General features: G+C 48.8%; 3 protein-coding genes across 4 annotated transcripts; 2 read left to right on the top strand and 1 right to left on the bottom strand.

The window, feature by feature from the left end:
• The first annotated feature begins 15779 nt into the window (after positions 1–15779).
• TRH (thyrotropin releasing hormone) lies at positions 15780–25463 on the top strand. Its single transcript, XM_073644992.1, has 3 exons — positions 15780–15929; positions 23517–23717; positions 24585–25463. Exons 2-3 carry the CDS (start codon positions 23519–23521, stop codon positions 25124–25126), a joined length of 741 nt encoding a protein of 246 aa, XP_073501093.1. The 5' UTR covers positions 15780–15929; positions 23517–23518; the 3' UTR covers positions 25127–25463.
• Positions 25464–43142: 17679 nt separating this feature from the next.
• On the top strand, positions 43143–60515 carry RBSN (rabenosyn, RAB effector). 2 transcript variants are annotated; one of them, XM_073645001.1, is made up of 12 exons: positions 43143–43283; positions 45628–45867; positions 46485–46628; positions 46992–47092; positions 47626–47671; positions 47788–47949; positions 48034–48278; positions 48782–48852; positions 49151–49237; positions 51293–51395; positions 51547–51651; positions 52523–60515. In XM_073645001.1, exons 2-12 carry the CDS (start codon positions 45705–45707, stop codon positions 53546–53548), a joined length of 2253 nt encoding a protein of 750 aa, XP_073501102.1. In that variant the 5' UTR covers positions 43143–43283; positions 45628–45704; the 3' UTR covers positions 53549–60515. The 2 variants fall into 2 exon arrangements, with proteins under 2 accessions (XP_073501102.1, XP_073501103.1); XM_073645002.1 differs by having other exon boundaries at positions 43198–43343.
• Positions 60516–61570: 1055 nt separating this feature from the next.
• Positions 61571–67226, bottom strand: MRPS25 (mitochondrial ribosomal protein S25). The gene is made up of 3 exons (XM_073645003.1): positions 67052–67226; positions 66686–66773; positions 61571–61880 (listed from the first exon to the last, which is right to left on the bottom strand). Exons 1-3 carry the CDS (start codon positions 67209–67211, stop codon positions 61688–61690), a joined length of 441 nt encoding a protein of 146 aa, XP_073501104.1. The 5' UTR covers positions 67212–67226; the 3' UTR covers positions 61571–61687.
• Positions 67227–71757: the final 4531 nt, after the last annotated feature.

Below are 71757 nucleotides of genomic sequence, written 5' to 3'. Positions count from 1 at the left end.
CACAATTCCTCGAAACGCCTGAACCTGTTTCTTCGAGACAGGTTGCGGACAATTTTGGATTGCCTCCACCTTTTTCTCTTACAGCTTTATTTTGCCTCTTCCGACTATGTAGCCCAAGTATTTTGCCTCTTCTTTCCTACGCCAAACTTCTTTGGGTTTATAGTAAACCCTGCCTTCCTCAGCGCATCCAGTACTACCTGGACCTTCTGCCGTCTTCTCCTTGGCACTTGGAGATAGGAGAATTTGCCAATACCCTTTCGTTAGGTTCAGGGTGGTGATTTATCTGGCTGGACCTAGCCTCTCAATGAATTCATACACGCAGGGCATCGGATACGTGTCGAACTTGGAAACCTCATTTAGCTTCCTGTAATCATTGCAAAAGCACCACTCTCCATCAGGCTTTGGCACTAGGACAATGGGGCTGTACCAGCCACTCTTTGATTCCTTGATGACTCCCAGGCTCAACATTCTCCTCACCTCCTTTGAGACTACCTCGCAGTGTGCTTCAGGAATCCGATATGGCTTGAGGGTCACCCGTACATGCGGTTCCATCAGGATTTCATGCTCCACAATCTACATACATCCTAGCAACTCAGAAAACAGGTCCTGGTTCCGCTGAAGCAATTCTCGGCACTGTTGCTTCTAGGCTGGTGACAGTGTCTCGGCCACTGTGACATCCTCAATTCTGTCTTCAGGATTGGCCCCCAGCTTCCACCTATACCCTGTCTCGCCACGGTTTAAGCAGGTTGATGTGGTATACCTAGTATGGCTTTCTTCTCCCTAGCTGGTGGACCTTGTAGTTGACATCACTCAACTTTTCAACCAGCTCGTATGGCCCTTGCCACTTGGCCAGGAACTTACTCTCCACTGTAGGGATCAATACCAACACCCGGTCTCCAGGGCTAAACTGTCTCAGTCTCGCCGACCGGTTGTAGACCCTTGCTTGGGCCTGTTGGGATTGAAGGAGGCTCTCCCTCACAATCGACATCAACTTTGGGATCCTGTCCTGCATCTGGGCCACATGTTCAATGACGCTCCAGTGGGGTGTTACCTCGGATTCCCAGGTCTCCTTCGCAATATCCAGAAGTCCCCAAGGGTGCCACCCGTATAGCAACTTGAAGGGGGAGAATCCCGCAGAGGCCTGGGGAACTTCCCTAATCGAGAATAGCAGGTAGGGGAGTAGGCAATCCCAGTCTCGGCCATCCTTCTCCACAACCTTCTTCAGCATAGATATTAGGGTCTTGTTGAACCTCTCCACCAGGCCGTCTGTCTGCGGATGGTACATGGACGTCCTGAGTTGTGTAATGTGGAGAGCCTTACACAACTCCCTCATCACTTTGGACATGAAAAGAGTTCTTTGGTCTGTCAGGATCTCCTTTGGCACGCACTAGCTCTCGGGCTATACTCCTGACAGAGGAGTTTCTCAGGGGTACCGCCACTGGGTACCGTGCTGCGTAGTCCATCACCACTACAATGTACTGATGCCCCCTGGTGGACTTAACCAGGGGTCCGACAAGGTCCATGGCAATCCAGGTGAATGGGACCTTTATAAATGGCAACGGCACTAGGGGACTGCGGAACTGGGACACTGGAGCAGTTAGCTTACAGGTAGGGCAGGATTGGCAGAAATTAACAATGTCTCGTGACATCCAGGCCTGTAGAACCTCTGTAGGACCCGCTCTTGGGTTTTCTATACTCCAAGATGCCCACCCAAAACATGAGAATGGGCCAAATCTAATACCCTATACCTATAGGGACCCAGCACCAACAACTGCTCTATCACTTCTTCCCTTAGTTTAGTGACCCGATATAGCAGCGCCTCATTTAAAGCAAAATGTGGAAACCTGGTGTCAGCCCCCGGCTCTTGAGCGGCCCCATTTATCACAGACACAAGGTCAAGTTCACCTTTTAAAGTAAGATCCCGCATTTGAGCAGTCCTAAAATTTCGCCCAGAAACTTCCAATTCAGGATTCTCAGCCTGACTGGTCACCATCTCGTCCTCTTCACCAGCAAGGACACACAGGGGGAACTCATCCGCCTCCGACTTCGATGGGGATTCATCATGGTTGACCCGGCTCCTGTCTGAGTTACTTGACACCCCCCCTTCCGCCATAAGTCCCAGAACAAGCTAAAAGCTAAAGTAAGTCCCTCCCTATTATCACTGGGTGTAGCAGGTCTTTAACCAACCTCATGGGAATCAGCACCGCAGTTCATTTTTACAGTCACTCCGGCAATAGGGTAGTCCTTGGCGTCCCCGTGAATACAGCGGACACTCACGTTTTTCCCGGGGATCAACTGGTGGGGAAGTTTGGCCCTAATCAGAGTCACCAAACTCCCCGAGTCCAAGAGTCCCATCACCAGTATCTTATTTATTGTTACAGGACATGACTGTGATCCGTCACCGGGCTGACAGTCCACACTGCAGGCTGGCTAGGCATAATACGAACAGCTCCTCCCCATGCTGCAGTCCATCTGTTCGGAGGACATAGGACAATGGGCGGTCCAGTGTCCAGGACTGTGACATCTACAACAGGTTAAGTCTTTACCAGCAGCTTTTGGCCACCCCTCAGCGATCCCTTGTGGCCTCGAACTCCCCCAGTTGTGGCTCTACTACCCCTCTTTTGAGATTCGGGCTCCTCGGTACCCCAATACAGGGATGCAGCACCACCCGGCTTCCTTGGGGACCTCTCAACCACCTGGTACCTTTTTACCAGGCCAACTAGGTCGTCTGCATTTCGGGGGTCCCCCTGGGCAACCCAGGTCTGCACCGGCCGTGGAAGGGAATGGATAAATCTGTCTATAACAACTCGTTAGACGATCTGGGCTGGAGTGGAGGACTCCGGCTGCAGCCACTTTTGTGCCAGATGCGGTAAGTTGAACATCTGGGAACGAGGGTGTTTGTCACCACAATACGCCCAGTGGTGAACTCTTTGGGCTCTAGCCAACATAGTCACTCCAGCGCGTGCCAAAATTTCAGTTCTTAATGTGCATCCTGTAATTCCAGGTCATAATAAGTCTTTTGGGGCTCGCCAGTTAGATAAGGGGCCAACACCTCCACCCACTGCTCTGGCTGCAGCTTCTCTCGTTCTGCTACCCTTTAGAAAACAGTCAAAAATGCCTCAACATCATTCCCTGGGGTCATCTTTTGCATAGCTCGTCTTACTGCTTTCCGGACGCACGAGTCATCACCTGGACTTGGGGTAGGAGCCGCCAGCCTCCCACGAACTGACTCTGTGAGCAACTCAACCCGCTGCTTCTGGTGTCGGTACTGGTCTTGTTGCTGCTGCAGGTGCAGCTGCTGTTGTTGGATCTGTTGAATCAGCAGCTTACTTGTCTCCTGATGTGCCAGCTGTTGCTGCTGTTTGGCCAGCTGTTGCTGCTGTTGAGCTTTCACCAGGTGCTTAATCAGGTCCTCCATGCTGTCTGACTTTGCTTCCTTGCTCACTGCCGACTTCACCCAAGACATGCAGGTTATCCGCCGCCATCACACGTGCTCCCTGGGAAAATTGCCCTCACTTCTAGCACCACCTGTGGTAGTCCGGCTCACTCGACAGCACACGGAGGTAGACACGGGAACACTGTCTCTTTAAATTCTTCACAGGTTTATTATACAGGCAGCATAAACTGTGGTGAAGTCAAAAGAAACACGGCCCTTTGGGCAAAAACAGGCAAACAAAGCAAAGTGGTAACACAAAGTACAGTCCTTGTGGTAGCGGGGATCCGCCCGCTCAGACTTTAGCAAACAAACGGTTCAGCTTTTCCTTGTCAGGACACAAAGCGCTGGAGTTCCTCTCCCAAGCCCTACTGAACACTGAATGATTCAACAGACTGGCTATGCATAGCCTAAGCCACACCCGGGGGTGGAGATATTGTGAACAGCCTCCCATCCGCTCTACAGCTGTTCACATAAAATCCTAGCCCATTAAAAATGGCCGATTAGCCCCTAGACACAGTGTGCTGGAGCAAACGTCTAGGTTTCACAGCACTGAAGAAAATAGCCTCAGTGAAACATATCTCCCTCCAGTACTCTGCCAATGACTTTGTCACAAGAGATAAAGTTACACCCAAATTTCCCATGGCTCCATTTTTCACTTGCTAATGTACCAAATCCTCTTCCTATCTTCTTCCAAGATTTTGCCAATCCACTGAGAACAGGATCGTAATATTGCCCATTATTCAGTGCATTGAAGGGTAGGCCTTACACCGCTGCATCTGAAGACCAGAACCAGAGGTGTATCTGGGGGGAACAGGCGGAAATCTGCCCAGGGCGCAGCCGGCAGTCCAAGTCCTACAAATTTAAAGGCAGGTAGGATCCAGCACTAATTTAAGGCAACCTTAGACTGGCGGGAGGAACTCTGCAAAATACAGAGGCTGTCACCACCTCCATACATATATTGCAAACAACAAGGACTGATCAGAACAGCCTGACAGAATGAAGTGTGAACAGGTGCAAGTAGCTGTGACTGCAATATATGCAAAAATAAAAAAACCAAAGAGTGCAGCAGCCACTGCGGGCGCTAAAATATATGCAAATGTTGAGTATATCAACATAGCGTTAATGCCAAGTAAACTATACTTAGAAAACTTAGGTACTTAGTGCACAAATTGGTCAATTGATAGGTGCCCATCAGCCATGTCAGTCTAAGGTTGTTTTTTATTACTTCTGGATCATATGTGCCCTTTAAATTTGTAAACATCTAATAAAAATCAGGCTGGGGTCCTGGCTAGTAATCAAAGACTGGAGGCAGCGATGGACCTGGGGAGGGGGAGTGATGGATTTTTTTATTATTTTAACCCAGCTCAGGCCAATGGAGTAAATAAAGTTATTCCTTCAAGACTCCGCGGATATGAGAGGGTACGGGATTATCATCAGCTTCACTGCAGCATAAAACCATCAATCTATGACTTTCTTCTGGATCCTTCTTATGATACAGTAATAAAATAATAAACAGTATCTCAATTTCTCTGGAGGTGGAAAGTGCAAAACTAAGAAGGAACTTAAAGAGCCTTAAGCAAATGTTTAAAGGGTTTCAGTCAGCAGTTTGGACTTTGCAGATCTGCTGACAGTGCGAGGTAGAAGACCCGGAACAGGGAATATATTTGCCTTTTTGTAGGGTTTTATCATTATTAATGTGAATAGGAAGTTTCATTCCAGTGTGTGCGGCTTCCCGACGCTCCACATCCCCTGCGCTCAGTGTTTGATTGACAGTCCTTGAGCAGAACTCCCTCTGACGTACCCAGCGCTCTAGCCCCCTGCACGCTGCATTAGTGTTAATTGCACCCTATCAATGTGTCTCCTTTTGCTTCTTTACTCCCATGATGAAATGAGTTTGAAAAAAGAAGAATTGGGATTAAGTTGGGGCAGCAGTCATATACAGGGGGCACGACAGGGTTAGTGTTCTGTGGTTAGGGACTAGACATACACCTTGGCTCCTACCCCTGTAAAGAATGACCCTGCGACCTGGTGCACAAAGACCCCAGGATTGGGGGGGGATCTAACCTTTTTCATATGGGCACTGACTGTTTATGAGCACTTTATATTGGAGAGGACCTAAGCAGTTCATCATCAGGGTGTGTAGATTTATTCCTTGTTTTTAGGAATTCCCTCTTTTAATGTGATATAATAAAAGTTAAGTTTGAGGGATTTATCTTTTCTGCTGATAGAAGTGAACAGGTGAAGCTTCCAACCAGGAGCCGGCTACTGCCACTCTCTATGTGTCATAAACTGGTTTAGAAGATAGTTCCGGAGAAGAGAGATAAGGGTTAGGATATGTTCACACGTTGTGTTTTTACAGCATTTTTTTAATGCTTTTATAATGCAAATTAAAGCTATGAGATTTCAGATTTCAGCACCAGGCGCACCCAGACGAGTGCCAGGCCCTGAGCCAGCAGGGGGGGGGGGCATATAATGCTCTGTATGGAGCATTATATGGGGTCCAGTATTCTGTATGGAGCATTATATGAGGTCCAGTATTCTGTATGGAGCATTATATGGGGTCCAGTATTCTGTATGGAGCATTATATGGGGTCCAGTATTCTGTATGGAGCATTATATGGGGTCCAGTATTCTGTATGGATCATTATATGGGGTCCAGTATTCTGTATGGAGCATTGTATGGGGTCCAGTATTCTGTATGGAGCATTATATGGGGTCCAGTATTCTGTATGGAGCATTATATGGGGTTTAGTATTCTGTATGAAGCATTATATGGGGTCCAGTATTCTGTATGAAGCATTATATGTGGTTCAGTATTCTGTATGGAGCATTATATGGGGTCCAGTATTCTGTATGGAGCATTATATGGGGTTCAGTATTCGGTATGGAGCATTATATGGGGTTCAGTATTCTGTATGGAGCATTATATATTGCTCATTATACTGTATGGAGGACTATATTGTCCGGTCTAAAATGAATGACTCCCCCCGCCCCAAACAGGACACGCACTGTGGGCTGCAAGGATTTGCTGGTTTCTGAGCTATTGTGGAATTTACAATAGATATCGCTCGTGTAATGTAAGAAGTGAAATCTTTGGCATTGTACTATATATATATTTCTTATCTGTGCATCATGAATCGTGGTATGTGTTAAAGGGGCCACTGAGACTCTTTCGCCCGGGGCCCACGAAAACCTGGAGCCGGCGCTGGTGCATCTTGTCACTTTTTTCAGCATTTATTCTACCATGGAAAGCAAAGAGAAAGTGCAAAAACCACAAATATGTACTGTAAATAAATGACACATATAATCTGTACCAAAACACAGCAAAACTTGCTTTTTGTAAGCAGCTTTTTTACTGCAAAGAAAGTGACGCGCCCCTGGGCCTGTGTCGCGCTGCGTTGCGCACGCGGGAGCTTACCCGGAGCCGGATCTGTTGAGGGTTGTAGTCTCGTGGCGGTGACCCGGTCCGTGCCCAGGGAGTCAAACTGAGCGGCGATGTATCAGCGGTAGATGTTGGACGACTACGCCACCCGTTGAGTACAGCTAAGGAGCTGCTGCTGCAGGGCAGACCGCTGAGGCCGGTGGTAGGATTGTGCAGCGTGATAGTATAACCCCCAACGGGAGGGGTATGGCCTCAGGGCAGCCGACGTGGATGAAGGGGGTAGCAGGAACCACTCGGAGACGGTACGGTGTAGTTCAGGGTCTTTACTGGTGACAAAGATAGACCCTCCCGGAGTACTGGCTAGCGATTGGGGCCTGGTCAGTCCTTGAGCAGATGGGATCTCCCCTGGCCAGGCGGAGTTGTAGGCCTCCCAAACTAACTGTACTCTTCTGGCTACCTTGCTAGAGGCGGGTATAAGTAGCCCACGTCCCTGAGTGTACCGTGTGGTGCTCACCCGTATGGCCGGTGACTCGGGGCCTTCTAGTAGCTTCCGCTCCACGACGGCGGTGCTGGTCCCACGCGTGTGACCGTGCCTTCGGGTTTCTTGGCCAGAGGACCTGGAATCCCCTGCCTGACGGATTCTGCTGCTGGGTAGGAGTTAGTCCCCACAGCCTCGGACTCCGGGTCCGGTAAGAAATCTTCTCAGTCAGGGCGAGCTCTGCAGCTGCCAGCCCCTGACTCCTTGTAACACTGCTCCCACAGAGCTCCTGATGTTCTGTTCCTATATTTGCTTCTTTTCTCTGTCTCTACTTCTTCTCTACTCACTAACCCTGCCTCAGCCCTAGGTTTATATAGGGGAAGTTCTTCCCCTCCCAGGACTGGGCAGGAGGTGTGGCATGCATAGGATTCCTGACCAAGAGACCTCCCACCTCCTCTCAGACGTAATATCTCTATCACTGTGGCAACCAGACCCCTGGGGTGTCACATTCCCCCCTAGTGAAATTTAGTACTCCGGGACTAAACATATTTTAGAAAAACATAACAAGATATAACAATAACAATACAATAAAGAAACACATAAAGGTGGTCACGGCATGTCCGTAACCGGGTGCAGTCTTTGAAGAAAGCAAGGTGTCCATTTCACCAAAACAGGGAGACGTAACCAGGTAGGGGGTCTGTCCTGCCCCGAGTCCTTAACAGTCTTTAGTCCGTCCTGGGTTACGCTCCAACTATGTACACAGGATTCCCGGTAAATCCACCAAAGACTCCTATAAACAACTAGAAACACATAATTATACACAAGCAACAAGAAAAACAGGTAACCACAAATAAAACAATTTATACACTTCAAATCCTCCAACGTGCGGGTAACTGGCCTCTAGTGGCCCTAGTGGACCTACGGAGCTGACTGTCTGGCCCTGAACTACAGGGTGTAGGAGCTGTCAAGGGTAAATTGGGCAGCTGTCTACGGGCCCTTTGGCTCACTAGGGATATGGCAGGCTCACTGCAAGCAGAGGGTTGATCCTCCTGATCTGCTGGTGTGGGGTCTTCTGCCTCCTGGACCGGCTGTTCTTCCAGCTCTACCTGTTGCTCCGTAGGTGCTTGGGATGCTGGTTGGAGGAAGGTGAGTACGGGTACCACAACTGCACCATTGACTTGAGTCCAAGACCGAGGGAAGTCTCCGAGCACAGTACTAACCATATCTTCCCTTTCCTCTACGGGTCGATGGTCTTCTTGTTCCTCTTCAGGGTTCCGTAGCTGTTCAGGACACTTCTTCAGGTGATCCCGGGATACAATGGCTGTGGTCTCCCCTCCGTCTTTACTGATGGTACAGACCTTCGGGTTCTCGTGGCTTGAGGGCAGTACGGTGTACGGGTCCTTCTCCCACTGGTCGTCCAACTTGTGGAGCCGTCTTTTCCTCTTCAAGACCTGCTCTCCGGGCACCAGGGGAACAGCGGGAGCATACTGGTTGTAAGTTTTCTCTTGTCTCTCCCTAGCCTGACAGAGACTTCGCTCCACGCTCTCCTGTACTTTCCGGTACTGCTGCTGCCTCTCTGTGTCCCAGTCTGCTTCTGGTGAAGTGTCCTCGGGTGTCAGGACTCCCATTTCCAGGTCAACAGGTAACTTACCAGGTCTCGCCCTCATTAGGTAAGCCGGGGTACAGTTGGTGGAACCTACCGGGATGTGGTTGTATAGGTCCACCAGATCGGGCAGCTTCTCAGGCCACAGACTGCGTTCTTCCAGGGGCAACGTTTTCAGAAGATCCATTACCACCTGGTTCATTTTCTCACAAAGTCCATTAGTTTGCGGATGATAGGGTGTCGTCCTTATCTTCCGGCAGCCATACAGATTGCAGAATTCCTGGAAGACCTCCGCTTCAAAGGCAGGTCCCTGGTCCGTCAGCACTTGGTCCGGGTACCCGTGTGGACGGCAGAAGTGCTACTGGAAGGCTCTAGCTGCTGTTTGAGCCGTTAAGTCCTTGACGGGGACGACAACCAAGAACCGGGAGTAATGATCCACGATGGTTAACGCGTAGACGTAGCCACTTCTGCTTGGGGTCAGTTTTACATGATCCAAGGCTACCAGTTCCAACGGCTGCCGGGTGACGATGGACTGCAGGGGAGTCTTCTGGCTGGCACGGTCCTTCCTCCTCAGGTTGCACGGGCCACAGTCTCTGCACCACCTCTCGATGGTTCCCCTCATGCCTACCCAATGGAACCGCCCGCGCAGCAGGAACTCCAGCTTCTTCCATCCGAAATGCCCAGCTCCATCGTGGTATGCCTCCATCACCATGGCTGCGTCTCGTCGTGGCACCACTACTTGCCAGATTAGTTCATGCGTCCGGGAGTTAACCATCCTGCGGCACAACTTCCCCTTGTAAAGGAACAGTCTACTCTTTTCTGCCCACAGTTGCTTGGCTTCCTCCGGAGCGTCTGGGTCAAGGCGAGCCTCTGGCCGAGTCAGCATCTCCTTCACCAGCCGGACGGCAGGGTCACTGTCTTGCGTTTCCGCCCAGTTGTAGTGAGGTAAGGGGTTAAGCGTAGCGCCTTGCTTACTCCTTACCCGATGGGAATACTGGATAGTCCCATGACGGTGAAACGCGGGGAGTTCGACTTCTTCCAGTCCCTCTGGATCTTCTCCTACGTCCGGTAGGTTTGGCATCCTGGACAGGGCGTCCGCGTTGGTATTGGAGCGTCCTGCCCGGTATTTGATGGTGAACTCGTAGTTGGACAGGCGGGCCATCCATCTCTGCTCTAGGGCACCGAGTCTTGCCGTGTCCAGGTGTGTCAACGGGTTGTTATCCGTGTACACGACGAACCGGGAAGAAGCGAGGTAGCGCTTAAAGCGTTCGGTGACTGCCCACACCACTGCCAGGAACTCTAGCTTAAATGAGCTGTAATTCTCAGGGTTTCTTTCGGTGGGTCGCAGTTTTCGGCTGGCGTAAGCGATTACTCGCTCTTTCCCCTGCTGGATCTGGGACAGCACGGCTCCTAGCCCGATGTTACTTGCGTCGGTGTAGAGGATAAAGGGCTGGCTGTAATCCGGGTACGCCAGGATTTCATCCTCCGTGAGGGCCATCTTCAGCTGGCGGAAGGACTCTTCTTCCAACTTCTCCCATCTGAAGGGCGGCTTCTGGTTCTTGGCCTTCCGGGACTGGCCTATCAGGAGGTCCTGCATAGGAGCTGCCTTTTTGGTGAAACCGGGGATGAACCTGCGGTAGTAGCCTACCAACCCGAGGAACTGCCGCACTTCCTTTACACTGGAGGGACTTGGCCATTCCTTAATTGCGGTGATCTTATCAGGGTCGGGAGCCACTCCGTCAGCGCTCACCACGTGTCCCAGGTACTGCACCTTTGGTTTCAGGAGGTGACACTTGGAGGGTTTCACCTTTAGGCCGTAGCTTGCCAGAGCTTCGAACACTTCCGCCAGGTGTTTCAGGTGGTCCTCATAAGTCTTAGAATATACGATGACATCGTCCAGGTACAACAGGACCGTCTCGAAGTTTCTGTGGCCCAGACAGCACTCCATTAATCGTTGGAAGGTTCCTGGTGCGTTGCAGAGTCCGAACGGCATACAGGTAAACTCGCTAAGTCCCATCGGGGTGGTGAATGCGGTCTTCTCCCGGTCCGCCTCTGCTACAGGAACCTGCCAGTACCCACTAGTGAGATCCAAGGTAGAGAAGAAATTAGCAGATCTTAAAGCAGCCAAAGACTCCTCTATCCTTGGTAAGGGGTACGCATCCTTGTGTGTGATACGGTTGATTTTCCGGTAATCTACACACATCCTCATGGTGTTGTCTTTCTTTTTGACTAAGACTAGTGGAGCTGCCCAGGGGCTACAGCTATCCCTGATCACCCCAGCCTCCTTCATGTCTCTAAGCATCCCCTTGGCGTGTTGGTAGTGTGCAGGGGGTACGGGTCGATACCTCTCTTTTATGGGAGGATGGTCTCCCGTGGGGATGTGGTGTTCTACCCCCTTGACTCGCCCGAAGTCTAACGGGTGTTTACTAAACACTCTCTCGTACTCTTGAACCACCCGATAGACTCCCTGTTTCTGGTGTGAGGGAGTGGAGTCAGTACCCAAATGTAGTTGCTGACACCAGTCCTCCATTGTTTTCTTAGAGCCGTTACCTTCCTCCAGGTGAGATGGAGGCAAGGGTTCCACAGATTGTATAGCATTTTGGTTAATGGTATATAATTTGGCTAGCGTGGCATACCGGGGCAGGTACACTTCCCTCTTCCCGATATTGATTATGCGAACGGGCACCCTCCCATGGCGTACATTAACCACCCCCCGTGCTGTCAAGATGGTGGGCCTACTGTCTGAGTAAACTGGTTCTACCATTGCCTGGTAATCCCTACCTCTCAGACCAATAGCTGCCCGGCACCAAATCATCATTTCACTTTTTGGGGGCATGGCAATAGGGAAAGGGTCACACATTCTCACGCTACCAATCTCACCGCCGGAGAGTTCCACCTGTTGCCGTCGCATCAGTGCCCGGATCTCTTTTTGGAGCACTCGCTGCTCGCCGGAGCTGGCGTTCTTGGCAACCTGCTGTAAAAGGAAAATCACCTCTGCAAGACAATTTTCAATTACATTAGTTCCTAGAGTTATCTTTGGGTGACTCTCGTGTTTGTCAATGTCTACAATGATCAGTCCCTGTGCTGCCAGTTCGACTCTACCGATTTTAATGGTCACCTCTTTAAATCCAATCTGTGGCACGGGCTGACCATTGCTGGCGATGATACTCAAGTCGCCGTCAGGGTAGCGGGTGATATCCGAGTCATTCCAGTACTGCTTGAAGAGCACGTACGGGATGGTGGTGACCTGTGACCCGGTGTCCAGTAGGGCACTCATAGGAATGCCATCCAGTACCACGGGTAAGACTGGACGTCCTCCCACATATTTGTCGCGCCAGTTCGATGGGCCTGGTGATCTTTTTCCTGGGGGTTGGCCCTCTACCCCAGGTTGTGCCAGTTTAAAGGACAGTACCTTGCAGATGGGTCGTCCGTCCTCGTTGTATCGGTCGCTGGGTCTCCCTCTGGCCGGTGGGGTCCTCCTTGGTCGACGCCACGGGATGTCCTCCGGTCCGGATGCCAGCTGGATCTTCCCTGGAGTGGAAACCTGTAAAGACTGCACAGTTCGGGTTAGCGCAGCAACGCTTTTAGCTAGCTCTTGGACCTGATGGTGCAGGTCTGGAGCCGGGTCATTGTTCAAAGCCTGCGCATCAGCTCCCACAGGCCCTGCCGACAAGGGTGCCGCCTCCTGGTGGTAAGTGGTAGTGGGGCGTCTGTGGGTCACAACGCCACCTGGTGCCGGTTCTCGGAGCACCCAGATGGCTCTGTCCTTGAACTGTGCAAATCCCAGATGAGGGTCCTGTAAGGCCATTGCCCGCAACTGGGTTCGGTGGGCATTGCAATATAAACCCTCTATAAATTGTTCAGTCAACAGCCTGTCCTCGTCTCCCACGCCGTCAGGGTCGGTCTGCTTAATGGCTCTCAGGGCCTCTTGTAGGTTCAGGGCATAGTCCCTTATACTCTCGTGTGCTCGCTGCTTGCACCCGTAGAATCTAAGCTTGATCTCGGCTGAGGTGCGGGTATCAAAGGTGTCCCTCAGCCGGGTTAGTATCCCTGCGATAGTCCTCCCCCCAGGTGGCCAGGACTTTACCTCCCTTCGGGCTGCCCCAGTTAATTGGGCCACCAGGATGCTCACTTTTTGCTCTTCTGTGAGGGGGTACACCTGGAAGAGGCTATCCAGCTTTTCTCTAAAGTCATGCAGGGTATGTGACTCCCCTGAGTACTGGGGTAGCCAGGCCGCTCCCGGGATATAGGGCATGGTGAAAGGCATGACTGCAGCAGCGGTGGCGCTGGCGGGGGTTGAGGCAGTGAAGCTCTCCTCCGTATCCGACATCCTCCTCCCCCCTAGTGGACCGTGGCCTACCTTGCGATGATCCTCTTCCGTAGGCCGCGGCTCCGCAGTAGATCGTCAGGGTTGAGGACCTTCCGTCGCGCTCCTGTGACGTCGGCGTCTGCTGGTCTCCTTCCAGGACCTTACGCGACGTCCGGACGTGAGGCGGGGCTTCAGTTCTCGCGCGCTTTCGGAGTCCACGCCCCTCTTCTTCCCGCGCGACGTCTTCAAGATGGCGTCCAACGGCGGGAAAACTCCACGGAAGGCGGGAAGAAGGCTGAAAATGGCGCCGGATGGCGGGAATCTTCACCGATGGCGGGAAGAAGGCTGAAGATGGCGCCGGATGGCGGGAATCTTCACCACAGGTAAGTCTGAACAGTCTTTTTCAGGCACGCAGTACCCGGTGGTTGCGGGCACGAAATCCTGCCGACTACGCCAAAAGTTGACGCGCCCCTGGGCCTGTGTCGCGCTGCGTTGCGCACGCGGGAGCTTACCCGGAGCCGGATCTGTTGAGGGTTGTAGTCTCGTGGCGGTGACCCGGTCCGTGCCCAGGGAGTCAAACTGAGCGGCGATGTATCAGCGGTAGATGTTGGACGACTACGCCACCCGTTGAGTACAGCTAAGGAGCTGCTGCTGCAGGGCAGACCGCTGAGGCCGGTGGTAGGATTGTGCAGCGTGATAGTATAACCCCCAACGGGAGGGGTATGGCCTCAGGGCAGCCGACGTGGATGATGGGGGTAGCAGGAACCACTCGGAGACGGTACGGTGTAGTTCAGGGTCTTTACTGGTGACAAAGATAGACCCTCCCGGAGTACTGGCTAGCGATTGGGGCCTGGTCAGTCCTTGAGCAGATGGGATCTCCCCTGGCCAGGCGGAGTTGTAGGCCTCCCAAACTAACTGTACTCTTCTGGCTACCTTGCTAGAGGCGGGTATAAGTAGCCCACGTCCCTGAGTGTACCGTGTGGTGCTCACCCGTATGGCCGGTGACTCGGGGCCTTCTAGTAGCTTCCGCTCCACGACGGCGGTGCTGGTCCCACGCGTGTGACCGTGCCTTCGGGTTTCTTGGCCAGAGGACCTGGAATCCCCTGCCTGACGGATTCTGCTGCTGGGTAGGAGTTAGTCCCCACAGCCTCGGACTCCGGGTCCGGTAAGAAATCTTCTCAGTCAGGGCGAGCTCTGCAGCTGCCAGCCCCTGACTCCTTGTAACACTGCTCCCACAGAGCTCCTGATGTTCTGTTCCTATATTTGCTTCTTTTCTCTGTCTCTACTTCTTCTCTACTCACTAACCCTGCCTCAGCCCTAGGTTTATATAGGGGAAGTTCTTCCCCTCCCAGGACTGGGCAGGAGGTGTGGCATGCATAGGATTCCTGACCAAGAGACCTCCCACCTGCTCTCAGACGTAATATCTCTACCACTGTGGCAACCAGACCCCTGGGGTGTCACATTAGCAGGTTTTGACTACAGAAAAAAATGCAGCAAAAAAAGCAATGTGTAAACATAGCCTTATAGACGCTGTGGTCAGACAAACTGAACTATGGACTTACTGGTAACTCATCCTAACGTTTGCTATGTACAGTGATATATAGAGGATGTAGAAGCAAAACAGCTAAGTAGACTGTCATTACTGCACCCAACTACAGCATCCTTATCCATCTGTGCCATATTAGTCAACACAACCAACTCTCATCCTCCAAATTCCTCCTCTTTCTCTTGCACCTTCCATCAGTTGGGCATCATCCTACAAGGACACGTCTTGGGATTCCTGCACATGCAATGAAATAAATGGGCCATGCATAAAATGCATGGACATGTGGGGTCCTTCAGGGCTGAATGCTATCTGCACTGAATAATTATCACGTGGAGCTTGGAATGGAGGAGCCCCCTCTATTGGAAATTTCCTAAGGGTATGTGCACATGTTAAGTATTTGCTGCAGAAATTTCTGCACCATTTCTGCATCACTTGGCAGGAAAAATACAGTGTAAAATACGCAGGTTTTTTATGCATGTTTTTTTTTGTGCAGATTTTTCCACACTCATTAGTATAAGTGAAACCTGCAGCAAAAACACTGAAAGAATTGACACTGCAGATATAAATCTGCAAGTACAAAATAAGCAACGTGTGCACGAGAATTCAGGAATCTCATTAACTTTGCTGGGACGAGGAAATCCTTCAGGTTTCGGGACAAATCTGCACTGAAAAAACATAATAAAAATGCAACTTGTGCACAAGCCCTAGTGTATTTATAAAAACATGTTTTGTAAAGCAGAGGCCGGGTGGGTTACAGTCTGACATTAGTGGGGGGATTGTGGAAAGTGCTATTGTCCTGCACGTGTAGTGGACACTTGGAGGAAACTTGTAGGTGAGGGAACAGCTATAATCTTGGGGTTTCTAGAAGTAAATCCACATTACACAGTGCAGTCTGCATTCTCAGGGTGCGCACGTTCTTCCCATCTGGAGCAGCAAAGGTTAAAGTTATTTTAAAATCTTTTCTGACATCAAACATATATGTATAATATAAAAAAAAAAAAAAACAAGACGACGAAGACGTACCCCAATGACATCACAGGCATCAACATAATTGGGCCAGGAGGGGTATAAATGAGCAGAGGCTGGAGGAGGCTGCAGAGCACAGAGCAGATCCCAGCCAGAAGCTGCTCCACAAGGAGGTGACAGCCAGCCAGAAGACAGAGCCACACTGCCAGGTAACTGCCTCCCCTCCTGCACCCTCACCGCTGCCCTGCCCGGGATTTATAGGCATTTATAGCCCTAAAGTCTTTACAGAAGAGAAAGAGACTGAATAACTGAGGCTCAGAGATGGCCAAAGAGCAAAGGGGCAAAATAAAGGTATAGATAGATAGATAGATAGATAGATAGATAGATAGATAGATAGATAGATAGATAGATAATAGATAGATAGACTGAAATGTAGCTCAAGTGTCCAAATTTGCATTGGCACTGGACTAAAATTACATAATGCAGAATTTTTTGCCTTTTTTTTACGTTTTTTTGAGGTAGGAATGGCATTTGGCTTCCCCAAGTGTGGGATCATTTTTCATGAGTTCTGCTTCAGCTAGAAGTTTATAGATATTTATTCATTACAGAAAAGGTATTAGATAAATAGAGATAGATAGATAGATAATATATAGATAATAAATAGATAAATGATAGATACTGTAGATGATAGATAGATAATAGATAAATGATAGATAGATGATAGATAGATAATAGATAAATGATAGATAGATGATAGATAGGTAATAGATAGATGATAGATAATAGATAATAGATAGATGATAGATAGATGATAGATAGACAGATATATAGATGATAGATAGATAATAGGTAGATAATAGATAGATAATAAATGATAGAGAATAGATAGATAATAGATAGATGATAGATAATAGATAGATAATAAATGATAGATAGATGATAGATAATAGATATATAGATAGATAGAGATATGCAGATAGCAAGGTAACAGGCAGATACAAAACAGATTGATATGTAGATAGAATGAAAGGATAGATAGATATCAATAGATAGTTTATATTAGAAAATTAGATAAAAACAGATGATTAGATATAGGATGGGTAGATTTATATTGAATTTTGGGCTAGACAGAAAGGTTTCTTAGCTAAAAGAAGATAGATTAAAGGTTAACTTAGATAGATAGATAGAGGGATAGATAGATAGATAGATAGATAGATGATAGATAATAGATAGATAGATAGATAATAGATAGATAATAGATAGATGATAGATAATAGATAGATAGATAATAGATAGATAGATAATAGATAGATAGATAGATAGATAGATAGATAATAGATAGATAGATATATAATAGATAGATAGATAGACAGATAGATAATAGATAGATAATAGATAGATAGATAATAGATAGATATATAATAGATAGATAGATGATAGATAGATAGATGATAGATAGACAGATAGATAATAGATAGATAGATAATAGATAATAGATAGATAGAGATGATGATTTAATAGATAGATATTTAAAAAATAGATAAGAAACAAGTAGAAAGATAAATAGAAATATATATACAAGGATAAAAGCATAGAAGGATTGATAGATTTATAGAAACTTGCAGAGTAGACGGTGATGACTTGCACAGCATTAGTGGCAGAATATTCTTGCTCTTCTCTTTACACTGTATACATCCTGGGGTCACATACTGGGGTCCTCCCATATTTTGGGATCAGTGCACACAGGCAGGATTCACCTGTGCATTTGTATATAGGAAGCTGATGCTGGATTACAACTCTCCTCCTTTCCTAGGACTCATCATGTCTCTATCAGTCACAGTAATATCACTTTTCAGCTGATAACCTGTCTGGGGAGACAGTCGCTGTAGTGCAGCTCCCAGGGCAGAGGGTGTAGATGTTTGGGATCAGTCACATATACGCTGCATGTTTTTCTATAGGGATGCAGCAGAGCTGAGTGGATCTTTCTCCACTTTGCAGTAATGCAGTCGTTTTATTTTCAGTCCTAAGGAAAAGTACAAATTACATTCACTAATTGTGCAAAATGACATATTCAGCTCTGAGCTGGAGGCTTTCCCCCAGAGAGGAGGGTTTGGGCAGGGTTACTTTCTCTTTCCTTCTAGTTTTTCTTAAATGAGGATGGACATGAGAGCAGATCTCCTAACACCTCGATGATAATGGTCATAAACAGAATATGCTGGGGGTTGTAGTTCCACAACAAAATCACTGTGTGTGCGCTCAGGCAAAGACTTGTGCAGGGCTTCAGTTTTTTGCTAATGGATTGATAGACTGTTTATTCCCTGATCTGTGGATGATATCTGATGTAGCAGAGTTCTCAGGACATTAAGGCGCCAAGTCCATGTTTCTTGTCAGATCCATGTAATACAGTAACATCTGCTACATGACAAGCTCAGCTCTGCTACATGTAATATAGTAACATCTGCTACATGACAAGCTCAGCTCTGCTACATGTAATATAGTAACATCTGCTACATGACAAGCTCAGCTCTGCTACATGTAATATAGTAACATCTGCTACATGACAAGCTCAGCTCTGCTACATGTAATATAGTAACATCTGCTACATGACGAGCTCAGCTCTGTTACATGTAATATAGTAACATATGCTCCTGACAAGCTCAGCTCTGCTACATGTAATATAGTAACATCTGCTACATGACAAGCTCAGCTCTGCTACATGTAATATAGTAACATCTGCTACATGACAAGCTCAGCTCTGCTACATGTAATATAGTAACATCTGCTACATGACAAGCTCAGCTCTGCTACATGTAATATAGTAACATCTGCTACATGACGAGCTCAGCTCTGCTACATGTAATATAGTAACATATGCTCCTGACAAGCTCAGCTCTGCTACATGTAATATAGTAACATCTGCTACATGACGAGCTCAGCTCTGCTACATGTAATATAGTAACATCTGCTACATTACAAGCTCAGCTCTGCTACATGTAATATAGTAACATCTGCTACATGACAAGCTCAGCTCTGCTACATGTGATATAGTAACATCTGCTACATGACAAGCACAGCTCTGCTACATGTAATATAGTAACATCTGCTACATGATGAGCTCAGCTCTGCTACATGTGATATAGTAACATCTGCTACATGACAAGCACAGCTCTGCTACATGACAAGCACAGCTCTGCTACATGTAATATAGTAACATCTGCTACATGATGAGCTCAGCTCTGCTACATGTAATATAGTAACATATGCTCCTGACAAGCTCAGCTCTACTACATGTAATATAGTAACATCTGCTCCTGACAAGTTCAGCTCTGCTACATGTAATACAGTAACATCTGCTACATGACAAGCTCACCTCTGCTACATGTAATATAGTAACATCTGCTACATGATGAGCTCAGCTCTGCTACATGTAATATAGTAACATCTGCTACATGACAAGCACAGCTCTGCTACATCTAATATAGTAACATCTGCTACATGATGAGCTCAGCTCTGCTACATGTAATATAGTAACATCTGCTACATGATAAGCTCTGCTCTGCTACATGTAATATAGTAACATCTGCTACATGACAAGCTCAGCTCTGATACATGTAATACAGTAACATCTGCTACATGACAAGCTCAGCTCTGCTACATGTAATATAGTAACATCTGCTACATGATGAGCTCAGCTCTGCTACATGTAATATAGTAACATCTGCTACATGATGAGCTCAGCTCTGCTACATGTAATATAGTAACATATGCTCCTGACAAGCTCAGGTCTGCTACATATAATATAGTAACATCTGCTACATGACAAGCTCAGGTCTGCTACATGTAATAAAGTAACATCTGCTACATGACAAGCTCAGCTCTGCTACATGTAATGTAGTAACATCTGCTACATGGCAAGCACAGCTCTGCTACATGTAATATAGTAACATCTGCTACATGACAAGCTCAGCTCTGCTACATGTAATGTAGTAACATCTGCTCCTGACAAGCTCAGCTCTGCTACATGTAATATAGTAACATCTGCTACATGGCAAGCTCAGCTCTGCTACATGTAATATAGTAACATCTGCTACATGACAAGCTCAGCTCTGCTACATGTAATATAGTAACATCTGCTCCTGACAAGTTCAGCTCTGCTACATGTAATATAGTAACATCTGCTCCTGACAAGCTCAGCTCTGCTACATGTAATATAGTAACATCTGCTCCTGACAAGTTCAGCTCTGCTACATGTAATATAGTAACATCTGCTACATGACAAGCTCAGCTCTGCTACATGTGATATAGTAACATCTGCTACATGACAAGATCAGCTCTGCTACATGTAATATAGTAACATCTGCTACATGACAAGATCAGCTCTGCTACATGTAATATAGTAACATCTGCTACATGACAAGCTCAGCTCTGCTACATGTAATATAGTAACATCTGCTACATGACAAGCTCAGCTCTGCTACATGTAATATAGTAACATCTGCTACATGACGAGCTCAGCTCTGCTACATGTAATATAGTAACATCTGCTACATGACAAGCTCAGCTCTGCTACATGTAATATATTAACATCTACATGATGAGCTCAGCTCTGCTACATGTAATATAGTAACATCTGCTACATGACAAGCTCAGCTCTGCTATATCCCATACATAATATGCTCAGCTAGATCTCATAAACTGACAAAACATTATTGCTAAACATCATTATTTTATGACAATGATAAATTTATTTTGGAAACCTTGAGGGTCGGGGTCAAAGATGGAGGGTCTGATGTGACAATCAGCTGTCAGTAAATCATCTTAAAGTGACAGTAGTGTCTATATGTGCTTGGGATTTTCTCTCTGAGCAGTGGAATAATAACAAGTATGTGACACAATCACAATCTATTCTGGATTTCTTCAAATATTGTTAACCAGACAAACAGGGGCTGGGGGATATGCAGTAACATTAAAAGGGTATTCTCTCACTCGTTCATTATGAGTGGTGGGCATACGATCTGTAGGACTGCCACCAATCCTGAAAATTAATGGGACGGAGAGCTGGTCTCAGGCTGTGTCCTATTCTAATATTTTCCTGCAAAGCCATAGTAAAAGGGAGGCAGTACACCAGCACTGCACTGTATTCATTTTTAGGATCATTGGGGTTCCCATAGATCATACCCCCACCACCCCACTAGTAATAAGGTGATAGCATGTCCATGGCGAAGGTGGTCTATCTATCTATCTATCTATCTATCTATCTATCTATCTATCTATCTATCTATTATCTATCTATTTATCTATCTATCTATCTATTATCTATCTGTCTATCCATTAGCATTACATGGGGGCAATGCGACGGTTTCCCCATGTGCAAAGTCTATGGGTGTGTAACATTGCCCAGATGAGCTTGTCATTGGCTGCTACGCTCTGCATAGGCAGTGACAGATGTAACAAAGCTCTCAGTATAAAAAAATAAGCTTTGTCATCTCAGTGGCTGCCTATGCAGAGTGCAGCAGCCGATGACAAACTCATCTTGACTGCTGTGCTCTGCATAGGCAGCCACCGAGATGACAAACTGAGTAGCTAACAAATGAAGACGGTGTTTAATCATGTGCAATACTGTCTTCATTCATTACTAACGGCTGCTTTTATGTTTTTACACTTTTCCTAAAGGTCCGTATACATCTAATGACCGGCAGCCTTTAGTGACCGCTGATCAGCTACTTGTTTGCTGATCGATACTGTCATGTAATATTTTGTTTACACCAATGTTTCACTATTATGTCGTTCAGTGTGCATAGATTGCCATTGTCCTCGGCAGCGGAAATCCTGTGTACACAGGACAACGTGCTGCTGAGAATGATGATCTTTTGTGCAGATAAAATGATCGTTTCACCCAATGAATGAGCTTTTTGCTTGTTGTTCTTCGGGTGATGAGCAGCCTGTTTAGACTTCATGATCATCAGGAAATGAAGAATTTTGTAGTGTAAGGGCGAGAGATAGAGGGAGGGGTATATAAAATTACTTACAAAAAATTAATAAAAAAAGGTAATAAAGTGTTATAAAATGACATAAAAAATGTAAAAAATGCAAAAAAAATAATACAACAATGTGTAACTTTTTATTTTCGCATTTTTCTTGACGGATTTCAGAAAAAAAGCAGAAAAAATAAGGTCAAAAGCCAAACTATAATTTCATCAGTAAAATGCATGAGCTTGGGAGATAAATACTGGACTGATGGAAAGGGCTCAGGGAGCTAAGGGTACCTGTCTATCTGTCTGTCTATTGTCTATCTGTCTGTATATTGTCTATCTATCTGTCTGTCTATTGTCTATCTATCTGTCTATTGTCTATATCTATCTGTCTATTGTCTATCTGTCTGTCTATTGTCTATCTGTCTGTCTTCCTATCTAGATAGGCATTGGGAGATCCATGATTCCCTGCCAGTTCCCGGCTGCATTGTCTAAGCAGCGATGACTTATGAGCCTTCTGCGTTGCGCTCGTTATAAGCACATTGTCTAATTAGTAGATAATCCATGGTGATACATGCTGAGATACGCCTGATGAATGATTCCACATGTTATCTACACCTATTGATCTATGAAGTGGTTAACAAGAAATCTATACCAATCTCTCACTTCTCCCTTCCATCATCTTTTCTACGTTTCCATACCCGGGCGAGCGTTCAAGCATGTTTACTGTGCTACAACAATTAGAGGGGCTGCAGTCACAACCCTGCTGATAGTTAACTGAAGCAACAAGTTTGTGGGCACACAATTCCCTAAGGGCTTATTCACACCTCAGTATTTGGGCAGTATTTTGCATCAGTGTTTGTAAGTCAAAACCAGGAGTGGAACTTAGAGAAAAAATACAGTTGAAAGATTGACACCTGCTCTGTGTTTTGGAGACACTGCTGCTTTTGCCTTCACAAATACTGATGTGTTGATAAAGCATATCTGTTTAGCTAAGCACCTAAAATGTAAAGGGGAGTCAGTTTTTCCTAAACCAGAAGACTGGCGTAAAGCTGCTAATTAATAATAGTTTTCCCAGAGTTGGGACTGACTTGTGACTGCAATTTCTTTGACTTCTATTGCTAAATTACTGCAAATTACCTGTACGCTCCAACTTTCAGAAATTGTTATAATAATTGTAGCTGCAGTAGAGAGAAGACAACAGTGTTGTTACTGCAGAATGTTATTTGTATATCCTTTTGGGAAGGAATGGTATATACTAATTTGCAGGAGCATCACCAGGTTTATAGGGGCTCTTGGGCAGAGTTGGACCCCTGTCTCCTTTATCCTCCTAAACCCAGCAAAGGTGTTGCCCACCCTTCCAACACCGGAATAACCGCTCAAATTATGGGTTCATGAAAGTGTCTTGGGCCACTTAATATTCTCTTTATATTAAATACAAATCTAAGGAAGATTAGAAAAGTCTTTTTCTGCCAAAGGGGTTAACAACATTCTCATAAAGTTTGATTTTAAAGTTATTGTAATCTGCTTTTTAGGGTGATCTCTTTACAGCGTAAATTACAGAGCATGCTGCTCCCCGGAGACAGGTTCGGGGCTGTGCAGTATATTATTGTGTTGATACGTAATAATTATCCTGTTGTTTTCTGTTTTATACACAAGGCATTGTTCTTTAGTAGATTGTGGCGCTACCTGCAGATTCCAGCACTACATAGCGGTGATAATTATTTGCGCTGTGATGTGTTAACGTGCGGCACTAAGGATGATTTTAGACCTTCGTGGGAACTAAAAAAAAACTAATTTAGTCATCTTTCTTCTGCATTGCAGTTATGTCGTCGTTTGCTTGGTGGTTGCTGCTTTTAGGGGCAGCTTTGTCCCATCTGGTTGTGGCTCAAGAACAACCTCTGCCCGATGAGGAAGACGATGCATCCGAGGACAATGTTGACATCAGTAATGCATTAAAGAAAGCCCAAGGAAATCTAATCCGCAGTCTTATCCGTCGAATTGAAGAGGAGCAGAGTGACAGAGGTAATGATTTCATGTGGGACATTACTTGTCCTGGGGTAGGACTATGTATTGGGGTACTGGTGGCACTGTCCATGGGAAGAACCTATCTACACACTCATCGTAACTATTATAATGGTGGCCTTTTCATAGCAGAGTAGACCTTTCCAGGTATGGACCTTCTTACCATGTCTGTTCATGAAAACAATTTGACTATGGTGGAGCCGTCTACTTTTAAGGTATTTTCATTGTGGTGGCATATACAGTGAGTCTTTATTGTCTAGTGGTAGAAGATCAGGCTTTAATAGATATACTGCAGAATTATCTCACATGGCTACAGTCTATAGGGACCAATGTTCTTCAATTCTATTGCTGCCACAATAAGGCCAACTTTAAGAAAAGTAATGTCTATTCAGATATTAAAGGAGTTCCCATAGACAAACCACCTTTTTCATGAAGGTGGCGTCTTATTAGCTACACTACTACGATATTATCCATGTCATATGATATTACAACTCTAAGGGTCCAATTCATAATTTGCAGGTTTTATTTTTAAATCATTTTTCTTCTTTTGTCTTGTATTCGTTTACATTGTTTTGCACCAAATGTTTCAAAACGGAGCAGCACGCAGGTTTGTGAATTTTGCACAAAATAATAATATTCTTTGTTTTTTTCTTTAACTTATTTTAGTCCAAAAAGTCACATGTTCCACTAAAATGTTGCAAAATTTGCAACAAACATAACAAAAAAAACAATAACCAGGTAAGCGCATAAAACAGACATTAAAAAGTCAAAAACATGCAAAAAAAACCCCACCAAAACAAGACAAAAAAGCACATATGCAATAATGAATCTGGACGTTAATGTATACTATGGCTTTGAATTTTGCAGACGCTGATTCTCCAGGGCTGGAATGGATCTCCAAGAGGCAACATCCAGGTAAAAGAATTCTTGAAGAAGTGGAGAAGAGACAACACCCAGGCAAAAGAGAGGAAGGCGACTGGTATATGGAGCTTTCCAAGAGGCAGCACCCAGGCAGGAGATCAACATTAGGTGATCAGTTTGTAGATAACTCTATTCCTTCTTTCGGTCACATAAATGATGTCTCAAAGAGGCAACACCCAGGCAAAAGAAACCTGGCCTACACCAAGCGCCAACATCCCGGTAAGAGAAGCTGGGATGATGATGAATATGCTGAGATGGGTGACTTCCAAGATGTAGAGAAACGCCAACATCCGGGTAAGAGGTATCTAGAGTCGGAGAATTTTGACTATGTGCCGCCATGTGAAGGACCAGACCCTTTCAACTGCAGTAAGGGCAATATTCTGCTGGAGCTTCTAGATAACGTGAACAGGGGACGGATGGAAGAGAAGAGACAACACCCCGGGAGGAGGTCAACTTGGGAGGCGGAAGTTCCTGTTGTCCAAGAGTAATGGTTCCAAGTTTTTGCTGACCAGTTCAAGTAGCACCTAAATCCACCCCTTCAATTGTGGAGACCAAGTCAACTCTACCTGCAACCATGAATCCAAATGAGCCCCCTCTAAGACCCTCTAATTATAACCGGCACTGTGTCTACAAGGAACCAGCATACGTTCCATCTCAACACAATTTTTGGTGTAAAAAAGTCAAACTTTCCTCCACTCTCTGTCCCTAAACCAACCCACCCAGTCAAAGGCGACATATCGGTGTTAATATCATTCCGTCATTCGACCCCCCCATATAATATTCTTAGTTTTCATGCTGTATTAATACACATTGGGCTTTATTGGATCTTCCTTGTGTTGTGTGTCAGTATAAAAGCAGGTGATGAGCGTCAAGGTATAGCATGGCGTCATACCCAGCCAGACTGGCCATACATGCAGATAAGTATGAGCCTTATTTGTATACATCACCATGACAAATTTTGTACCCGTAGGAGAGCGATATACAGGTTTAAGTCTTGGTGAATTCCCTCTCGGATAAATACAAGATGACCCATCACCCACAGCAGATGTGGGGGTAGTTAGGAGAATATGGGTTACAGCAGTCACGAACGCAACCAGATCTCTGTCCCTGGACCAAACTCTCATATTACAAACAAGGAGGAAACATCAATGGTAGATCACTGTTATTTGCCATCTTGTAGAAATCCTCCATTATTAAGGCTCATTCCCCTCACAGATTAGCTTTAGCCAATGTAAAACAAGCAGAGCTGTAGTGTAAAGCATGGAGGAGGAACATAGCTTGAAAGTTTGGATTTCCATCAAGCTGTGATATAAAAAAAAATCATCACCATGAGTACCCCAATGCCCCATGCTTTATGATAGTAATACATATTTTTTTATTTGGTGAAATGCCGCCTTTATGTTGGGCACTCAACAATGACGCAAAATCCACCTCTTAGATGTGTGAAAGTGCTAAAAAAAATTATATTTACTAAATCATTTATTAGTATTAAAGATTAAATTAATCTTTCCGCTTTATTTGTAATTGTGTAATAATCTCTATAAAAAAAAAAAAGAACAAAATTGTCTTGACTCCATCTTGGATGCCTGAAGCTGACTAGGCCTCATGTATAAACCCAGTGTTGCCTATAGCAACCAATCAGAATCTAGCTTTCATTTCCAAATGTGCTCTGGAAAAATGAAAGCTGAAATCTGATTGGTTGCTATAGACAACACCTCTGCTACTTGTTTACCTTTGTATGTAGACATGAGGCCTACATGAGGCTTTAAGTATTTCTTGATTCATTTCACCCCTGTCACATTGCCTAATACTACATGGGTGGTCTTTAATTGCGGCACAATCTCCTTTCCCTAAAGAGCAAATAACTAATAAAAAGAATAAAAATATCCACCTGACAATCCTCAGTAAATATAAATCCTTGAGTTGTTCTCTTTTGTAATGTTGTGGCAAATACTTTTCAACCATGCTATTCTATCTTCTGTGTCTGAGAAAGCTGAGAGGTGACAACCAACATGGCTGCTGTTATAGCCTTGATGGGGTTCCTACTGAGCTCAGCATTCCCGGATACACGCAGGGCCCGCTCCAGGTCTCGGTGGCCCCTCTTCACTTTCCATTTTCCTCTTCATTGTCCAAGATCTATAACTATTTTATTTTTCGGTTGATTGATATATGTCAGGGCCTGCTTTTTGCAGTACAAGCTCTAGTTTTAATCATTACCATCATGCGGTCCTTTATTACTTTCTGATCTATTTTTATTGCATTTTTTTCCCAAAAAACAGCAATTCTTGCTTTTCCATTTTTTTCTTGCTTAAGCATTCAGCATATGGGATAAACATTATAACGTTTTATTAGTTCAGACAATTACACACAGCAAGACCAAATAAGTTTTTTTTTTCCAGATTTTATTTAAGTTTTGGGAAAAGGGAGGCACTTGATATGAACTTTTTAGATTTTTTTTTTTTTTAACTATTTTTCTTTTTTTATACTTTATTTATTGGTCCAGCTAAGACACTTGAAAGCTGTGATCACTTGATCGCTTCCACAATACACTGCAATACTATAATATTGTAGTGTATTTTAAAATTACCGATCTTCTATGAAGCCACAGGCTGGGCATTGGTGTGCATAATTGGCAGACACAAAGGCTTTCATGGGCCCCACTCGCGGCTGCCATGATAATACCATCGGGGCCCCACAATCATGTTGCAAGGGAGCATTGGGCATCCATCTCCAGCATCTTAACGGTACGATTGACTGCGGCACTTAAGAGGTTACACTGTTACTCGTGTGACGGCTGTATAACACAGCCGGCACCTGATTCATTTACAGGGTGGTGCATATTAAAACTTGGGCAGAGTGGTCCCCACCAAGTGCCGTGGGCCCCAAAATATGCCCGAGTTGGACGGGTGCTGGGGTTGGCCCTAACTACACCACAAGAAAATGGCTGTATCAGTGGCAGATTTTATTCTGGGTCTCATAGAGGTACACAGGGTCTCCATACAAAGTTTTTTTTTCCTTCATTTTCCTTTCAGATCTGACAGAAAATCCCCCATAAGAGTAGAACAGGGGGCACGACTCACGGAATGTATTATACTGGGGACAGAATCATATATCCGTCCTCATAGTTTCCTAAGTCCTGGAATTAAAAAAAAAATTAAATGAATGTGAAAAATTATTTTTATAGGTGAAAAAACTTTTTTGTGTGTTGTCAGTTGATATCTGTGTATTCTGTACAGAACTATTTTATTATTGTCATTGAGATCTTGTACATACGAGACGCATGGTCCTTTTACTGCCTGTTTATGATACAATAAAGGTTGCATCGAAAGACTGACGTCTCCGCAAGACACTCCATCCTCTAAGACCAAAACCAGAGATGTATGCCTTTATATGTTGTGCTAATTACTATGGTCTTTACAAGGGGGTGTGGCTCACATGATCCTCAGGGGCATGTCTTTATACTGTTCTGCGTAATTATGCTGTGAGCACCGCCCCCTTTTGCAAAGACCATAAAAATTAGCACCAAGTAAAAACAAAGCTCACATCACTGGAACCGTATGGCGGATTGTAAAAAAAACAGAATACCCAGGGGAGCAACGTAAAAAAGAACAAAATCTAGACACTTTTCACCCTGTGACAAGAGACTTTAGTGGAAGGCATTTTAAAGGGTACCTTTCATAGGGAATTAAAGCTCATACTATCGTCCCCAATAATTCATTCATGAACATATCAAGAGAAGCCGGGTGGAGCACACTCGGCATCACTGCGCATGCTCAGGAGGGCATTGTACACATGCGCAAGAATTGCAGCAAGGCAGAAATGATGCGGACCGTTAATTGCGCCCAGGGGTGTGCTTACAGCAATTGAGGACGGACTAGTCCTATGTAAATTGTATATGGCGATTTGACTGTAACTTATTTGCACATATACACGTTGGTCTGGGACATCAAATACATTATTACTAATTATTATTATTATTATTATTATTATTATCTAATAATTTATTAGATTACAGGAAGAGGGATATAAAGGCATTTACACTTTCATGCCTCTATGATGAGCCATGTACATGCAATCACTAGGACCACAGTGGATTTTTCCTTTAAGGCGTTGTTAAAAGAAAACCTGTGACTTGCCATAAATATGTAATTTTTTTTACATCCGGTGATGTTTTTCTTTTGTTCCTGCTCCTCTCGGTTCCTGAGATATGGCCCTTCTTTCTTTTGCATATAAAACTAGTCTTGTTGGCCAAGTGGGTGTAGAAGAATGGACAATCTCACACCCTTAGTTAATAAGACAAGCTTTCTATACATGGAAGAGGGGGCTATATCTCAGGAATGGAAAGGAACAGGAAAAAAAGAAAAACATCAATGGAATCTGGAGAACAGCTGCAATTACGTCAAATAAAAAAATTACATATTTATGGCAACTGAAAGATTCTCTTTAATTCCATTTTGACCAAAAATAGAAAAATAGTTAATTTAGCATGAGCCTTGAATGATCTGTCTGTTGCTCTCTGGGGATTCAGCACATCGGGGACCACGATTCATGAATGTCTTCCTCATCCTAACCCTAATTAGATGTCCAATCAATTAATGGGAAAGACTCGGGCAATTAGCAGCTCGAGAGCGAATCTTCAAACATGGCCTGTTAATGCAGAGTTCTTCGTGCAGGTACTTCTAATCTGCAGGCACATCAAAGCCAGAGGGTTGCCTGGCCTCCCCATGCACCGCGGCCCCCCGTGTTTTCATTAATTTTTACTTTTCCAATCCTAATGAGGGGAGAAAGTTGGAAAATCTGTGAGAACGGATGGTGGAGAATTATAAGCGAGGTGACTGAGAAAGGAATTGAATCAACACGTCTCAATGCAAACTTTCTAGATTGGTGATTAGTGGGTGTGCAGCTATGTAGGGCAAAAACCGTCCAAAAATAATGACCTTAAATCTTGGTCCTTACATCTACCCATAAATACTGTGGGCCAGTGCAAGGACTGATGCACACTGCATGGATCCATAATACAGTGCCCATACCTGTCACGGGTGTGTCAGAGGTGACATACAGTCGCCCTGCAGTGGTTTAAAAGAGATCTCGACGTTTGGCAATGCAGACAGCTGCCTAGATAGGAGGCTGTGTTTAGGACCCAGCGACTACCTCCCTTTAGTCTGGGTGTATATATACCTGGTGTCTCTAGGTGGGCATCGCCGGTTATACTCATTTCTACTTGGAACTTGGCTGAAGCAGCATCACGTCCTCTCTGGAGTCTTGAGGCCGCTTGCCCTGTTGGAGTTCTTTTAAAGCTGAGTTGTTGTTCCTCTGTGTTGTCTTCCCCTTTTGTCTTTAGAGTGCTAGCAGAGGTTGACTAGGGCTCATCTCCTTCCACCCCCAGCTATAGCCTTATGCCAGGGATAGTAGGGCGAGGCACGTGATCGGCAACAGCTGCGGAGGCTGTATAGGGACGTTAGGGGGAGACAGGGTGACGCTAGTCCAGATTAGGAGGTCACCTCTTCCCCCTTTCCCTAGTGTCTGGGCTCCCTTTCCCTTTACTCTCTGTGTTGCACTCACACCTGGCGTGACAATACCCTACTATGTGCCCGCAAGTGTCTTCCACTGCACACTGATAATAAATGTGTAGGTATGTCTGGAAAAAGTAAGAAAAACATTCATGGCATGCTTCGATGAAGAATATGGCACCATAATAGGTACTGGCTTTGCTGAGCGCATGAGCCATGGAGCAAACAAGCTCTACATGAATCACACAGGTCTCTCCCAGTAAAATCGGACACTCTGTGCTGCAGGACATGATGGCAGAGCAAGTAACCAAATACAGGCAGGTAAATGATAATGTCAGCCTTAATGTGAGCAACCGAGGGTGACCATAAAAATACAGCTCCGTAGGGGAGAAACTGACCTATAAAAATACGTTATCGGCCCCATAGACTTTAATCTGTTGTACAATATTTAAGTCCTATCAGGGCTGGGTCGGTGTATCCGGACAACATTCAGACAATTTGGTTTATCAGACGTATTGTTCATCTCGTCCGGGACATCAGGAAAAGAAGAGTAAGGAAAGATGTGGCTGCTAACCTGTAGCACAAATACCGTAGAGCAAACATAGACCCTACAGATCCCTTTATACCTGCCCCCCAAAATAACATCTAATAATGTACTAACAACAGAAGTAAAAGTGCAAAAACTGCAGCAAGTTGTGTAAAGTGTGAACATTCAATGGTAGTTGCCTCTGTGCGCCACCTACTGTCCAAGATGAGAATGGCAACGGATTCCAGATAAAACATCACTTATTATATATATCCTCGTTAACAATGACACTGACACTCGGGGTACAGGATACTGACGCTGACACTCGGGGTACAGGATAATGACACTGACACTCGGGGTACAGGATAATGACGCTGACACTCGGGGTACAGGTAATGACACTGGGGGTACAGGATAATGACACTGACACTCGGGGTGCAGGATAATGACGCTGACACTCGGGGTACAGGATAATGACACTGACACTCGGGGTACAGGATAATGACACTGACACTCGGGGTGCAGGATAATGACGCTGACACTCGGGGTACAGGATAATGACACTGACACTCGGGGTACAGGATAATGACGCTGACACTCGGGGTACAGGATAATGACACTGACACTCGGGGTACAGGATAATGACACTGACACTCGGGGTACAGGATAATGACAATGACACTCGGGGTACAGAATAATGACACTGACACTCGGGGTACAGGATACTGACGCTGACACTCGGGGTACAGGATAATGACACTGACACTCGGGGTGCAGAATAATGACACTGACACTCGGGGTACAGGATAATGACACTGACACTTGGGGTACAGGATAATGACACTGACACTTGGGGTACAATATAATGGAAACATGACACATCTGGATTACATTATGACCATTCTTTGTCAGGCTGGAGATTCTGCAGGTTACAGTCCTGGAGCAGAGAATCTCCTTTCTGAGAGCTGATCCTCCAGTGTAACAGGTGCCACCATTGGTTCTAAGCAGGAACGTCAGGCGACATATATGTGCTAAGTTTTGCAAACCAGCATTCAGGAATGATTCTTCACATAGAAACTATTCAATTCAATATTCCGAATGGCGAAAAAAAAAACTGAAATGGGAATTTGCTTTCATACCGCCGGTCATTAAAGCCTCTGATCAGTGACAGAATATAAAGGATGAAAAGATTGTATCTCAATGATAGAATTACAGGTTTACGAATAAGAGGTCGCCCGCTGCCCTCCCCCATATTAATTGCCTAACACCCCCTACAATTCACATTACACCACCCACCGCTCAGGATCGTCTTCTGTCGATGCGCTTGACTTTGATGCGTTAATCTTGCGCCATACACGCCTGATACGCTATATAATACACAAGATAATGGCCGCGCCACAAATAAAGCGCAAATTAATATGGAAATTGTCGCTTTGTGATACGGACCTGATAGAGATCGCTGATTTGTGATGACCTTGTAGAATGGATAACACAGAGATGCAGCAGAGCTGAATGTGTCACTTAACTCTTAAGAGCCATATAGCGCTATGTTTGGCTGCAGTCCTATGCAATGCCACCATGAGTTGTGCCACATTGCAAACCCAGTACTTGGGTATAACGTCCCCCGCTGTGTGAGCTCTACTTTATACTGTGTCCGCCGCTTGCCTGAACTTCTTTCAATAATAGTGCAAGTTACGTTTTCCGTTTTTGCTGTATTTTTGTTTTCAATTGTATTTTTTTTTTTTTCTATTAAAAATGTAATTTTTAACAAAAAATGTAAAAAAAAATAAAAGGTGCAAAGTGTGAATATACTCTAAGAAGGATGAGGGCATCTGTACGCTTTTCCACAATAATAACAGAAACGATTTATTATTTTTTTCAGATTTTTTTAAGTGCCTTTTGCCGTACACATAAGCTTTTAATACTATTACTTATTTTACGAGTAACATGCAAAAAAAAAAAGGAATTGAGCCATTTTTATTTGCATTATTTACCGACCATTATAAATAATGCGTTCTTTGTGTTATACAGATGATTTGGTTAAAGTGATTGTATAAAACTGATATGTATGTAAGGTGAGGTGATAACTTATTGATCTCTGGTGGTCTGACCGCTGGGACCACCACAGATCCCAAGAGTGGGCTAGGCTCCATTCATCATCTATAGGAAAACCGTGTTTTTTTTTTAATAAATTGTATAAAAATGTGTTTATTCTCATTGTTTTTATGTTTAGTTATTTTAGTCACTAAACTTGTGATAAATATAACTTATAACAATGCAAGTTAGTGTTTCTGCCTCCCATACAGCAGTGCAGCCTGTGACCACTGTTAGTGTCTCTGACTACCATACAGCAGTGCAGCCTGTGATCACTGTTAGTGTCTCTGACTACCATACAGCACTGCAGCCTGTGATCACTGTTAGTGTCTCTGACTACCATACAGCAGTGCAGCCTGTGATCACTGTTAGTGTCTCTGACTACCATACAGCACTGCAGCCTGTGATCACTGTTAGTGTCTCTGCCTCCCATACAGCAGTGCAGCCTGTGATCACTGTTAGTGTCTCTGACTACCATACAGCAGTGCAGCCTGTGATCACTGTTAGTGTCTCTGCCTCCCATACAGCAGTGCAGCCTGTGATCACTGTTAGTGTCTCTGCCTCCCATACAGCAGTGCAGCCTGTGATCGCTGTTAGTGTCTCAGCCTCCCATACAGCAGTGCAGCCTGTGATCACTGTTAGTGTCTCTGCCTCCCATACAGCAGTGCAGCCTGTGAGCACCGTTAGTGTCTCTGCCTCCCATACAGCAGTGCAGCCTGTGATCACTGTTAGTGTCTCTGCCTCCCATACAGCAGTGCAGCCTGTGAACACTGTTAGTGTTTCTGCCTCCCATACAGCACTGCAGCCTGTGAACACTGTTAGTGTTTCTGCCTCCCATACAGCACTGCAGCCTGTGATCACTGTTAGTGTCTCTGCCTCCCATACAGCAGTGCAGCCTGTGATCACTGTTAGTGTCTCTGCCTCCCATACAGCAGTGCAGCTTGTGATCACTGTTAGTGTCTCTGCCTCCCATACAGCAGTGCAGCCTGTGATCACTGTTAGTGTCTCTGCCTCCCATACAGCAGTGCAGCTTGTGATCACTGTTAGTGTCTCTGCCTCCCATACAGCAGTGCAGCCTGTGACCACTGTTAGTGTTTCTGCCTCCCATACAACAGTGCAGCCTGTGATCACTGTTAGTGTCTCTGCCTCCCATACAGCAGTGCAGCCTGTGATCACTGTTAGTGTCTCCGCCTCCCATGCAGCAATGCTGCCTGTGATCACTGTTAGTGTTTCTGCCTCCCATACAGCAGTGCAGCCTGTGATCACTGTTAGTGTCTCTGCCTCCCATACCGCAGTGCAGCCTGTGATCAGTTAGTGTCTCTGCCTCCCATACCGCAGGGCAGCCTGTGATCACTGTTAGTGTTTCTGCCTCCCATACAGCAGTGCAGCCTGTGATCACTGTTAGTGTCTCTGCCTCCCATACAGCAGTGCTGCCTGTGATCACTGTTAGTGTTTCTGCCTCCCATACAACAGTGCAGCCTGTGATCACTGTTAGTGTTTCTGCCTCCCATACAACAGTGCAGCCTGTGATCACTGTTAGTGTTTCTGCCTCCCATACAGCAGTGCAGCCTGTGATCACTGTTAGTGTCTCTGCCTCCCATACAGCAGTGCAGCCTGTGATCACTGTTAGTGTCTCTGCCTCCCATACAGCAGTGCTGCCTGTGATCACTGTTAGTGTTTCTGCCTCCCATACAGCAGTGCAGCCTGTGATCACTGTTAGTGTCTCCGCCTCCCATGCAGCAGTGCTGCCTGTGATCACTGTTAGTGTTTCTGCCTCCCATACAACAGTGCAGCCTGTGATCACTGTTAGTGTTTCTGCCTCCCATACAACAGTGCAGCCTGTGATCACTGTTAGTGTTTCTGCCTCCCATACAGCACTGCAGCCTGTGATCACTGTTAGTGTCTCTGCCTCCCATACAGCAGTGCAGCCTGTGATCACTGTTAGTGTCTCTGCCTCCCATACAGCAGTGCAGCCTGTGATCACTGTTAGTGTCTCTGCCTCCCATACAGCAGTGCAGCCTGTGATCACTGTTAGTGTCTCCGCCTCCCATGCAGCAGTGCTGCCTGTGATCACTGTTAGTGTCTCTGCCTCCCATACCGCAGTGCAGCCTGTGATCACTGTTAGTGTCTCTGCCTCCCATACAGCAGTGCAGCCTGTGACCACTGTTAGTGTCTCTGCCTCCCATACAGCAGTGCAGCCTGTGATCACTGTTAGTGTCTCTGCCTCCCATACAGCAGTGCAGCCTGTGATCACTGTTAGTGTCTCTGCCTCCCATACAGCAGTGCAGCCTGTGACCACTGTTAGTGTCTCTGCCTCCCATACAGCAGTGCTGCCTGTGACTACTGTTAGTGTCTCTGCCTCCCATACAGCAGTGCAGCCTGTGACCACTGTTAGTGTCTCTGCTTCCCATACAGCAGTGCAGCCTGTGATCACTGTTAGTGTTTCTGCCTCCCATACAGCAGTGCAACCTGTGATCACTGTTAGTGTCTCTGCCTCCCATACTGCAGTGCAGCCTGTGATCACTGTTAGTGTCTCTGCCTCCCATACAGCAGTGCAGCCTGTGATCACTGTTAGTGTTTCTGCCTCATGTTACGCTCGCGCCCAGACTGACTGGTGTGAGCGTGATTAGTGATCCCACAGTAGCGAGAACTGAGGAGTGCCTGGAGGGGCGTAACTAAGTATCAACCCGATCCGACCAAGGTCGCACAGCGGCTAGTCGACTCCGTGGACCAAGGAGGAACCGAGCAAAGGGACCAGGTGCGACTCCAGGTTAGACCCCGGTCACAGTTGTTGACCCACACTGGGGAATGCAGGAACAGGCAGGTTAGACTGGCATACAGGCAGGTGGGTATTGGCAAGTACGGCTGGCATGCAGACAGGTGGGTACTGGCAAGTACGGCTGGTATACAGACAGGTGGGCTCTGGCAAGCAGAGTTGGTATGCAGACAGGTGGGCACTGGCAAGCACGGCTGGTATGCAGACAGGTGGGCACTGGCAAGCACGGCTGGAGTGCAGACCGGGAGATACTGGCAAGCACGGCTGGAGTGCAGACCGGGAGGTACTAGCAGGTTGGAGCGCAGGCTGGATAGGGTCCAGTACAGACTGGGAGACAGGTACAGACCCGCAGATGCGGTAGACAAGCAGAGTAAAGCGAAACCGCCGGAGCGGAGGACAAGGCAGAGCAGAGAGGAACTGCTGGTGCGGTGAGCAAGCAGAGCGGAGCGAAACCGCAGGTGCGGTGGACAAGGCAGAGCAGAGCGGAACCGCCGGAGCGGTGGACAAGGCAGAGCAGAGAGAAACCGCCGGAGCGGTGGGCAAGGCAGAGCAGAGAGAAGCCGCCGGAGCGGTGAGCAAGGCAGAGCAGAGAGAAGCCGCCGGAGCGGTGGGCAAGGCAGAGCGGAGAGAAACCGCCGGAGCGGTGAGCACGTCAGAGTAGAGAGAAGCCGCCGGAGCGGTGAGCAAGGTAGAGCAGAGAGAAACCGCCGGAGCGGTGGGCAAGGCAAAGCAGAGAGAAGCCACCGGAGTGGTGGGCAAGGCAGAGCAGAGAGAAGCCGCCGGAGCGGTGGACAAAGCAGAGCAGAGAGAAGCCGCCGGAGCGGTGGGCAAGGCAGAGCAGAGAGAAACCACCGTAGCGGTAGGTAAGGCAGAGCGGAGAGAAACTGCCGGAGCAGTGAGCAAGTCAGAGCAGAGACAAACCGCCGCAGCGGTGGGCAAGACAGAGCGGAGAGAAACCGCCGGCGCAGTGAGCAAGTCAGAGCAGAGACAAACCGCCGCAGCGGTGGGCAAGACAGAGAGGAGAGAAACCGCCGGAGCGGTGGGCAAGACAGAGCGGAGAGAAACCGCTGGTGCGGAGAGCAAGGCAGAGCAGAGAGAAGCCGCCGGAGCGGTGGGCAAGTCAGAGCAGAGAGAAACCGCCGGAGCGGTGGGTAAGGCAGAGCAGAGGGAAGCCGCCGGAGCGGTGGGCAAGTCAGAGCAGAGAGAAACCGCCAGAGCAGTGGGTAAGGCAGAGCAGAGAGAAACTGCCGGAGCGGTGGGCAAGACAGAGCGGAGCGAAACCGCAGGTGCGGTGGACAAGGCAGAGAGGACAGGGCTCTGTTCACATGGAACAGACTGGAAAATACAGGAGGATACGGAGGAAGGGAAAACGGACAAGCAGAACCAGATACACACAAGGTACTTCCTATGAAGTAGCGAGTGGACACAAAACTCACAAACAGAAGTACAGAGACAACGAGTTGGAGTTAGGTGCAGGTTCAGATACTGCAGGAAAAGGGAAGGTACGGACATAGAGACAAACAGGTAACAGGCTAGGATACAGTTCAGACAGGAACTGCTACTGCAATGAGATACAAGAACGAGCCTGGGTATACAGCCCCCAGAGTGGCTGGCCAGACTAGAAGTCAGAGATAACAGGCCTGGGTATACAGCCCCCAGAGATGGCGGAAACGGACAAGAAGTCACAGATAACAGGTCTGGGTATGCAGCCCCCAAAGATGGCGGAAACAGACAAGAAGCAGAACTGGACCTGGCAACTTCAGAGTCAAGGAGCACACTGAATGTTAGTGTTCCTCAGGCACCTCCTACTGGGTGGAGGGGGTTTAAATATCTAGTAACTCACAGCAATAGGCTGGAGACGCATTAGGGGTGTGCCCACAGCAGCCATAAGAATCAGGAAGTAACCGGCCAGCCGCCCTAAACAGTCAGTCAAGAGACATGCACATAGCATGAACTGGAGCAAGGTTTGTAGGCTGGACTGACAGGTAAGATTGCTGTCTTGCATAGTGGGAGGTGGTGCACTATACAAGCACGCCGCCAGGGATGTTACAGTACACCCCCCCCCTTTACGCCCCCTCTTCTTCAAGCCTGCAAGGGTCTTCTGCAGAGAATTTGGAGGCCAATCCTTCTCTTCAAGAGGATTACCTCTTCTGTCCATTAGAGGAAATGAAACTGATCTCATCATCTTGGTGACTAAGATGCTTCCTCCTATCAAGCCATCCTCAGCAACAGATGAAGTGGGTGAAGTACCAGGAACAGCACACAGGAAAGTCTCTCTCCATTTGTTATCAGGTGGCACCCTGGTGGATTCAGGAGACAACTGGAGGTCCTCCACCTGGTTGGAGGGGTGCAGAGACTCGGGGGTAATCACTGCTTCGATGTACACTTTGCCAAGCTTACTGGATGAAGTGGGCGAAGTACCAGGTACAGGGTGTAGGAAAGTCTCTCTCCCTTTGTTATCAGGTAGCACCCCGGAGAATTCAGGAGACAACTGGAGGTCCTCCGCCTGGTTGGAGGGGTGCAGAGACTTAGAGGTATCCACCGCCTTGATGGACGTAAGGCCAGATTTATTAGATATGGAGGATCCTTGCTTTGGGACCATCTTCAGTCTGGTTTCTGAGATGACACATCTGCGAGGTGGGGCGGTACCTGAAGCCTCCGCTTCTCTTCCCTCGGAGACTTCAGCGCACAGCGAGTCAGCGACTAGCAGATCTGGTGAAGAAGAAGAAGACATTGCTGACTGTCCTGAAGGTATGGGGACTGGACACCCCTTGTACCTCAGCAGTCCCCCAGGATACACCATGCAGGGTCTCCAGACCTGAGCGGTCACTAGATCTCTCGGCTCTGGACGACCTGTGGGTAAACCAGACAGCACCTGGAATGTAAACTTCTTCATATGTAATGCTCCAATCTGGAGCTTAATTTGTACAGACATATTTTGACTATTTTTGAGTAGGGCTCGTCCTTCTGCTGACAATGCCCCAACCGGATTCTGGAGTTGTCGGACGGCAATCAGACACTGACTCTTCAAGGCTTTAAGCCCGAAACTTCCGGTTAATCCGAGGCCTTCACTTGCCACGGAGACAGTCATGGTCATCTGTGGAGAGGAAACACTAACGCCAAGGGCAGCCTCTCCTACAGGCCTAATGTCTTGGGATTCTCCAACCTTCGCTGGACAAAGACCATCAGGGGGTCCCAAACCACCGCAGCGGGACCGCAATCCGATTTTGTGACTGAGTTCTGGCTTCTGCTTTGCCTGACGAACATAGTCATCCTTCCTGGATTCTGTGCGGAAAGCTGCCTCTACAGGCTGGGGAACAGGAGGTCTTTGGGAGGACAGAACCTGGCGTGACGGTTTACCTCTATGCTTTGCATGTCTGGACTGCCTCTTGAGGTTGGGAAGAGAAGTATTCTGTGGAGCATAGTCATCCTGTGTGGATTCTGGGTGGGCAGCAGTCTCTTCGGGCTGGAGGACTGGTAGGCTACCTACACACATTACCCATCGGGGCTGCTCCGGGATATTGGGAAGGGAAGCTTTAGCAGAGGCTTCAGGATTAGGGTCATCGAAGACCTTTAGAAAGGCCACCAGGTGGGTAAGGCAGAGCAGAGGGAAGCCGCCGGAGCGGTGGGCAAGTCAGAGCAGAGAGAAACCGTCGGAGTGGTGGGTGAGGCAGAGCAGAGGGAAACCGCCGGAGCGGTGGGCAAGACAGAGCGGAGCGAAACCGCAGGTGCGGTGGACAAGGCAGAGAGGACAGGGCTCTGTTCACATGGAACAGACTGGAAAATACAGGAGGATACGGAGGAAGGGAAAAGGGACAAGCAGAACCAGATACACACAAGGTACTTCCTATGAAGTAGCGAGTGGACACAAAACTCACAAACAGAAGTACAGAGACAACGAGTTGGAGTTAGGTGCAGGTTCAGATACTGCAGGAAAAGGGAAGGTACGGACATAGAGACAAACAGGTAACAGGCTAGGATACAGTTCAGACAGGAACTGCTACTGCAATGAGATACAAGAACGAGCCTGGGTATACAGCCCCCAGAGTGGCGGAACAGACTAGAAGTCAGAGATAACAGGCCTGGGTATACAGCCCCCAGAGATGGCGGAAACGGACAAGAAGTCACAGATAACAGGTCTGGGTATGCAGCCCCCAAAGATGGCGGAAACAGACAAGAAGCAGAACTGGACCTGGCAACTTCAGATTCAAGGAGCACACTGAATGTTAGTGTTCCTCAGGCACCTCCTACTGGGTGGAGGGGGTTTAAATATCCAGTGACTCACAGCAATAGGCTGGAGACGCATTAGGGGTGCGTCCACAGCAGCTATAAGAATCAGGAAGTAACCGGGCCGCCGCCCTAAACAGTCAGTCAAGAGACATGCACATAGCATGAACTGGAGCAAGGTTTGTAGGCTGGACTGACAGGTAAGATTGCGGTCTTGCATAGTGGGAGGTGGTGCACTATGCAAGCACGCCGCCAGGGATGTTACACCTCCCATACAGCAGTGCAGCCTGTGATCACTGTTAGTGTCTCCGCCTCCCATACAGCAGTGCAGCCTGTGATCACTGTTAGTGTCTCTGCCTCCCAGACAGCAGTGCAGCCTGTGATCACTGTTAGTGTCTCTGCCTCCCATACAGCAGTGCAGCCTGTGATCACTGTTAGTGTCTCTGCCTCCCATACAGCAGTGCAGCCTGTGATCAATGTTAGTGTCTCCGCCTCCCATACAGCAGTGCAGCCTGTGATCACTGTTAGTGTCTCTGCCTCCCATACAGCAGTGCAGCCTGTGATCACTGTTAGTGTCTCTGCCTCCCATACAGCAGTGCAGCCTGTGATCACTGTTAGTGTCTCCGCCTCCCATACAGCAGTGCAGCCTGTGATCACTGTTAGTGTCTCTGCGTCCCATACAGCAGTGCAGCTTGTGATCACTTTTAGTGTCTCTGCCTCCCATACAGCAGTGCAGCCTGTGATCACTGTTAGTGTCTCTGCCTCCCATACAGCAGTGCAGCCTGTGATCACTGTTAGTGTCTCTGCCTCCCATAATGCAGTGCAGCCTGTGATCACTGTTAGTGTCTCTGCCTCCCATACAGCAGTGCAGCCTGTGATCACTGTTAGTGTTTCTGCCTCCCATACAGCAGTGCAGCCTGTGATCACTGTTAGTGTCTCTGCCTCCCATACAGCAGTGCAGCCTATGACCACTGTTAGTGTCTCTGCCTCCCATACAGCAGTGCAGCCTGTGATCAATGTTGGTGTCTCCGCCTCCCATACAGCAGTGCAGCCTGTGATCAGTTAGTGTCTCTGCCTCCCATACAGCAGTGCAGCCTGTGATCACTGTTAGTGTCTCTGCCTCCCATACAGCAGTGCAGCCTGTGATCACTGTTGGTGTCTCTGCCTCCCATACAGCAGTGCAGCCTGTGATCACTGTTAGTGTCTCTGCCTCCCATACAGCAGTGCAGCCTGTGATCAATGTTAGTGTCTCCGCCTCCCATACAGCAGTGCAGCCTGTGATCACTGTTATTGTCTCTGCCTCCCATACAGCAGTGCAGCCTGTGATCAATGTTAGTGTCTCTGCCTCCCATACAGCAGTGCAGCCTGTGATCAATGTTAGTGTCTCTGCCTCCCATACCGCAGTGCAGCCTGTGATCACTGTTAGTGTCTCGCCTCCCATACAGCAGTGCAGCCTGTGATCACTGTTAGTGTCTCTGCCTCCCATACAGCAGTGCAGCCTGTGATCACTGTTAGTGTCTCTGCCTCCCATACAGCAGTGCAGCCTGTGATCACTGTTAGTATTTCTGCCTCCCATACAGCAGTGCAGCCTGTGATCACTGTTAGTGTTTCTGCCTCCCATACAGCAGTGCAACCTGTGACCATTGTTAGTGTCTCTGCCTCCCATACAGCAGTGCAGCCTGTGATCAGTTAGTGTCTCTGCCTCCCATACAGCAGTGCAGCCTGTGATCACTGTTAGAGTCTCTGCCTCCCATACAGCAGTGCAGCCTGTGATCACTGTTAGTGTCTCTGCCTCCCATACAGCAGTGCAGCCTGTGATCACTGTTAGTGTTTCTGCCTCCCATACAGCAGTGCAGCCTGTGACCATTGTTAGTGTCTCTGCCTCCCATACAGCAGTGCAGCCTGTGACCACTGTTAGTGTCTCTGCCTCCCATACAGCAGTGCAGCCTGTGACCACTGTTAGTGTCTCTGCCTCCCATACAGCAGTGCAGCCTGTGATCACTGTTAGTGTCTCTGCCTCCCATACAGCAGTGCAGCCTGTGATCACTGTTAGTGTTTCTGCCTCCCATACAGCAGTGCAGCCTGTGACCACTGTTAGTGTCTCTGCCTCCCATACAGCAGTGCAGCCTGTGACCACTGTTAGTGTCTCTGCCTCCCATACAGCAGTGCAGCCTGTGATCACTGTTAGTGTTTCTGCCTCCCATACAGCAGTGCAGCCTGTGACCACTGTTAGTGTCTCTGCCTCCCATACAGCAGTGCAGCCTGTGATCACTGTTAGTGTCTCGCCTCCCATACAGCAGTGCAGCCTGTGATCACTGTTAGTGTCTCTGCCTCCCATACAGCAGTGCAGCCTGTGACCATTGTTAGTGTCTCTGCCTCCCATACAGCAGTGCAGCCTATGATCAGTTAGTGTCTCTGCCTCCCATACAGCAGTGCAGCCTGTGATCACTGTTAGTGTTTCTGCCTCCCATACAGCAGTGCAGCCTGTGACCATTGTTAGTGTCTCTGCCTCCCATACAGCAGTGCAGCCTGTGATCAGTTAGTGTTTCTGCCTCCCATACAGCAGTGCAGCCTGTGACCATTGTTAGTGTCTCTGCCTCCCATACAGCAGTGCAGCCTGTGATCACTGTTAGTGTCTCTGCCTCCCATACAGCAGTGCAGCCTGTGACCATTGTTAGTGTTTCTGCCTCCCATACAGCAGTGCAGCCTGTGAGCACCGTTAGTGTCTCTGCCTCCCATACAGCAGTGCAGCCTGTGATCACTGTTAGTGTCTCTGCCTCCCATACAGCAGTGCAGCCTGTGATCAGTTAGTGTCTCTGCCTCCCATACAGCAGTGCAGCCTGTGAGCACCGTTAGTGTCTCTGCCTCCCATACAGCAGTGCAGCCTGTGATCACTGTTAGTGTCTCTGCCTCCCATACAGCAGTGCAGCCTGTGATCACTGTTAGTGTCTCTGCCTCCCATACAGCAGTGCAGCCTGTGATCACTGTTAGTGTTTCTGCCTCCCATACAGCAGACTCTGAATGTAAGAATGAATGACCTAGAAGAAAAACAGAGGCAGAATATTACATAAATTATCGGAAGCAGATTCTCTTAATATCTATTTTTCTAACGTGGGAGTATTAATAAAGGATGTGAAGACTTTTGCAAGCAATAATATCGTGTAGTCTCTCACCGCTTTGTGTCCCTACATGTTGCATGGTTTGGAGCAAAATCAAAACCTGGTTATAAAAGTGACTGCAGCTTATAAATTATTTGCAGTTAACATTTCACTGATACAGTGATGATGGTGAGGATGCTGATGACTGATGATGATGAAAATGGTGTCCTCACCAGCCCACATAGATCTGCAGACTCCTCTCTCCTCCCACTATCACTATCGATCGCTCGGCGCTCTGCTCTCTGGTCTCCTCCTCTGTCAGTGCGGCCTAGGAGCGAGCGCCGAGCTGTCAATTCCGGGAGTGACAGCGATGGCGTCCGACGGAGGAAAAGGGAGGGACGGCGACACCCGGGGGTAAGAGGAGGCACGGAAAACACCGAGGGGAGAGACAGCCCGGGAATAAGAGAGACCTAGGTGAGAGGGAGACAGCTCTGTGATAGGAGAGACAGAGGGGAGAGAGACAGCTCTGCGAGGGGAGAGAGACAGCTCTGTAATAGGAGAGACCGAGGGGAGAGAGACAGCTGTGCGATAGGAGAGACCGAGGGGAGAGAGACAGCTGTGCGATAGGAGAGCCCGAGGGGAGAGAGACAGCTGTGCGATAGGAGAGCCCGAGGGGAGAGAGACAGCTGTGCGATGGGAGAGCCCGAGGGGAGAGAGACAGCTCTGCGATGGGAGAGACCGAGGGGAGAGAGACAGCTGTGCGATGGGAGAGACCGAGGGGAGAGAGACAGCTCTGCGATAGGAGAGCCCGAGTGGAGAGAGACAGCTGTGCGATGGGAGAGACCGAGGGGAGAGAGACAGCTCTGCGATGGGAGAGCCCGAGGGGAGAGAGACAGCTGTGCGATGGGAGAGACCGAGGGGAGAGAGACAGCTCTGCGATGGGAGAGCCCGAGGGGAGAGAGACAGCTCTGCGATGGGAGAGACCGAGGGGAGAGAGACAGCTCTGCGATGGGAGAGACCGAGGGGAGAGAGACAGCTCTGCGATGGGAGAGCCCGAGGGGAGAGAGACAGCTCTGCGATGGGAGAGACCGAGGGGAGAGAGACAGCTCTGCGATGGGAGAGACCGAGGGGAGAGAGACAGCTCTGTGATGGGAGAGACCGAGGGGAGAGAGACAGCTCTGCGATGGGAGAGACCGAGGGGAGAGAGACAGCTCTGCGATGGGAGAGACCGAGGGGAGAGAGACAGCTCTGCGATGGGAGAGCCCGAGGGGAGAGAGACAGCTCTGCGATGGGAGAGCCCGAGGGGAGAGAGACAGCTCTGCGATGGGAGAGCCCGAGGGGAGAGAGACAGCTCTGCGATGGGAGAGACCGAGGGGTGAGAGACAGCTCTGCGAGGGGAGAGAGACAGCTCTGCGATGGGAGAGACTGAGGGGAGAGAGACAGCTCTGCGATGGGAGAGACTGCGATGGGAGAGACCGAGGGGAGAGAGACAGCTCTGCGATGGGAGAGACTGAGGGGAGAGAGACAGCTCTGCGATGGGAGAGAGACAGCTCTGTGATAATAAAGACTCAGAGGAGAGAGACAGCTCTGTGATAGAATATACTGAGGGGAGGAGAGACAGCTCTGTGATAGAATATACTGAGGGGAGAGAGAGACAGCTCTGTGATAGGAGAGACTGAGGGGGTAGAGAGACAGCTCTGCGATGGGAGAGAGACAGCTCTGTGATAATAAAGACTCAGAGGAGAGAGACAGCTCTGTGATAATAAAGACTCAGAGGAGAGAGACAGCTCTGTGATAGAATATACTGAGGGGAGGAGAGACAGCTCTGTGATAGAATATACTGAGGGGAGGAGAGACAGCTCTGTGATAGAATATACTGAGGGGAGGAGAGACAGCTCTGTGATAGAATATACTGAGGGGAGGAGAGACAGCTCTGTGATAGAATATACTGAGCGGAGAGAGACAGCTCTGTCACAGGAGAAACATGTGACAGTATTTGGATATCTGTACTGAAGATCTGGAAGAGACCACTATTTGGGGAGGGGTGTGTTTTCTTCTTCAGGCCATTTTTACAGATTTGTGATGCTCCCCTCGTTGGGGGCTCAGGATCTTGCAGATTCCCGGCACTTCTTTCACTCCTCAGTTACTAGTGATCAGGGTTAGGGTACTGGGGATTTGGGGGACACCCATGTGCTGGAGACCACTCTCTGCAGCCCCCTCTGCTCTGTGTGATAGAGGCACTTACCCATAAATTACAGTGCGCCTTCGCTTTCCCTCTTCAGGGTTGTGGGTACGTTTGGAGCAGCAAGGAACAAACTTATTAAATTTTAGACTTAATGTATGAAAATAAGGTGCAAGTCATAAAAGTTACAAAAAGGTGAGATACCAAAATTACATACAAAAAAAGACAAAAACAGTATAAAGCAACAGGGACATAGAAAGCCCTTACAGATTAGGTCGGGGAGTGATTCTTTGCAGAGGAGATCACTGCGGAAACCAGGACAGATCTACAATGCACCTTGTATCTCCTGGGCGTGACAACAAGTTTCTCTGGATGTGATACTATAAAGGGTCTCCTCCACATGGGGGAGAGGAGGATGATTGATTGTATGCACAGGAAGATGGTGACTATCAGATTATTGTACATATGGCAGGGAAATACTGCATTACCATTGTGCCATGTGGTGTCCCGGGTGCGGGCCCGAGACGACTCCGTGCAGCAGCCATTGTAGGGATCTGTCACCTTCTTCTATTGCAGGTGTGTCTGAGGTTCCAGAGGAGTGGCCACTCATTATCCAAGCCTCGTTTTAGAGGTAGGGTGTGCCCGAGTCGCTCATGGCGGCGCAGTACAACGCCCCGTTTGATGAAGAAGGTGAAGTTCGGGAAGGATTCCTGTGCCCGCTGTGCCTGAAGGATCTCCAGTCCTTTTACCAGCTGCAGTGTCACTACGAGGAGGAGCACTCCAGCGAGGACCGAGATGTGAAGGGGCAACTCAAAAGTGAGAGGGACATTTCCCGTACATAATCTGTGGTACAGGATGAGAAAAATATGAGTCCTTTCTTCCCAACACAGCGCCACCCCTATGCACAGGTGATGTCTGGTACTGCGGTACCATTTAATAGAGCTGAGCAGTAATTCCAGATTTGACCCGCGGACAGTGTGTGTCCCTATAAGCTTCTGCCTACAGAACTGGATGTGATGTGTGGGTCCCCCTCTAACTACTTGGAAATACGGCCATAACTTTTCTATTTTCCTGTCCCCTTAGTCGTACGAGGGCTTGGTTTTTATGGCACTAGTTGTAGTTTTTACCGGTATTACTTTGGGGTCCGTACGACTTAAAGAAATTCCATTTTTAGGAGGAAAAAGTAAAAACCAAATATCCGTGATTCTGCCTTTTCGATTGTTTTTTTTTAATGGTTTTGCTGGATATTACATATCGATAGCATATTGTGTTATTTCTGGCAATTATTCATACGGCAATGCCAAATATGTTACTCTCTGGTGCTTGCTGTGTAAAACAGCCGGCACCTGTGCTGCACCTGCGTCCGCTCCTTACAAGTATTAAGCTGGATGATGCCAAAGGGTTAATATTTCTCTTTATTTTCTCTCTGTAAGATCTGGTGCAAATTGCTAAGAAAGCAAAGAACAAACTGCTGAAGAAAGATGGAGGCGAGCGGGCCGAGGGCGGATCCCAGGACCGCTATGAGGCTTTCAGCTATGGAGGAGTGGACCCTTGTATGTGGGACCCACAGGAAATTGGTGCGTGGACCTTAGTGTTAATTTAAAGGGGGTTGCAGAAATGGGAGTGGAGACATCCTGACTGATGAATCCACTGATTGGCTGCAGAGTCTAAATCATATCAGTCACTGGACCCTGCAGCCAATCAGCGGACTGATCAATCGTGTGACTAAATGGACGGGATATCATCACTTCTGGTCCTGGCAAAGTTATTGGAGTAGTAAGTAACTTTAGTAAAAGTGAGAACTGCACCTAGAAGCAGAATCCGGATGGGGGTGTTTGTTGTAAATTTGTGCCTCCTTCCCTTCATGGGATGCTGATAAAAAGGGCATTTTTTTTTTTTATTATTCTAAACTTTTCCTTTGTTCTGTTTGTTTCCCCCAGGGGCGGTGCGGAGTCACCTGTCCGACTTTAAGAGGCACCGAGCTGCTAGGATTGATCACTACGTGGTGGAAGTCAACAAGCTAATCATACGCCTGGAAAAGGTGAGTTCTGTCTGAGATGAAGGTCACTTCCACCTTCACAGCCATTTTTTTTTATTATTTTCTCTCTGCCCCCGAAATACAAAATAAAACAACTTTGCTGTCGATTTTAAAGAAAAATATCCTTTCGTTATGTGTATACAGCTCCTATGCTTTTCTATGCGTCTCTTTAGAAGCAGCGAAAAAAAAACCCTGTGCAGTCTGAGGCCGCAGTATCTATCCCCCGCTTTATGAGATAAGTTACCAAGACGAATAATAGGAAATGTGACTAGCGGCTCTGACTACACAGGGTTTGTTGTCTGTTACCATGGAGACGCATAGGTCTGTATAGGAGCTGTAGAAACTAAACGGTAGGAAATCTGCAAAAATGAGCTATTAGAAAGCTGCTTCATTTCTGACTTCAGATGCATTCGGACAATAAATATTCGCCTTTTCCGCAGATTTCATGGTCTGATAGATTCAGGTTTTCTGCGGTGGGATACAATGAATCGTTAATATAACTTTTAAGGATTTAACGTTCTCTGTTTTGTTTCCAGCTGACGTCGTTTGATCGCACTAATACAGAGTCTGCCAAGATCAGAGGTACGCCGCTGGGTGTTGCATTATTGCCGCCTGGCTCCAATGGGCAGAGGCCGATGGGTCAGAGATTGATGTCGCGGCTTCTTCACCCGCTAACCTGCGTTTTCCTTCTCGCTCAGCCATAGAGAGGTCTGTGGTGCCGTGGGTCAGCGACCAGGACGTGCCCTTCTGTCCAGACTGTGGGAACAAGTTCACCATCCGCAACAGGCGACACCACTGCCGGCTCTGCGGCTCCATCATGTGCCGGCGCTGCACCGAGCTGATCACCATCCCGTTTGCCAGTGAGATATGAGACTTCTGCGTCCTCTACGCTCCGAGCGGCGGAGGCTGCGCTCTACTTCTGCCTCTCGCTCTTTCCTTCACAGATAAATTAACCAGCGCCAGCAAACACTTTGTCTCTACCCACGGCAGCCCCAACCTATCCCCGAACACTAGCGCCCAGACCTCCCGACGGGGCAGCATCAGCAGCCTGAGCAGCGTCAGCTCCGTCCTGGAGGAGAAGGACGACGACAAGATCCGCTGCTGTCAGCACTGCAAGGACACACTACTGAAGAGGGAGACGCAGATGGACGAGAAGGAGCACACCCCCGACATCGTGAAGGTCTACCAGGTAAACTCACTACAAGGACACCGACACTCTGGGTGCAGGATGACGATTCTCTGGGTGCAGGATGGCGACGCTCTGGGTGCAGGATGGCGACGCTCTGGGTGCAGGATGACGGCGCTCTGGGTGCAGGATGGCGACGCTCTGGGTGCAGGGTGACGACGCTCTGGGTGCAGGATGACGACGCTCTGGGTGCAGGATGACGACGCTCTGGGTGCAGGATGACGGCGCTCTGGGTGCAGGATGACGGCGCTCTGGGTGCAGGATGACGACGCTCTGGGTGCAGGATGACGGCGCTCTGGGTGCAGGGTGACGGCGCTCTGGGTGCAGGGTGACGGCGCTCTGGGTGCGGGATGACGGCTCTCTGGGGGCGGGATGACGGCGCTCTGGGTGCAGGATGACGGCGCTCTGGGTGCAGGATGACGGCGCTCTGGGTGCAGGATGACGGCGCTCTGGGTGCAGGATGACGGCGCTCTGGGTGCAGGATGACGACACTTATTATTTTGCAGAGGCTCCGGGCCTGTATGGAGAGGGTGGATGAGAAGGCCCCAGAATACATCCGCATGGCACAATCTATAAAGTAAGTCCTGTAATTGTACTGACTGCTCGTTAGATATCAGTGAAATGTCTGATCCGGACAATCCTGAGCTCTCGTACAGTTGATGATTTTCCTCCAGGGATCCTTTACATGTGACCAGACACTTCTCCTGTGTTTTGTGCTTTATTTCTCGCACTAACAAACAAAAAATGTCGATAATATAAGAAGTGAATGTGGGAGTGGAGGCTGCGCCGCGTCTCTCCGGCTCGCGCCCTCTACTGCGACAGGCGGTAATTATCTGATAGTCTGCAAAATGCTTTGTGCTTCTTTTACTCCATAGCGCTGGTGAGACAACCTACAATTTAGACCACGCCAACAGCCGGAGAGTGGAGGTCCAGAAACTCTATGAGCTAATAGATGCTTTAAGGTGAGAAGTGACACTGAGATGGGGGCTGCGGCGAGGAAGACTGGGGGCAGGGAAGGCTCTGGTGCAGCTCCATGCATGAGCCACAATATTGGGGGGGGGATAAAATTTAAATGCATGAGTGCGTATATAGATAGACATGTGTATATATATATATATGTGTGTGTGTGTATGTATGTATATATATATATATATATATATATATATATATATATATATATATATATACACAGTGCCTACAAGTAGTATTCAACCCCCTGCAGATTTAGCTGGTTTGATAAGATGCAAATAAGTTAGAGCCTTCAAACTGCAAACGAGAGTAGGTTTTATGAACAGAAGCATAAATCTTACAAACCAAAAAGTTATGTTGCTCAGTTGAATTTTATTAAATTTTAAACATAAAAGTGTGAGTCAATTATTATACAACCCCTATGTTTAATATTTTGTGGAATAACCCTTGTTTGCAATTACAGCTAATAATCGTCTTTTATAAGACCTGATCAGGCCGGCACAGGTCTGTGGAGTTATCTTGGCCCACTCCTCCATGCAGATCTTCTCCAAGTTATCTAGGTTCTTTGGGTGTCTCATGTGGACTTTATTCTTGAGCTCCTTCCACAAGTTTTCAATTGGGTTAAGGTTAGGAGACTGACTAGGCCACTCCAACACCTTGACTTTTTCTCTCTTGAACCAGGCCTTGGTTTTCTTGGCTGTGTGCTTTGGGTCGTTGTCTTGTTGGAAGATGAAATTACAACCCATCTTAAGATCCTTGATGGAGGAGCGGAGGTTCTTGGCCAAAATCTCCAGGTAGGCCGTGCTATCCATCTTCCCATGGATGCGGACCAGATGGCCAGGCCCCTTGGCTGAGAAACAGCCCCACAGCATGATGCTGCCACCACCATGCTTGACTGTAGGGATGGTATTCTTGGGGTCGTATGCAGTGCCACCCTGTCTCCAAACGTCACGTGTGTGGTTGGCACCAAAGATCTCGATCTTGGTCTCATCAGACCATAGAACCTTGAACCAGTCTGTCTCAGAGTCCTCCAAGTGATCATGAGCAAACTGTAGACGAGCCTTGACATGACGCTTTGAAAGTAAAGGTACCATACAGGCTCGTCTGGAACGGAGACCATTGCGGTGGAGTACGTTACTTATGGTATTGACTGAAACCAATGTCCCCACTGCCATGAGATCTTCCCGGAGCTCCTTCCTTGTTGTCCTTGGGTTAGCCTTGACTCTTCGGACAAGCCTGGCCTCGGCACGGGAGGACACTTTCAAAGGCTGTCCAGGCCGTGGAAGGCTAACAGTAGTTCCATAAGCCTTCCACTTACGGATGATGCTCCCAACAGTGGAGACAGGTAGGCCCAACTCCTTGGAAAGGGGTTTGTACCCCTTGCCAGCCTTGTGACCCTCCACGATCTTGTCTCTGATGGCCTTGGAATGCTCCTTTGTCTTTCCCATGTTGACCATGTCTGAGTGCTGTTCACAAGTTTGGGGAGGGTCTTAAATAGTCAGAAAAGGCTGGCAAAAGATATCTTTAATCCACACATGTGAAGCTCATTATTCTTGGTGCCGGAACTACTTCTTAATACTTTAGGGGGACCAAACAGAATTCTTGTGGTTTGAGGGGTTGAATAATAAATGACACTCTGAATTAACTTTTAACGTTTTAAAAAAACAAAAACAAAATTTGCTGCAGTGCATTTCCCACTTCCAGGCTGATCTACAGTACAAATGTCACAATGCCAAGTTAATTCCGCATGTGTCAACCAGCTAAATCTGCAGGGGGTTGAATACTACTTGTAGGCACTGTGTATATATATATATATATATATATATATATATATATATATATATATATATATATATTATGTATACATGTATCTCACGCTTTTTGAATGCTAGAAAGGAATAGATTTATCAGTAAGTATCAAATTAGGAACCCCCAAAAAATATATAAATCTAGAAAAAAAAATTTTTAAAAGCTTTATTTTAATTATTTTTACCAATTAATCATTATTATTATTATTGTTATTATTTATTTTCATTTATGTGCCACAGTAAGAAAATACTAACCCTGGGAATGAACGAAGAACCCAAACCCCATCCCAAAAATCTCCAGCTGCAGAAGATGGTCAGATACTCGGCGACGCTGTTTGTGCAGGTAAATACTGGAGAAAATGTCCATCCATCGCACACGGCGACTTTTATCTGCAGTAAGATCCCGTCCTGCGGAGCCGCATATTGCATCAGACGACCTTCCATCACCATTCTGACCCTGGGGGTTCAATTTATTTTTTTTTTCATTTATTTAGGAAAAACTGTTAGGTTTAATGTCGCTGCCAACTAAGGAGGCGTATGAGGAGCTAAAGGAAAAGCGGAAACAGGAAAATGAGCAAAAACTACAACGAGAACGACAGGTGAGATTGCACGTGTGACATTGTACCTGACAGCAAGCAGAGATCTTATAACTAGTATGAAACTGTAAAGATGGTAGGGTGTCATGGCCGACTGAGCCGCCAGGGATTACCCCAGATTTCGTGAAAATCATAGCAGGGATCTTTTCCAGCCTATAGCTTGCATATAGCTTGGCTGCGTATATATTACTGCGAGATTTTGCAAGTCGCTAATTGTCATAAATTCCACCCAAAATGTCCAACTTGAAGGGTGAGATTAGAAATCCGGCCTCTCTAACGCCAATGCTAAGCTGTATTGTGCTGGAGTGAAACGCGTCAAATTTATTATAGGGGTTCCCTCCTACCTAGGGTGGGAAATAGAAAAAAGAAAAAACCCTACTCACGTCACAATCGATCAATTCGCCGGTACAGGGTTTTTCTTGTGTTAATTCTCTTCCTTGGGTCCATGCGCGCTAACATTTAAGGTAAGGGGAAAAACCCCTTTAAGAGGCGCATCTTATGGAGTTCTTGAACCAAAAATGGAAATCAACGCCAGTTGTTAACAGGTATAGATCAGCTGAAATTTCTGGCATAAATTTTCCCAAACCTGTCGTATAGTGACCATATGTAATCAAAGAGATAAAAAAATATATATAATGCAAGTCAAAATTTGTGACTTTCACACCAGAAAAGTGACTCTAAACTTTTAATAAATTCCCCCCCAAAGTTTTACAAAAGTTTAATAATTCAAAAAGTGATTCTAAACCTTTAATAAATTCCCCCCCAAAGTTTTACAAAAACTTTAATAACTTTATTGTAAACGCTGAGAAAAAAGTTTGAAAAACTTTTGTAACTCTCCTTTTCTAAAAGTGGAATCCCCCTTGTGTCTCTGCAGGCGGCTCTTGAAGCACAGAGGAGGCGAGATGAGAAGAAGAGGGACGCCGTACCCCGCGCCTCCGAGGCCTTGAACGGAGAGCCTCGACCACCGGGCCGCATTCGGAAGGTGGAAGGATGGTTGCCGACGTCTGGTGTTCCTCGGAATCGAGAGACCTCCGACCCCCTCCTCCAGCAAATCGAGAACATCACCTCCTACATCCAGCAGGCTCAGGTGGCCGGACGCATGGACGAAGTCCGCATGTTAGAAGAAAATCTGCGGCAGCTGCAGGATGAGTACGACCAGCAGCAGGTGGAGACGGCCATAAGGATGTCCAAAGAGCTGGCGGAAGAGGAGGCCATGCAGAGAGAACAGCTGGAGGTGCTGAGAAAGCGGGAGGAAATCCGGGAGCAGAAGAGGAGCCTGGCCCAGCACAGCAGAGCCCACTCCCTGGACTTTCGGGACCACCGACAGGTGACGGCCTGGCAGGATAAACACACAGCAGCGCTGGATCTCCAGCTCCCAAGACGCGACCTCACTCCAGTACGGTCTCCAAGTCCTTCAGACACAAGACCGGACCTCTCCTTACACATCTCTCCGGTTCTTCCCAGCAAATCTGTGCCCTTAAACCCCTTTGAGGATGAGGAGGATGAGTCCGAACCGGCTCCTTCAGACCAGATCCAGCAGAACGGCAACAGGGAATACAACCCATTTGATGAGGATGATGAGGAAGACCAAGACAGGAGCCGTCACGAGGTCACACAAGCCTCTTCCAATCCATTCGAAACGTCACCAGACCGAGGCGACTCACCTCCGGCTACGAAAAACCCCTTCGAGGAGAACGAGGTTCCCTGCACTGGGAATCCCTTCGAGGAGCCGGATGAGGAGGTGATCGAGGAGGATCTGCTCCTACAACAGATCGATAACATTAAAGCCTACATATTTGATGCCAAGCACAGCGGCCGTCTGGACGAGGTCGAGCTCCTCACCGAGAACCTGAGGGAGCTGAAGAAGACTCTGACCAAGCAGAAGGAACAGACCAAGTGACAAAGACGCCACGGCACCAGATTCTAACCAGCAAAGCATCACCCCGATTACACCGACGTGCTGCGGAATGACTGGCGGAGCGCTGCTGCGCGTCTCTGTGGAGCGATGCACCGCACAGGTCAATGGAGATAGGAGGGTTGGATTTGTATCATACCTTGTGCTGCCGGATCGTATCACTCCTGAATGTGAAGAGCCATTATAAAGGTTCGGTCAGCCCATTATGTGGATTAATCTGTGGGGGGAGGGGAAGTAAGTCACTGCCTAGAGGAAGCGAACTACAAGGACCAGAAGAGACTTATCGCTGCAGATCGATGTGTGGATGAAAGTTCTGCTCCAATTACACTACACGACACACAGAGAACACCGGCCGCCTTCCCCTGTCTAATCCGTGACCCTTGTGGAAAAGATGGGCGACTTCTGGTATAGTCTGAACAAGGCTGCATCATTTAAAGGGTCAGTCTGTCTCTGAACACCAAAAAGTTCATATATGTAATAAAATCTACATAAAAAGTGGAGTCACGGTGTATAAACATTATATTATCCAGTGCTGAACTCCAGAGCTGCACTCACTATCCTGCTGTATACATTACATTACATTACTGATCCTGAGTTACATCCTGTATTATACTCCAGAGCTGCACTCACTATTCTGCTGGTGCAGTCACTGTGTACATACATTACATTACTGATCCTGTACTGATCCTGAGTTACATCCTGTATTATACTCCAGAGCTGCACTCACTATTCTGCTGGTGCAGTCACTGTGTACATACATTACATTACTGATCCTGAGTTACATCCTGTATTATACTCCAGAGCTGCACTCACTATTCTGCTGGTGCACTCACTGTGTACATACATTACATTACTGATCCTGAGTTACATCCTGTATTATACTCCAGAGCTACACTCACTATTCTGCTGGTGCAGTCACTGTGTACATACATTACATTACTGATCCTGAGTTACCTCCTGTATTATACTCCAGAGCTGCAGTCACTATTCTGCTGGTGCAGTCACTGTGTACATACATTACATTACTGATCCTGAGTTACATCCTGTATTATACCCCAGAGCTGCACTCACTATTCTGCTGGTGCAGTCACTGTGTACATACATTACTGATCCTGAGTTACATCCTGTATTATACTCCAGAGCTGCACTCACTATTCTGCTGGTGCAGTCACTGTGTACATACATTACTGATCCTGAGTTACATCCTGTATTATACTCCAGAGCTGCACTCACTATTCTGCTTGTGCAGTCACTGTGTATATACATTACATTACTGATCCTGAGTTACATCCTGTATTATTCTCCAGAGCTGCACTCACTATTCTGCTGGGGTAGTCACTGTGTACATACATTACATTACTGATCCTGAGTTACATCCTGTATTATACTCCAGAGCTGCACTCACTATTCTGCTGGTGCAGTCACTGTGTACATACATTACATTACTGATCCTGAGTTACATCCTGTATTATACTCCAGAGCTGCGCTCACTATTCTGCACTCAGCGGCTCCACTTTTGATGTAGATTTTCTATATTGGTAGACTGTAAGGTGACCGTACAATATGTTTGGTGACTCCGGTTGCTGCAGCATCTGAAACACTAAATGGAGGTTGTGTGAGTCCATAACGCTGCGGACGGTGTCGGTATTGTGAGTTATCTATGTGAACACCCCCCCCCCCCCACTGTTGGATTACAATGTTGCGCCCCTTTATCTGCGCCTCCCTGACACTTGGTTGCTACATTGTATCAGTTCGTGTCATGTGACCACACGAGGAAGGAAACAAAGGCTGGAAATGAATGTGAGATTGTAGGTCTCCGTTCTGCCTGCACCTTGGTTTGGTCTCCTGTAGGGGGCATCATCGGTGTTGATGGTGACAGTGGCTTAAAGGGGCGGTGTCACCAGGACTGGGTCCTTTCAGGTTAGCTCATCTCTCCAGTTCTTAGCTGAGTGTAACTTTTGCTCTTTGCTTCAGTGTCTCAGTCTGGTGTCTGTTTCGCTCACAGAGGATTGTCCAGACCCGATACAATTGTAGCAAATCCTCCGCTGTGATGTTCTGTCACCCATCAGATTTGCCTTCGGAGTCTCCCCATTCACTGACAGCAAGCAGCGAGTCAAAGCAAAGTATTTTTGGAAGTTGCAGAACTTTATAAGAATTGTAGATTCATTAATTTCCGAGCCGTCAAGAAATTATGACATTAAAGGGACGGCTCCCCTTTATTTTGTTGGGATAATTAGTAGGGTCCCTGGGCTGATACCCCCACGAGTGCTAAAGTAAAGGGGTCTTCACTGAGAGTCACGCCATAAAAAAATACAGCAGTTCTCTCGCTTTACTGCCTGGTGACTTTTTCTATGTAAAGGAAGTTTTGCAGCGTTTTTCTTTGTGGCACAAATTGATCAGTATTTTTAGGTTCATTATAAGCAGCTGCAGTATTAGTGCCTGTATCTTGTCTGTGCGCCGCCGTCATCTCCGTTATTGTATTTATTCCTGATCCGCTGCAGAAATGAGGAGGAAGGTTGTGGTGTCGTATCGCTCGGAGATCAAAGCCCCCATTAGTGACTGTATACGACTCCCTGCCCCCCCCCCCCAGTCAGAGGGAGACACGTAGGAAACCCTCACTGTAGCTTTGCTATATTGGATCTTCTACTCTAGTCTCATCCAAAGCTGCTTCTCACCCTGCCATCTCTCACATACTTGCTATCCAGGTTTGGTATGCAGCTTCGGATGTGACTTGAGAAAGACGTAAAGGAGGGTGGGGGGATTTTTCTCTATCTCCCTGCACCAATGGTGGGCTCTCATCCAGTGCAGGTTAGGAGGCGCTTGCTCTATTTCTGCCTTTTTTTTTTTATAGATTTTTACCTCCGCTTGCTGCTGATCGGCAGCCGTCCTGACTTCATTACCCCAGACACTTACGCATTACGTGCCGACCGCTCGTCACTAGCGCCGCGCACAAACCGTTACAACCAATCAGGCGTCGGCAGGATGACGCCAGATCCACAATGAATGCTGACCGACTGATTGGGCAAATGACCGGCTGCCAGTGCGGTTATTATGCTGTGTAGCTTTATTTTCCAGTTTTATTATGTTTTTCTATAATAGATTGTTGATAGGTTCATGGAGACCACAGGGGGCGCTGCTGACCTGCTGTAAAGCCTATGTGCACCTTTTCTACCATTGCAGTATTTTTGCTCCAACTTTAGTTAAGCAATTTTGTCATTTTAAAAGTTTTGGTTTACAGCTGCTATGATGAACTATGTATTTCCATGGTTACAGACTACAAATAAAACCTGGGTGTAGTCTGCCATCTTCCTCCGTGATCAGTGCAGGTTGTTATTCATATACAAAATAATATATATATATATATATATATATATATTCCTGAGGGGAATTCTTTTCCAGGAAGGGAGAGAAAAGAGGAGGAAATATAGGCTAGGGCATTGAGAGAAGGGAGGGATCTAGAGAAGCGGGTTCACAGGGACCACCCAGTGAGCGCTGATCTTGCAGCTCCACAAGAAGGAAATACCCATTGGGCAAAGAACATGAATCATCACAAGCAGAAAACACCCAATGAGTTCTGAACCTGCAGCTACACATGCAAGGGCCACCAAAATGAGATTGAATAAGACATTTTTGTCTGCAGCTCCACAAGCAGGGAGTACTCACTGAGCTCTGAATCTACAGCTCCACAAGCAGGGAGTACTCACTGAGCTCTGAATCTACAGCTCCACAAGCAGGGAGTACTCACTGAGCTCTGAAGCTGCAGCTCCACAAGCAGGGAGTACTCACTGAGCTCTGAATCTACAGCTCCACAAGCAGGGAGTACTCACTGAGCTCTGAATCTACAGCTCCACAAGCAGGGAGTACTCACTGAGCTCTGAATCTACAGCTCCACAAGCAGGGAGTGCTCACTGAGCTCTGAATCTGCAGCTCCACAAGCAGGGAGTACTCACTGAGCTCTGAATCTACAGCTCCACAAGCAGGGAGTACTCACTGAGCTCTGAATCTACAGCTCCACAAACAGGGAGTGCTCACTGAGCTCTGAAGCTGCAGCTCCACAAGCAGGGAGTGCTCACTGAGCTCTGAATCTACAGCTCCACAAGCAGGGAGTGCTCACTGAGCTCTGAATCTGCAGCTCCACAAGCAGGGAGTACTCACTGAGCTCTGAATCTGCAGCTCCACAAGCAGGGAGTACTCACTGAGCTCTGAAGCTGCAGCTCCACAAGCAGGGAGTACTCACTGAGCTCTGAAGCTGCAGCTCCACAAGCAGGGAGTACTCACTGAGCTCTGAAGCTGCAGCTCCACAAGCAGGGAGTACTCACTGAGCTCTGAAGCTGCAGCTCCACAAGCAGGGAGTACTCACTGAACTCAATCTGCAGCTCCACAAGCAGGGAGTACTCACTGAGCTCTGAATCTACAGCTCCACAAGCAGGGAGTACTCACTGAGCTCTGAAACTGCAGCTCCACAAGCAGGGAGTGCTCACTGAGCTCTGAATCTACAGCTCCACAAGCAGGGAGTGCTCACTGAGCTCTGAATCTACAGCTCCACAAGCAGGGAGTGCTCACTGAGCTCTGAATCTGCAGCTCCACAAGCAGGGAGTACTCACTGAACTCTGAATCTGCAGCTCCACAAGCAGGGAGTACTCACTGAGCTCTGAATCTACAGCTCCACAAGCAGGGAGTACTCACTGAGCTCTGAATCTGCAGCTCCACAAGCAGGGAGTACTCACTGAACTCTGAATCTGCAGCTCCACAAGCAGGGAGTACTCACTGAGCTATGAATCTGCTGCAGCTCCACAAGCAGGGAGTACTCACTGAGCTCTGAATCTGCAGCTCCACAAGCAGGGAGTACTCACTGAGCTCTGAACCTGGAGCTGTACAAGGAGGGAACTCCTACTGGGCTCTGAACGTGCAGCTCTAAAGCAGCGAACACCCACTGAGCACTGAACCTGCAGCTGGACAAGCAGGGAACACCCCCTGAACTCTAGACCTGCAGCTGGACAAGCAGGGAACACCCCCTGAACTCTAAACCTGCAGCTGGACAAGCAGGGAACACCCCCTGAACCTGCAGCTGGACAAGCAGGGAACACACTCCTGAACCTGCAGCTGGACAAGCAGGGAACACCCCCTGAACTCTGAACCTGCAGCTCTACAAGCAGGGAACACCCCCTGAACTCTGAACCTGCAGCTCTACATGCAGGAAACACCCACTGAGCTCAACCTCCAGCTCCACAAGAAGAAAATACCTACTAGGTATAGAACTTGAATGATCACAAACAGAAAACACTCACTGAATTTTGAACCTGCTGCTACACGAGAAAGAATGAGATAGTCCTGACTGCAGCTAAACAAGCGGAAAACTCCCACTGAACCCTGAACCTGCAGCTAAACAAGCAGAAAACTCCCACTGAACCCTGAACCTGCAGCTTTACAAGCAGAAAACTCCCACTGAACCCTGAACCTGCAGCAAAGGATCAGAAAAAGTAGATTTAAATGAGAAATTAGCCGATAACATAGAGCAGCTGGCAACGCTCCAGATAATAATTTCTATGGCAAAGGTGCAAATCTTGAAATGAGAGAGAGGTCTTTGATCCAATGTAGGTGCAGCTACTCAGGTCTTGTTTTCACTTTGTGGTAGTGTTACAAAAAAAAAAATATTGAGCAATCCTACCCATCGTGCGCATATTCTTAGAGCGGACACTGAATGGCGGCATTAGAGATACAGAAGCCAGCGGCTGCGGAGAAAGCCTGCAACAAGGACGCAAAAATATGTGCAATTGACAAATGGGAAAAGTGCAAATGAGGTTTTTGTTTTAATATCTTAATGCGATAGTTATTATTTTAGTGAGAAAAATGCTACAAATAACTGCAAATGTGAACCAGGACCAAGCTGGGAAGTCTCCTGTGTATTACTTATATTAATAGAGAGCAGCAGCCGCCGACGCTGGGTCGGCACCGTCACTCACTAACGAGCCAATTACTAACAGATGTATAACGACTAAGCTAATCAGCCCTAATCTAAATCATTTGATTGATTGGTTGCACCTCTATAAGTAAGAGACCGCGCTATAGGTCGCTGTGTAGAGCGGAGATGTTGGGAGTTGTAGTTCTAAGAAGCGCCCGTGGGCCACAGTTACCCAGGACTGTTCGCTCGTCCTATAAACCCGCGAGGCGGCCCCCTAGGACTACAGATCCGATCAGCGGCTACTTATTTGTTGTCGGGAGTTCTGCTGCCACAGGATGGCGCAGGGGTCTCGGCTTTAAAAAGTTTCATCATCTTCTGCTACTTTCCATTTTATTTTCAAGATCTCGGTGATTGAGCCATTCTTGTTTACTGCCAGAGATCTGATTTAATCTGTCTCACAGCTGAGATTCTGCTACAATCGCATCCTAAGAGAACTCCTGCACTGATACATTGTATCAAACATCAGCAAAGAATTTAGTTTTCTCATTTTTATGGATACAACTTGTAACAAACTCTCAGCTGTGAGAACCGCTAGGTCTGTACTGAGTTATCAGTCCCTGCACAAATCTCTTCCCAAGACTGGATAACAATTGTAACAAACCCTCAGCTGTGTTAGGTCTGAACAGTCTTTGGCATCGAGATATAAAACAAGATAGTCCAAATTCACTGTCGGCAAGCAGAGATCTTGGAATACAAAGTATGTGACGTCGTCTCAGAACTTTTTTTTTTTTTGTTACTTTACATAAAACTTGACTGCCCTTTTAAATTTTCTCAACATGGTCTCTTAAAGGGGTAATTCTCAGTGTTATGTTCCCACGTGACATTGACCCTTTAGTGCCCGGAGCTCTCCCATCCTCTGCCAGAGTCTGAATGTAACATGTAGTGAAGGTGCAGACTTTGCGGAGCAGATGATGCATGTAATGAACGGCCTCGTTCTTCCGTGACCAATGGAAACTTTTCTATAATTAAAAGTGAAATAAGTCGACTAAACGCCGTCTGTGTCATTTATTACAAAAGAAAAAACTCCGCCAAATGCAAGAAGTCGTCCGGGAACGATGCTTTATTCTAGAAAGAGCGCCACCTGTCTACAGGTTGGGTGCGGTACTGCAGCATTCATTTTGATCATTCTACTGATCCTGCAGCTGATTGTGCCTCCAGCTGTGCGGGGACTTGCAGTCAGCCACATTCACTTATGCTGCAGTACCTCTGCACAGCAGGTGGCTAGGGGGGCGCTGCTGTAAGCTAAGAGCACCCTGCACTGAGACCCCTTCATTCTTGGCATCTGTGGAGGTCGGGTCACATTCAATTTACCAAAACTTTCCCACGTGGAACAACACAGATCGGTGGATTGGGGTTTGTTCTGCTGGGACTTGTAGTTCTGTTGCAGGAGCAGAGACTGAAGGAAGGGTTAAGGCGCAGGATGAATGCAGCGCTGCCCTACTTCCAGCGAAGGCGGTGCGCCCCTCTCTGATCTGCCTCTGTATCTGCGATCGCTTTCGCTCTAATCACTGGGCGGCAGACATGGAAATGAGCCGCTAATTACCGCTCGCTGCGACATCAAAAGACCACGACAGATCAAAAGACTCAGATCGGATGTAAATCACCCCGGATTACCGCCACCACACCAGCGCGCGTCGGGGGGGAGCAACTGACGGGATCGGGAAACTTCCTAATTACGTTTTACTCCCGACAAGATCAGAGAAATGTGGGACGCGACCAGCTGCACGTCTGTACCCCATTACTCTAAGCTGGTGGTCTCCAGCCCGGGTGCAGGGTCCTCGTCAGTACACGGGTCTCCCTCTGCAGCTGTCAGGGCATGCTGGGTTGTAGTAATGTGACAACTGGAGGGCACCGCACACAGACCTGTCATTGATTCAATGGGGCAGTAGTTTTCTCTCTCCACCATTGCAGAGGAGCAGCCAGTCCTGGTTATGGAGGATGCGGTCCCGGCTGGGACAACGAAAGTGAATGTCTCTCCATCCGAATAATGGGAGACACAAAATTCATCCCCCACAAGCTGCAGACAACAGAGGACAAAACCGACATGAAGATATCCAGAATGTTTTAATTTAACAGAATATAGAAAAATATTTAACGATAACAAAAAAACTGCAGTGACCACCGGCAGATGTCCCCCCCACCATGGAGCCTCGTTATGGGGGTCACACCTCTGACCCGGCTTTTAGTTTAGCTTTGTATTTCCCAGTCATTTCTTTTGGCAGCGGCACCAGTCCGGGGCACGGGACCTGCCCATCCACCTCACACAGGCACTCACGCAGGTAGTACTTTTTGGGGCCAAAATTGGCAGGATTGGACATCACCATTTTCGCTTTTTCTTCTTCTTTTAGGGTCTCTCTGCCGAGAGAAAAATGAGCTGTTTACACTGAATAAACCATGAGAAGCTCAATAAGCAGAACCACCCCCCCTAGTGGTGACTACAGGGAGCTCCCCCTAGTGGTGGCTGCAGACAGAATCTCATCATGTATCTCTGTATACAGGGAGCTCCCCCTAGTGGTGGCTGCAGACAGGATCTTATCATGTGTCTCTGTATACAGGGAGCTCCCCCTAGTGGTGGCTGCAGACAGGATCTTATCATGTATCTCTGTATACAGGGAGCTCCCCCTAGTGGTGGCTGCAGAGAGGATCTTATCATGTATCTCTGTATACAGGGAGCTCCCCCTAGTGGTGGCTGCAGACAGGATCTTATCATGTATCTCTGTATACAGGGAGCTCCCCCTAGTGGTGGCTGCAGACAGAATCTTATCATGTATCTCTGTATACAGGGAGCTCCCCCTAGTGGTGGCTGCAGACAGAATCTTATCATGTATCTCTGTATACAGGGAGCTCCCCCTAGTGGTGGCTGCAGACAGGATCTTATCATGTATCTCTGTATACAGGGAGCTCCCCCTAGTGGTGGCTGCAGACAGGATCTTATCATGTATCTCTGTATACAGGGAGCTCTCCCTAGTGGTGGCTGCAGACAGGATCTTATCATGTATCTCTGTATACAGGGAGCTCCCCCTAGTGGTGGCTGCAGACAGGATCTTATCATGTATCTCTGTATACAGGGAGCTCCCCCTAGTGGTGGCTGCAGACAGGATCTTATCATGTATCTCTGTATACAGGGAGCTCCCCCTAGTGGTGGCTGCAGACAGGATCTTATCATGTATCTCTGTATACAGGGAGCTCCCCCTAGTGGTGGCTGCAGACAGAATCTTATCATGTATCTCTGTATACAGGGAGCTCTCCCTAGTGGTGGCTGCAGACAGAATCTTATCATGTATCTCTGTATACAGGGAGCTCCCCGTAGTGGTGGCTGCAGACAGAATCTTATCATGTATCTCTGTATACAGGGAGCTCCCCCTAGTGGTGGCTGCAGACAGAATCTTATGTATCTCTGTATACAGGGAGCTCCCCCTAGTGGTGGCTGCAGACAGGATCTTATTATGTATCTCTGTATACAGGGAGCTCCCCCTAGTGGTGGCTGCAGACAGGATCTTATCATGTATCTCTGTATACAGGGAGCTCCCCCTAGTGGTGACTGCAGACAGAATCTTATCATGTATCTCTGTATACAGGGAGCTCCCCCTAGTGGTGGTTGCAGACAGAATCTTATGTATCTCTGTATACAGGGAGCTCCCCCTAGTGGTGGCTGCAGACATAATCTTATGTATCTCTGTATACAGGGAGCTCCCCCTAGTGGTGGCTGCAGACAGAATCTTATCATGTATCTCTGTATACAGGGAGCTCCCCCTAGTGGTGGCTGCAGACAGGATCTTATCATGTATCTCTGTATACAGGGAGCTCCCCCTAGTGGTGGCTGCAGACAGAATCTTATGTATCTCTGTATACAGGGAGCTCCCCCTAGTGGTGGCTGCAGACAGAATCTTATCATGTATCTCTGTATACAGGGAGCTCCCCCTAGTGGTGGCTGCAGACAATCTTATCCTGTATCTCTGTATACAGGGAGCTCCCCCTAGTGGTGGCTGCAGACAGGATCTTATCCTGTATCTCTGTATACAGGGAGCTCCCCCTAGTGGTGGCTGCAGACAGGATCTTATCCTGTATCTCTGTATACAGGGAGCTCCCCCTAGTGGTGGCTGCAGACAGAATCTTATGTATGTCTGTATACAGGGAGCTCCCCCTAGTGGTGGCTGCAGACAGGATCTTATCATGTATCTCTGTATACAGGGAGCTCCCCCTAGTGGTGACTGCAGACAGAATCTTATCCTGTATCTCTGTATACAGGGAGCTCCCCCTAGTGGTGACTGCAGACAGAATCTTATGTATCTCTGTATACAGGGAGCTCCCCTAGTGGTGACTGCAGACAGAATCTTATCATGTATCTCTGTATACAGGGAGCTCCCCCTAGTGGTGACTGCAGACAAAATCTTATGTATCTCTGTATACAGGGAGCTCCCCCTAGTGGTGGCTGCAGACAGGATCTTATCCACAGGGAGCTCCCCCTAGTGGTGGCTGCAGACAGAATCTTATGTATGTCTGTATACAGGGAGCTCCCCCTAGTGGTGGCTGCAGACAGGATCTTTTCATGTATCTCTGTATACAGGAAGCTCCTCCTAGTGGTGACTGCAGACAGGATCTTATCATGTATCTCTGTATACAGGGAGCTCCCCCTAGTGGTGGCTGCAGACAGAATCTTATCATGCATCTCTGTATACAGGGAGCTCCCCCTAGTGGTGGCTGCAGACAGGATCTTATCATGTATCTCTGTATACAGGAAGCTCCTCCTAGTGGCGACTGCAGACAGGATCTTATCATGAATCTCTGTATACAGGGAGCTCCCCCTAGTGGTGGCTGCAGACAGAATCTTATCATGTATCTCTGTATACAGGGAGCTCCCCCTAGTGGTGGCTGCAGACAGAATCTTATGTATCTCTGTATACAGGGAGCTCCCCTAGTGGTGACTGCAGACAGGATCTTATGTATCTCTGTATACAGGGAGCTCCCCTAGTGGTGACTGCAGACAGAATCTTATGTATCTCTGTATACTGGGAGCTCCCCCTAGTGGTGACTGCAGACAGGATCTTATGTATCTCTGTATACAGGGAGCTCCTCCTAGTGGTGGCTGCAGACAGAATCTTATGTATCTCTGTATACAGGGAGCTCCTCCTAGTGGTGGCTGCAGACAGGATCTTATCCTGTATCTCTGTATACAGGGAGCTCCCCCTAGCGGTGACTGCAGACAGAATCTTATCCTGTATCTCCGTATACAGGGAGCTCCCCCTAGTGGTGACTGCAGACAGAATCTTATGTATCTCTGTATACAGGGAGCTCCCCTAGTGGTGACTGCAGACAGAATCTTATCATGTATCTCTGTATACAGGGAGCTCCCCCTAGTGGTGACTGCAGACAAAATCTTATGTATCTCTGTATACAGGGAGCTCCCCCTAGTGGTGACTGCAGACAAAATCTTATCATGTATCTCTGTATACAGGGAGCTCCCCCTAGTGGTGACTGCAGACAGAATCTTATCATGTATCTCTGTATACAGGGAGCTCCCCCTAGTGGTGACTGCAGACAAAATCTTATGTATCTCTGTATACAGGGAGCTCCCCCTAGTGGTGGCTGCAGACAGGATCTTATCCACAGGGAGCTCCCCCTAGTGGTGGCTGCAGACAGAATCTTATGTATGTCTGTATACAGGGAGCTCCCCCTAGTGGTGGCTGCAGACAGGATCTTTTCATGTATCTCTGTATACAGGAAGCTCCTCCTAGTGGTGACTGCAGACAGGATCTTATCATGTATCTCTGTATACAGGGAGCTCCCCCTAGTGGTGGCTGCAGACAGAATCTTATCATGCATCTCTGTATACAGGGAGCTCCCCCTAGTGGTGGCTGCAGACAGGATCTTATCATGTATCTCTGTATACAGGAAGCTCCTCCTAGTGGCGACTGCAGACAGGATCTTATCATGAATCTCTGTATACAGGGAGCTCCCCCTAGTGGTGGCTGCAGACAGAATCTTATCATGTATCTCTGTATACAGGGAGCTCCCCCTAGTGGTGGCTGCAGACAGAATCTTATGTATCTCTGTATACAGGGAGCTCCCCTAGTGGTGACTGCAGACAGGATCTTATGTATCTCTGTATACAGGGAGCTCCCCTAGTGGTGACTGCAGACAGAATCTTATGTATCTCTGTATACTGGGAGCTCCCCCTAGTGGTGACTGCAGACAGGATCTTATGTATCTCTGTATACAGGGAGCTCCTCCTAGTGGTGGCTGCAGACAGAATCTTATGTATCTCTGTATACAGGGAGCTCCTCCTAGTGGTGGCTGCAGACAGGATCTTATCCTGTATCTCTGTATACAGGGAGCTCCCCCTAGCGGTGACTGCAGACAGAATCTTATCCTGTATCTCCGTATACAGGGAGCTCCCCCTAGTGGTGACTGCAGACAGAATCTTATGTATCTCTGTATACAGGGAGCTCCCCTAGTGGTGACTGCAGACAGAATCTTATCATGTATCTCTGTATACAGGGAGCTCCCCCTAGTGGTGACTGCAGACAAAATCTTATGTATCTCTGTATACAGGGAGCTCCCCCTAGTGGTGACTGCAGACAAAATCTTATCATGTATCTCTGTATACAGGGAGCTCCCCCTAGTGGTGACTGCAGACAAAATCTTATCATGTATCTCTGTATACAGGGAGCTCCCCCTAGTGGTGACTGCAGACAGAATCTTATCATGTATCTCTGTATACAGGGAGCTCCCCCTAGTGGTGACTGCAGACAGAATCTTATCATGTATCTCTGTATACAGGGAGCTCCCCCTAGTGGTGACTGCAGACAGGATCTTATCAAGTATCTTTATATACAGGGAGCTCCCCCTAGTGGTGGCTGCAGACAGAATCTTATGTATACGGGAAAACAATACTTGCAGCAGCTGAGGGTTTGTTGCAATGTATCCAGACTGTACAATCCTCTGTGAACTGAACAGCACAGACCCCAGAGCGATACATTGTAACAAACCATCAGGACAGCAGAGATTATTGGTGCTGATGATTGTGTGTCTCACGGGGTCGTGTAGGCAGAATGCAATTATAACAAACCCTCAGCTGTGAGGCATTAAATCTGTTCAGGATTTCGGCAGTATTTTACTCCATTCACTGACAAGAAGCAGAGATGTTGCCGCGGTCTTACTCTGTCTTGCCCAGGATTTTCTTCACATGATGTAAGATTTCCATCTGGCTTTTGTCTTCAATATCGACCAGGACCTGGTCCCCGTCATCTATGAGACAAGAGGCGACTGAGCGCAGCGACGTGACTGCCCCTCCCCCACAGTCTGCAGCATAGCTAATAGTGCAGTGTTTAGTGCTGTCATCCTGAGCCTCCTGGTGCATGAGCAGTGAAGACTGACACCGGCAGAGCAGAAGTGAGGAAGCGACAGTGATGTCCTGAGCGACCACTGACAGCCGTGTGATCTCAGGGAGAGAAGCCGAATAACGATGCGCGATTGCTGCTCCCCCTCTGCACAAAGGAGAAGAGACGAGCGGCGCCCGCACTCACCCAGGTAGAAGCGCAGGAAGGGGGACGGCGTCATGTTCTTCAGCAACATAATCTGCAGCCGGGGGTTCTTATACTGGAGCTGGGGGACCGCGAAAAAGACGAACTTCCTGCAAGAGAGAAACGGGGTGAAGCAGGGAGACAAACCCCAACCGGTGCCCATCCCTCCATACTGCGGTACACACACACACTGCGCCACCCCCAACCGGTACACACACACACTGCGCCCCCAACCGGTACACACACACACACACACACACTGCGCCACCCCCCCCAACCGGTACACACACACTGCGCCACCCCCACCACCCCCCCAACCGGTACACACACACACACACACACACACTGCGCCCCCCACCCCCCTAACCGGTACACACACACACACTGCGCCACCCCCAACCGGTACACACACACACACACACACACACACACACACACACACACACACACACACACACACTGCGCCACCCCCCCCAACCGGTACACACACACACACACACACACACACACTGCGCCCCCCACCCCCCTAACCGGTACACACACACACACTGCGCCACCCCCAACCGGTACACACACACACACACACACACACACACACACACACACACACACACACACACTGCGCCACCCCCCCCAACCGGTACACACACACACACACACACACACACTACGCCCCCCCCCCCCAACCGGTACACACACACACTGCGCCCCCCACCCCCCTAACCGGTACACACACACACACACTGCGCCACCCCCAACCGATACACACACACACACACACACACACACACACACACACTGCGCCCCCAACCGGTACACACACACTGCGCCACCCCCACCACCCCCCCAACCGGTACACACACACTGCGCCACCCCCACCACCCCCAACCAGTACACACACACACTACGCCCCCCCCCCAACCGGTACACACACACTGCGCCCCCCACCTCCCTAACCGGTACACACACACACACACTGCGCCACCCCCAACCGGTACACACACACACACACACTGCGCCACCCCCCCCAACCGGTACACACACACTGCGCCACCCCCCACCCCCCAACCGGTACACACACACTGCGCCACCCCCCAACCAGTACACACACTGCGCCCCCCCCCCCAAAAAAGGTACACACACACACACACACACTGCGCCACCCCCCACCCCCCCAACCGGTACACACACACACTGCGCCACCCCCCCAACCGGTACACACACTGCGCCACCCCCCCCCCCCCAACCGGTACACACACTGCGCCACCCACCCCCAACCGGTACACACACTGCGCCCCCCACCCACCCCCAACCGGTACACACACTGCGCCCCCCAACCGGTACACACACTGCGCCACCCACCCCCAACCGGTACACACACTGCGCCACCCCCCCCACCCACCCGGTACACACACTGCGCCACCCCCCCACCCACCCGGTACACACACTGCGCCACCCCCCCACCCACCCGGTACACACACACTGCGCCGCCACCCCCCCCCCACCCCCAACCGGTACACACACACTGCGCCCCCCCCCCCAACCGGTACACACTGCACCCCCCCCCACCCGGTACACACACTGCGCCACCCCCCCCCCCCCCCAACCGGTACACACACACACTGCGCCCCCGCCCCCCCCCCAACCGGTACACACACACTGCGCCCCCGCCCCCCCAACCGGTACACACACTGCGCGCCCCCCCCATCCGGTACGCACACACACACACACACACTGCGCCCCCCCCCCCCAACCGGTACACACACACACACTGCGCCCCCCCCCCCAACCGGTACACACACACACTGCGCCCCCCCAACCGGTACACACACACACTGCGCCCCCCCCCCAACCGGTACACACACACACACTGCGCCCCCCCCCCCCCAACCGGTACACACACACACTGCGCCCCCCCCCCCCCCAACCGGTACACACACACACACACTGCGCCCCCCCCCCAACCGGTACACACACACACACACTGCGCCCCCCCCCCCCCCCCAACCGGTACACACACACACACACACTGCGCCCCCCCCCCCCCCAACCGGTACACACACACACACACACACACTGCGCCCCCCCCCCCCCCCAACCGGTACACACACACACACACACACACTGCGCCCCCCCCCCCCAACCGGTACGCACACACACACACACACACTGCGCCCCCCCCCCCCAACCGGTACGCACACACACACTGCGCCCCCCCCCCCAACCGGTACGCACACACACACTGCGCCCCCCCCCCCCCAACCGGTACGCACACACACACTGCGCCCCCCCCCCCAACCGGTACGCACACACACACTGCGCCCCCCCCCCCAACCGGTACGCACACACACACTGCGCCCCCCCCCCCCAACCGGTACGCACACACACACTGCGCCCCCCCCCCCCAACCGGTACACACACACACACACTGCGCCCCCCCCCCCCAACCGGTACACACACACACACACTGCGCCCCCCCCCCAACCGGTACACACACACACACACACACTGCGCCCCCCCCCCCCCCAACCGGTACACACACACACACACACACTGCGCCCCCCCCCCCCCCAACCGGTACACACACACACACTGCGCCCCCCCCCCCCAACCGGTACGCACACACACACTGCGCCCCCCCCCCCCAACCGGTACGCACACACACACTGCGCCCCCCCCCCCCCCAACCGGTACGCACACACACACTGCGCCCCCCCCCCCCCAACCGGTACACACACACACACACTGCGCCCCCCCCCCAACCGGTACACACACACACACACTGCGCCCCCCCCCCCAACCGGTACACACACACACACACACACACTGCGCCCCCCCCCACCCCCCAACCGGTACACACACACACTGCGCCCCCCCCCCCCCCCAACCGGTACACACACACACACACACTGCGCCCCCCCCCCAACCGGTACACACTGTAGCGCTGGCGTCCCTGCCCTCTGCTAGGCAGGGACGCTGCTCCCCTCACCGCTCTGCTCCGTGCCCGGCGTCCTCTCCCCGCTCTGCTGTCAGCGCGCGCTCCTTCCCGGCGTCCTCCTCCCGCTCTGCTCTCAGCGCGCGCTCCTTCCCGGCCCCTGTGCTTAGGGCGCGCGCTCCCCTCCTCTTAAAGGGGCCGCGCGCGCCGTCCTAAGGAGTCCCCGGCCAATGGCCGGAGGACTTCATCATATATAGGGCACCTCCTCCAAAATGGAGGTGCCCGAGCAATGTTGTTTGCACCTGTGTCTCACCTGTGCTTCAGCCCTCAGGTCCCGTTGCCAGTTACCTGCCAGTTTCCTGCTAGTTACCTGCCTGATTCCTGCCTGAATACTTGTTACCTGTCTGCCAGCCTGAGGTCCGACGGTCTGCCTTACTACTCCTGTCAGTCTGTCTAAAGGACCAGCCTGCCCGCTCACCTGGGAGCGCATATCAGCTACCTGCCTGCTTGCCTGAGGTCCGACGGTCTGCCTTACTACTCCGGTCAGTCTGTCTATGGACCAGCTTGCCCGCTCACCTGGGAGCGCTTCTCCGTTATCTGCCTGCTTGCCAGCCCGGAGGCTCCGTTGTCACGTGCTGTGACCACCAGCTATCTCAGAGACTCTTGCCCGCTCACCTGGGAGCGCATCTCCGTTACCTGCCTGCTTGCCAGCCCGGAGGTCCCGTTGTCACGTGCGGTGACCACCAGCTATTCCAGAGACTCTTGCCCGCTCACCTGGGAGCGCTTCTCCGTTACCTACCTGCCTGCCAGCCCGGAGGTTCCGCCGTCACGTGCCGTGACCACCTGCTATTCCAGAGACTCTCGCTTGCTCACCTGGGAGCACACATCTACCATCTGCCTGCTAGCCTACCCGGAGGCTCTGCCATCACAGGTCGTACCTACCCCTTACCCAGAGACTGCCCTGATCACTTGCCGTAACTCCCTGTCCGTTCACCCAGAGACTGCCACCCGCTCCCTTACAAGGGCCGCCCCCTTGTATAGTAGCTCAGAGGTTCCGCCTCCCGGACCCGTTACAGTTTGCTCGGGCCATGGAACCCGGTGGCACCCAAGCTCCCTCGCTCTCGGACCTCTGTCTTGAACTGTCCCGTCAGAGGTCCCAACAGGAGGCCATCCTGGGTCACCTGCGGAATGTTAATACTCGCCTGAACACTCTGTCTGATCCACCAACAACCTCCGCCAGTGCCATATCTTGCAATCCGGCAGCTCCGCTGCCCACTAATACTATGGTATCCTACCCCGGACCCCGGCTTTCTGCACCTCCTCGCTTCGGAGGCGACCCCGTCCAGGCTCGGGGCTTCATAAATCAGTGCACCCTGCACTTTGAACTTTTGTCCCATCAGTTTAATTCCGACCGGGCCAAAATTGCCTTTATCATGTCCCATCTCACCGGGGAGGCCCTGGCCTGGCTAAATCCTCTATGGGAGAGAGGAGACCCCCTGGTGTCCAACTTGCCTGCTTTTCTCTCGGCTTTCCGGAAAGTCTTCGACGAACCCGGACGGAGGACCTCATCCGCATCCTCTCTGCTACGCCTCCGTCAGGAGGGTCTCACCGTGGGCCAATATGCCATACGGTTCCGCACCCTTGCCTCGGAGCTGGCCTGGGATAACGACGCTCTGGTATCCGTCTTCTGGGAGGTCTGTCCGGTCGTATTAAAGATGAACTTGCTGGTCGGGACATTCCTACCTCTCTCGATGATCTAATAACCCTTGCCACC

Source organism: Phyllobates terribilis, unplaced genomic scaffold, assembly GCF_046119375.1.
Source record: "Phyllobates terribilis strain yellow unplaced genomic scaffold, ASM4611937v1 Scaffold_8__6_contigs__length_399053987, whole genome shotgun sequence".
NCBI classification, from domain to species: domain Eukaryota; kingdom Metazoa; phylum Chordata; class Amphibia; order Anura; family Dendrobatidae; genus Phyllobates; species Phyllobates terribilis.
This window is presented reverse-complemented; position numbering and strand designations above follow the sequence as displayed.

Coding starts and splice junctions, on each gene's coding strand:
- TRH (XM_073644992.1), top strand. CDS start 23,519: ATGTCGTCGTTTGCTTGGTGGTTGCTGCTTTTAGGGGCAGCTTTGTCC. Junction 23,718..24,584: donor AGAGGAGCAGAGTGACAGAG/GTAATGATTTCA, acceptor TGAATTTTGCAG/ACGCTGATTCTCCAGGGCTG.
- RBSN (XM_073645001.1), top strand. CDS start 45,705: ATGGCGGCGCAGTACAACGCCCCGTTTGATGAAGAAGGTGAAGTTCGG. Junction 48,279..48,781: donor ACATCGTGAAGGTCTACCAG/GTAAACTCACTA, acceptor ATTATTTTGCAG/AGGCTCCGGGCCTGTATGGA. Junction 49,238..51,292: donor GAGCTAATAGATGCTTTAAG/GTGAGAAGTGAC, acceptor TATGTGCCACAG/TAAGAAAATACTAACCCTGG.
- MRPS25 (XM_073645003.1), bottom strand. CDS start 67,211: ATGGGCACCGGTTGGGGTTTGTCTCCCTGCTTCACCCCGTTTCTCTCT. Junction 66,774..67,051: donor CTTCCTGCGCTTCTACCTGG/GTGAGTGCGGGC, acceptor CTTGTCTCATAG/ATGACGGGGACCAGGTCCTG. Junction 61,881..66,685: donor AAAATCCTGGGCAAGACAGA/GTAAGACCGCGG, acceptor TTCTCTCGGCAG/AGAGACCCTAAAAGAAGAAG.